Below are 72,089 nucleotides of genomic sequence, written 5' to 3' on the forward strand. Positions count from 1 at the left end.
TTGCTATCACCTATCACCTATTCATCTTTTACCCATTTCTTCCACGCCTTTCGGCCTTCTTCCCATTTCCTTCTCCTGTTGCGCTGTTTTCCGTCTCTTGGTTTCGATTTCCTGGATTTGTTCCATCCACCCCTTTCTAGGTCTGCTCCTTCTTCTTTTACACTGTCTCTTGGCATCTGTCACCTTCTTTACTAGTCTGTTCTCGTTCATTCCAGTTATATGCCCAAACCAATTCAGGTTTCTTTTTTCAATTTTTTTTTCTCTGTTGGTCCCTGTCTTAACATGTTTCTAATTTTTTCGTTTCTTTTCCTGTCTAAGATTTGTTTTCCTTCTTTTGGTAATTGTTTAAAATTTGGTGAATAATTTGCGGTAGCACTTCTCAGTAATTCTTTCAGATGCTGGTTAGTAAATACTGATATGGGTTAGGATTTCACGAATTTTAAAATTGAATTGAATTATTGAATCATATAATTCTAATATAGAAATAAGTCGACAATCATCCTTTTTTAATTTAGAGTATGTAGGTACTTCGATTTTGGTACAAATTTCCAAAATTCGGTAATCGGCGTTAACTTATAGTTTTATTTTCGAGCTTGATCTTCTTGCGTCTCTATTAATTTTAATTCACCAGATGTTGTTTAGGTCACATATTGCAGATAGTATCTTTCCATAGCTCAAATACGTCCGAGTTTGCGCATGATGACGTAACTGGAGACTGGAAGTTTAATTTGAATTCTTATTACAGTTAAATGGGATTTGTATGCATTCGGTGATAAAATTATTCAATTAGCAAAATAATATTAAACTTCAATGTATTCGAAAAAAAATTAGTGTCGAGATTCCTGTTAAAATAACTGTCAAAGATAAAATATAAAATACACTTAGCTTACAACCGCGAACAATTCAAACTAGTCGGACATTATGAGTGATTAGGAACCATTACGAATGTAATGGTTCCAAGGTCTCCACCTACGTCACGACTTCAGGATGTGCACTATATTATCTTGTTATTTATAGTATTATGATATATTGGTAATACATACAAAAATTCACATTATGGACTATGTATATTTTAAATGCCTTCAGAAAAAATGAAGAAACGATTTAAAATATAGTAAGTCGTGAAATAAATTTTTTACTTCAGTCAATATTCCTTCTGGTTTTTTTATTTACTCGTTAAGTTTTTCTAGTTTAATGTTGTAACGATTTTTTTTTAAGTCGAGTAAAATGACTAAATAGACAAATCGGTCTGGAGTGGGTTGATTACTGACTTTTATGTCGCATCAATCTTAATATTCTTTTGCGCAGTTTTCGATTTGTTATATCACTCTTAGCTTGGATGGAAATGGAATTTGTTACAAAGTTGTATTTGGTCTTTCATATTTGTTGTCAGTAATTTAAAAGACTTTTTGAAACACATATGTAACGATAATAATTTTTTTTAAATAATAACACAAAATTGAAAAGGATCTGGGGTACATTTATCGAGAGCCACAAGCAATTCTTCAAAGAGCAGCATGAGGCTCGCGAGACGCAGTTTGGCCACCCCTGATATATATTTATACAATAAATAAGATTTATATTTATATACGTGCATATAATATTGTACGTGTGGTCAATCATATGAAATGGAGAAGTAGCAAACAGAAAAAAAATAAGGAACACTGTCCCGTTACTCAGCTACTGTAAGCGCCACGCCGCGACCCATTTAAAATCCGCCCGCGACCCACCGGTTGGGAAACGCTGGCCTAGAGAATGCAGCAAACATTGTAATGATCTACGCAATGGCATGATCTACGCAATGTAGACCGCTATGGATTTGTCGGTGGTCGTGTCGGTCACTTTTTAAACGTTGATCTGTATGTGCACTTCGAAATGGATTAAAGCGCTGGTTTCCTCGAAAGCGGTGCCGACAACCTCCGATCGTAACACTGCGATGAATGACATAATAAAAACGGTACCATGCAAAATAATAACGTTGGTCTCCAAGGATGCGTTGGAAGCCACCGCTTGCTGAGCTTGCACATTCCATTGCTCCAGTGAAGAACCTTGAATTTTTCACCGTAATCTGACGTAATTCATCGCAGTGCTACGGTCGCTGTTTTTCGGTGCCGCTTTCGAGGAAACCCAGGCTTAAGAGAATATTTTACAAATGGATAGTTCACCAGTGACGGCGGCTCAGGAATTGCATAATTACGAGAGGGTTATAGTCAGAGGACTGTCGCCCGTAGCCTACTAATGACGTAGTCTACAGTCTCAAGGGCTTACCGTCGATACCAGGAGACTGATAGCTAGAGTAGACCGCCAGGTTCGGGTCGACGACGTGTAATAACAGAGAGGAATAATCGATTTATTGTCCTGAATGCCTTACGGTATAGGCACGCGACAGGAGTTGAGCTTCAACCATCTTTAAGGAATGTTCGTGGTGTCACCGTAGCTCAGCGCATAGTTAGCATAATCACATTGAAGTTATAAATTACGTGGTAAAATTAGACCTCTTATCAAAATGGCTCTGGCTTGTCGCTAGTATCGGCCTTTGCTGTCGTTTAGATCGAATTCTTTTTGTATATAACAGCGGCGACAAAATGTAGTCTGTACAAGCGGTATAAATTAAGAATTCTAACGAAGAAACATTGATTTTGTTGCTTCCTCAAAGTTATTATGAAATATATAGCAAATATTTTGTTAGGCTTTTGGCTATGTATTTTTGTTGCTATATAAATCAATCTTATAATCCAAAATCGCAGGTTTAGCCTGATAGTCCTGTCGCCAGGGGGGGTACAACGGCCTCCTTAATTCAGATGGACTTAACCAAGTTTTTTTTATATATTTTGACCCGCAGAATACGAATTTTTTGGGTAACAGTTGATTCGGATGTCGATAAGATTGTTATAGACAAAGAACTTGAGGAATTACATAACAGCGATTTCTCGCAAAACAAAACATCTTTTTGTATTTTTTGGGTCATTTTAAGCAAAAAATATTCCTACAAGTTTTTGCGTAGAATGCATAGTTTTCGAGAAAACCGCGGTTGAACTTTCAAAAAATCGAAAAATTGTAATTTTTGAACCCGAATAACTTTTGATTAAAAAATAAACTCGCAATTCTGCTTACCGCATTTGAAAGTTTAAGTCAAATTATATCGGTTTTGATTATTTTCATTGCTAAAAATTTATTATTTTATTGTTAAATAAAGATATAAACACCTAGTATGTGAGTGATGTTTTCAATGATTTCCCATTTAAAATCGAACGAGTAGGTAGAGTAGCTACAAGTGCAAGCGAGGCAATTTCTACGTAGCATGCGTTAAAACGCATGTATTAGGCACGGGAAACACTATGTGTTTATAGATTAGTTTAACAATAAAAAAATTAATTTTTAGCAATGCAAATAATCAAAACCGGTAAAATTTGACTTAAACTTTCAAATGCGGTAAGCAGACTTGCTACTTTATTTTTTAATCAAAAGTTATTCGGGTTCAAAAATTGCAATTTTTCGATTTTTTGAAAGTTCAACCGCGGTTATCTCGAAAACTATGCATTCTACGAAAAAACTTGTAGGAATATTTTTTGCTTAAAATGACCCAAAAAATACAAAAATATGTTTTGTTTTGCGAGAAATCGCTGTTATGTAATTCCTCAAGTTCTTTGTCTATAACAATCTTATCGACATCCGGATCAACTGTTACCCAAAAAATTCGTATTCTACGGGTCAAAATATATATAAAAAAAAAACTTGGGTAAGTCCATCTGAATTAAGGAGGCCGTTGTACCCCCCCTGGCGACAGGACTATGAACCGCAGCAATTAATGTGTCAGTGTCGAACGACAAAAATGGTTTTGTCAACGCTGCTTTCACAATCAACAAACACGCTTGTACTTTTTGTCGCTACTACCGGCGTTTCAAAGTTGTAGTCGTGTGAAAAGGAAATGCGTTTTGTATTGTTATTAAATGACGAGACTTCAAGTAGCGACAGATAACCACAAACACTCGACTTTTTGCTGCCGACTTCGACTTCAAAAAAGTGGTTCGTCTGTAGGAGGCCTTAGTTTCATGCTCGATAGCTTGTTATGAATCAACTATTCGTAATACGCCTTCTATTGATTCAAACAACCAAATTCATTGGTTATTATTTTCTAAAGTTAATGAAACAATTATTTGACTCAACCTTTATAAATATATCTTTCATAAAATTTCCTGACTGGTTATTCCAATAACCAGTCTCATTGTTTTATTTAAAATATATTAACGCTTAGTGAAAGGATTTACAGTTAACACGTTAACTGCCGGTCCATTCTGGGTAGGCTTTCACCAGGAGCCGCTTACTGTTTTTGATACAAAGACGTTTATTTATTAGTTTCTGGAAAAGTCCGAATAAAGTAAGTATTTTTAAACTAAATGCACATATATACAAGAGGGGTTGGTGGTGAACGCGCCAGAGCGTCAGTGGCGCTCGACTCTAGTATTTGTATACATACGCCGTTCGACGCGCTGGTGCGTTTTGTAAATAATATTGATAAAAATCAGTAGGAACATTTATTTACTAATACAAAACAAAACAAGAAATACAAAATAACATAAATTATAAGTAAATAAAACAACATTAAACTTTGTGGGATATTTGACAGCAATCCAGACAAAATCCAGGGGTATCGGGACAGGCTTTGCATTCGTAAATTGTATCTTTACGAATATTTTGTTGACTGCAAGTTTTACAGCGTTTTCTCATAACTTTTCCCTTTACATCCTTTACCTCTCGTTTTGTTACTGAATGATCTTTTGGAACAAGTTTGGCTTCAGAATTAATAACTTTTAAAAGGGATCTAACGAGTTGTAAACGAAATTCGTAAAGACCAATCTTTTTTCCAGAGTACTTGTTGTATAGTATGTGGGCATTTATAGCCATCATCTGTATAACATGTATAAATATTTTTGTTGGCCATCGTACAGTTTTTCGTTGACTCGGATAATAGGCAAGCATCTGGTCTTGCCGGTCAATACCAGACATATTTTTATTATATCTGATAATAGGCTCTGGTTTTATTACATGTTGACCTCTTCTTGTTGTAACTTCTTGTAAAGTGTTTTGACATTCTGTTGTTATATAGTAAACGTCCCTTTTATCCTTCCATTTGCCAACTAATACCCCTTTTCGGCAACGGGCAATTGTTGCACCTTTAGCAAGTTTTTCTTGCCTTACTTCTGCCGGATTATTTTTAGGGTCAATTCTAAGAGTTCCTGTGCAGTAAGTGGAAAATTCAAGTAAATTTTTAGCTAAATCAAAGCTGTTGTAAAAATTGTCCATGTAAACGCAATGGCCTACATTTAGTTTCCCTTCTAAAAGGTGCAAAACCACTTTATTAACATGTCCTTTTCCACCTGAATCGTCAAACATTCCAGAATAAACTAAAAATTTTAAAATTAGACCATTTGGTTCGGTCAACATATACAACTTAATCCCATATTTATGTTTTTTGTTTTTTAAGTATTGTCTAAAATTAAGTCGTCCTCTGTGTAATACCATTGACTCATCTAAGCTCAAATTACGATCAGGATAATAAACTTCTTCCATTCTCTTATTGAAAAAGTTTATCATCGGTCTAATTTTATAAATTCTGTCTTCAGGTACTTGTTCTCCCTCTTCTGGATTATTATTAAAATGCAAACATCGCATTATGACCATAAATCTGTTCCGGCCCATAAAAGTGGAAAAAATTGCATTAGCAAAAAGAGGATATTTCTTTTTCCAATAATCCTCAATCCTAGGCAACGAAATATGACCCATGTGTAGAACTAATCCTAAAAAGACTAGCAGTTCTTCGGAAGTCAAAATTTTCCAATCGAAAATCCTAGAATGTGTCGCCCCTGCATTAGATAAGAAAATGTGCTCGGCATACCTGTTTGTCTCATCACATACTTGCTGCAAACATTCATCTGTAAGTAGCATCCGAAAAAAGTCAACTGGATTATTATCGGAAACTTCTACTAGTAACTCTTGGTGTTTTAAAAAAGGAAAATTTTTCATACCATCAAAATTTTCTTTCCATTTATCGCTTTCATCAACATCAACGAGTAGATTAGGCTACAATTAAATAATATGTTTTAATAAAAAGTTAATATTTGCATTTAATTTTGTAACATACCGTATCTTCCGTATCCTCAATAAGTGCTGTAGGTAAAGTATTTTCAATTTCATCCTCAGATTCTGGTAAATATTCACTGTCTGAATCAAGAAAGTCACTAAATTCTTCATCGCTTGTTTCTAATAATCTCAAAAGTTCTTCCTCTGTTAATTTTTTTTTCATATCTAATTTTATTTTTTTATTTGAATTTGAGCCACTTTGTAAAATATCGTCAGTGTTATTCATTTTTGCACTTCCGTATGCTTACCCTATGCCATTCAAATATAAAATAACCAAAGGAGATGTAAAAGAACTCAAATAACATTTAGGGGAAACACCGAAATTATCCGGGTATTACCAAGCTTTACGATTAGCGACTCTAGAAAATAGGGGAAATACCGAAATCTGGGAATGTTTAATTTTTACACGGTTAGTAATCCGATAAATTAATAAGCATTTGCAGAATTATATGTGCTATTACTGATATTTACACTTAATACAAAGCCAACAGATATACACATCCTATCGGGACAAAAAGTCGTAAATCGAAAAACCAAGAACAAAATTAGAGAATTGATACCTTTAGTTACCTGCCTTTAAAATATAAAAAGCCCTGTTGTAGCGCCAGTGAAATAATCCAAGATAATAATCGATGAAAGTCTGAACGCGCGAGAGCGTCGTCGGCACCTAGCTAAAGTCATGTATCGACGCGCCAGCGCGTTATTGGCATTGAACGTGTTAAGATGGAAAAATGTTTTCTGTGGTTCGTGTGTGTATTTATTTTTGGAGTATTCAAAATAGTTGATGCGGGTAAGTAAAGTACTGATATGTAATAATAATGACTAAATTAATATATTGGTTTGAACCATGTATTTAACACAACCTGAATCATTGTCATTGACCACGTAAAAAGAAGGCCAATTACATACTTTCGAAGAATACAATTTATTCATTTATCATTAAAATCACCAACACTCACATGATAACAGATATTATTTTTACACACAAAAGTAGTTTTTTGTAAAAATAAGACATACAATACCTACATTCGAAAAATGTTTATGTGTAAAATTTCGGTAAATATTCATTCAGTAAACTATATTTATGCAGTAGACCAGGGCGCATCTCTAAAAATATTAGTACATTTGGACGTTAAGAGGTGACTCAAATTTTTTTGTAGAAATTGCTTGAAAATAACTCAAATAATAATACTTGAGTTATCCTCCCTCTCAAAAAGTCCGGAACATTGTTTAAATAATCAAAATGTGAAGGAAAAAATCGATTTTTTTCTTGGTTTTTTGATTATAACTTTAAAAGTATTCATTTCCGAGAAAAGTTGTACTGACATAAAAGTTGCATAATTAAATTACCTACAATATAGAATTGGTTAAAAATTTAAAAAGTAGTAACTTTTGTTGCAAAATAGCAATAATTGCGAAAAAACCATACAAAAACAAGTATTCGCATTTTACGTTTTTCAACCATTTATTCTACACTTAGGACCTTCCTATTTCACCCAGAAAAACTTTATGATACAGTAAAATAACAATGTAAATTTCATTACGATCGGTTCAATAGATTTTCCAAAATAAATTTTGAAATCCACTTTTCGCAAAAAAATTCATTTTTTCAAAATGTTACAGGACTGAAAATAAAGCAGATAGCAAGTTGAAAATTTTTTGTTTATAGAAGTGTACTGTAACTTTCATTTGAAATTTGCAAAACTAAAATCGATTAACCACCACGGCGCCAGGAATTTTTTTAAATAAACATTAATTATTGGTGCTACGCGCAGGAGAGCGGATAGTTTGCTCTGATTGGGCATTCCAATGACCTTTGATAATGATTGATACATTTTAATTTTTATTAAATTTCGATATAAATAAATAAATTTGTTTATTTCAAAATAAAACCACATACTCTATCTTTTGATATAACACTTTTTTTACCAAAAACTTTTTTGTTCATATATTTTAACTAAGAGAATAAAAGTTTACTATTTTTAAACATATGCAATTGTTTTAACAATATTTCACAAACAAAAATAAAATTAGTTTAATTCTTGTGGAATTAAAATATAAAAATACAACAAAATATAGAGTAAGAAAATAATACATTAGACAAAGATTGGAAGAAATTTTGGTGGAAATCAACTTGTGTGAATCGAACGCCGCTGTCCTGCGCGTACGACCAAAAATTAATGTCTATTTAAAAAATTTCCTGACGCCGTGGTAATTAATCGATTTTAATTTTGCAAATTGCAAATGGAAAGTACGGTACACTTCTATAAGCAAAAAAAGTTCAACTTGCTATCTACTTTATTTTCAGTCCGGCAACATTTAAAAAAAAATGAATTTTTTGTTGCGGAAGCTGAATTGCAAAATTTATTTTGCAAAATCTATTAAACAGATCTTAATGAAATTTACAGTGTTGTTTTACTATATCATAAAGTTTTTCTGGGTAAAACATGAAGGTCCTAAGTATAGCATAAATGGTTGAGAAAAAGTAAAAGGCGGATACTTGTTTTTGTATGTTTTTTTTTTCGCAATTATTGCTATTTTGCAACAAGGGTGACTATTTTTAAATTTTTAACCAATTCTGTATTATAGGAAATTTAATCACGCAACTTTTCTGTCAGTACCACTTTTCTAAGAAATGAACAGTTTTAAAGTTATAATCAAAAAACCAATCAAAAATAGAATGTTTCCTTCATATTTTGACATTTTGATTATTTAAACAATGTTCCGGACCATTTTGAGTGGGAGGATAACTCAAATATTATTATTTGAGTTATTTTCAAGCAATTTCTGCAAAGAAATTTGAGTAACCCCTCAACGTCCATCTCAATACAAATGCGTCCTGGACTACAGGGTGTCCGGACGATAGCGAAACAGAGGCGTTTATCAGGAGCCACAATATTCTTGAGAAATACTGTTCTGAAGCTGTTGTCTTCCGACATCTTAATGCAATTTACTATTTTTACTGGTAATAAGCCACGATTTTAGTTTGAAATTAAATTTATTTGGCGAATATTTTATCGTTATCAAAATAAAAAACATTAATAATAAATTTTGATATGGATATTTTGAGATGATAGATCTTCCTCGGTTTTCCCAGCTCCGGCAATTTGTTGGCTTGAAAATTTTAGAAGCCACGAATGGTGTAACCAGAAGATTAGTTCTAATAAAGTTTTGTTTTCAATACTGTTAATATTGGAAGTAACACTTTCGTTCGGATTTAGCAGATGCCGCCACGACATCCATGTCATCATGATCTTTCGTTTGTGGACCGAGGCTGGCGGCTTGAATTTTAGTTGTCCACAGAGAATCAAATTTGCGCTCTCTGAGGAAATCCCTATAAGGTTAGAAAATAGTTAGGGTGAACTTGGCGCTCTCTGAACTAACTAAAGTAAGACGATTCTTGTTTTGGTTCATAATGAAATTATTATTTACTATTTTTATTAGTTCTACTCTTATTTTGAGTCATGGAAGAATAGAATCATGGAAGTTGGACAAATGCCAGACGAATGGAGAAGCAGTATATTAGTAGCTGTCTACAAAAACAAGGGAGACATACAACAATGTACAAACTACAGGGCTATAAAACTTCTTAGCCACACCATGAAAATATGGGAGAGAGTAATTGATAGACGGATACGTGGAGGAACCAAAATATTCGATAATCACTTTAGCTTTATGCAGAGCAGATCAACAACAGATGCAATTTTCATTGTAAGGCAACTGATAAAAAAATACAGGAATAAAGATACCAACGCTCATATGGTATTTGGTGATTTTGAGAAAGCATATGATAGAGTTCCTCTAGAGATTCTGTGGTGGACAGTCAATAAGAAAGGAGTCCCTAGCAAATATGTAAAGATTGTGGGAGATGTGTATGATGGAGTAACGACTAGTGTTTGGATAGGTGTAGGAGAGACTGATAAATTTCAGGTGAAAGTAGGATTGCACCAAGGTTCGGTGCTTAGTCCGTATTTATTCTCATTAGTTTTGGACCAGATAACAGCGAAACTACAGGGTAGCATTCCATATGCCTAATGTATGCTGATGATGTAGTGTTAATAGGAAATAGTGAAAGAGACTTAGAACAAAAACTGGAACAGTGGAGACAGGCTCTGGAGGAAAAAGGTTTAAAACTTAGTAGGACAAAAACAGAGTATTTGGAATGTTCATTTAAAGATGGCGTTACTACAAATAAAATGGTATCTTTGGAAGGTAAAATGATCGTGAAAAGCAATAGTTTTAAGTATCTAGGATCGGTATTACAGAGTAATGGAGAAATAGATGGAGATGCATGCGTAGAATTAGGGCTGGATGGATGAAGTGGAAGGAAGCGAGTGGTGTGCTGTGAGACAGGAAAATTCCAATGCAGTTAAAGGAAAAATTCTATAAAACAGCCATAAGGCCGGCTATGATGTACGGAACTGAATGTTGGGCAGAGTATATTAGGGGAAGTCTAGGTGTGGCACCAATTGATGACAAAATGAGAGAGCATAGGTTAAGATGGTTTGGTTATGTTCAACGTCAAGACGGTAATCACTCAATACGAAGAATAGCTGAAGTGCAAATTCCTGGAAGGAGCAGGAGAGGCAGACCAAAGAAGAAGTGGGGGAGACGATAAGACAGGACATGTTGGTAAAGGGGATTAACATTGATATGACCCAAGATATAATTGTGCGGAGAAATGCAATTAAGGAAGCCGACCCCGCTTAGGGATAAGGCAAAGAGAATGATGACTCTTATGTTGAGTATTGGCAACTAATTTTTGGTAGAGTTTTACCGTGCTGGACGGGCGAGTAGTGAGATGCAACCTGATAGATCTCCTTTGGCCTTCGTAACTCCGGAAATTCGTTGGCTTGCAAATTTAAGAAGCCACGAATGGTGTAACTATTAAAGCTTTGTTTTCAAGGGGGTGATATAAAAACCGGAAGTATATATTTATTCTCGTCTTGCTTGAGTATTATTTCGGTGGCTTAAAAACTATACTTCCGGTTGCAACTCTAAAATCGGAAGTCCGACAAATTTCTCATTTTTAATACCATCCTTGGGTTATTAGCTTTCATTCTACTCCCCTTATTTGTGACTATCTGTTTTAATAACGGAGGAGTTATATTGGCGGACAGCTGTACAGACGGACAAACAGGCATGAAACCGGAAGTATATATTTGTTCTCGTCTTGCTAAGGCGTGTCAAATAATATATCGCTTGCAATATTTTGGCTACTTTAAAACAGTACTTCCCGTTACAACCTTAAAACCGGAAGCCCGAGGTCAAATTTCTCACCTTTATTAGGTACCATTCTTGGTTCATAGGCTTACATTTGACACTTCATTTGTCATTCTACCTAATATAATGACGGAAGAGTTGTGTTTACCGACAGTCGGATGGACGAACGGTCAGACGGACGTGGATAATTCACCGTTTTCACATTTTTTCAAAATTGGGTGAAAACAACAAACTTCAAAAAATCTCTGGCAACTCAATACTTTCATTATTCTCTATTTTTCTATTTATAGAACGTGGACAGCCATGCTTAACATCTACTTTGGTTGGCTGTGATGATGATTAGAAACACGTCTTCTCAAATTGTAAAAAAACTACTTCCATCTTTCAATTCCAGCATTTTAACGAGAAGTTCAGCCATTCCTGATAGAAAAATTTGTGGTTTTCAGGTAAGAAGTAGTTACAGTTATCATTAGCTGAAATAATTTTTTAAGAATGTTGGCGCAAATATTTTACAGCTATCAATACTTTTTCTTTCTTTACACGGCCAATTACGTGTAGTAAAATTCTCGCTGGTATGGATATATGTACACATTACTTGACCTTGACAATGATATTGTCATCATAAACTAAAGAGATGGATTTTGAATGTTATTGCATAACTTTTACTGGTATAATCGCTTAAATTATTAATTTAGTTAATTAATATAATTATTTCATTCATAGGAGATTCTGACTAATAGAAAGCTATAGAAAAAAAATTAAAGTTATAATGTTTGATAATGTCCAGTCGTCAAGCATTACGTCAGATGCTCTTTTTTACTATGCAAAAATGAACAGTCACTGATATTAATGACAATTAATGTTTTACAACTTGTCACAGAGAACACAAAGAAACACGTTTAGCAAATATTCAGGTGAAGATATCCATAAAATATAAGATAAAATTATTTAAAAACAGTTTTATTCATGAAAAAATCTCAGCGAATTACCCTCGATCTCTAAAATTAACGACTTGTTACCCTCGTGCCACTTTGACATAATTTAACTCCCCTTCGGATCGTGAAATTAAAACTGTCAAAGTGTCACTCGGGATACAAATCAATAATTTTAGAGCTATTTAGAGCTGCAATTACTATTGATAATTTTTACACTAACTATTAGTCTGGGCTGATTATCGGAGAATAGGACATTTTTGCGAAAAGTTATTTACCAGCAATTTTATTGCTGGAATCGAATCTTATGATTGTATATGTATTGATGTGATCTTGATTATTGATATGAGATAATATTCTTATATGTCACTTAATTTAATCAATGTATTAATACTAATCTAATTAATTAACCAGATCACATATCAATATGTTTTCAATCTCAGGGCGAATTATAAATTAATTACTTACTTTCGTGGCTTCAAATATTTCTTAATGGTTCCTAATCGGGATAGAAAAGAAAAGAGTAAAAAAAATACACATATATGGGTTACAATTATAATCAAAATATTTTTTATTTTATTTAAAAGGCAATCAATGCTTAATATTTGCTATTTCTTATTATTCTTAAACATAACATTTACAAATGGGAATCTTATTTCCTTTTAGTTTTCAATTGAAAGTTTTTATTAACATTTAACTATTAGGAGTTATTAGCACAACTCTATTTAAGTTTGATGAAGCTTTTCTGATATTATTGATTATGTTATTCAATTTTTTATGTGGAATTTAATACGAAAAACCCATACATTCATGTCCAAACAAATGAGACTGACCTTTTCCTGGTGAACTGAAAATGTCCTCACACAAGACCCGTTTCCTGCTATCCTTGGCTGCGATCAAACCTCGTCCTGGCTTCCAGTAATGTTCTCCTTTGTAAAACTAGCTCGAATAGTTCTCGTTCCTGCTTCTGTTGTGATGCTGTGTTCTACCTTTTTCGAAACTGCTATCAGCTACCGGGACACTCTTGGCTCAAGGAGGTTCTTTTACTCTCGACCTGGCCTACTTCTCGTTCCACGATAGATACTCCACACTCACGGAACTACACCGGCTTTCTCACTCTCCGTACACTACCGTCTACTACTCGACTTCACTTCTCGACAGCTCAAAACATTCTGCTTTCACTTTGTCCTCCATTCCCCTACTTTCTAAATATCCCTTCCAGATTCACAAATCAATCTTCCACCACCAACTCTCATTCGTAATATAAAATACTTTCTAACTATTTACAAATTTTAATGACCTATTCTCTCTTTCAAATGAGTCTTATTTAGCATAGGCTAATGATCGAAACCTTCCGCGAAAAACGATAATGAACTATCATCTATTTCACTGAGTTTTATTTAGCATAGGCTAATGATCGACCTTCCGAGAAGAACGATAATGGTACGCGTCATTCACTTTGTTTATCTAAGCACATTGTTCCGAGTTTCGTACGCTTATTCTAATCACTTCTTAAAATTACATATAACAATTTGTTGTATACAGGTTGTTTTAAATTTATATGCCCGTGGTTGAGAAAATTGAAAATATTTTATATTAAATTGAATTTTGTTTATAATTATCAAAATTTAATTTTCATATCAAATAGAAATATAACAAATCCCCGCCTTGTATTCGATAAAATTTATCTGCATTTTTAAATAAATTTTCTCGAGGCAAAACCAACTCCCTGTATATTTCCTTACTTTAATCTACGTCTTATACCCCTTCTTCTTGTATTACTCTAATTAGTCCCACCTGTAGAGTAATTGTTTCCTTATTTTCAGTGTCCTCATCCTGTGTTAGAGTGTCGACTATTATGTTGTCTTTCCCTTTTTCCCATATTAATCTTCTGTCTTTTTCCTCAGATTTTTCACATACTTTTACCGTGTATTCTGCATCCACGTTTTCATATGCCTCCTCTTCAAATGCCACTGTTTCGATCATATCTTTTTCGCTTTCATTTTTTTGCTTTATTTCTTCTTCTCCTGAGCTCGTCTCTTCTTTTGAGGAATCCCAGGTTTCCTTTGTTTCTGATACTCTCAAATTTTCTTCTTCTGGGCTCAACTCTTCTTTTGAGGAGCCACAGGTTTCATTTTCTTTTGTCTTTTTCTGACTTTTTCTCCCTTTTCTTCTTTGTCCTTGCTTCGTTGCCAAATTCATTTCCACTGTTTGTTCTTTACCTGATTCGTCCGTATTTTGTTTCTCCTGTTCCTTGTCCTGTTCTTCTTCTTTTTCTTCTGTTAGATTCATCGTATTATTTTTAAAATCTATCACTACATGTTTTTCTGCCAATTCGTCAACTCCTACTATCATGTCATGTGACATGTTTGGCATTATTACACATTGTAGTGCATACATCTTCTTACCCAGTCGTACCATTACTCGTATGCCTTCATTTATAGTTGCCAATGTCCGTTTGTTTGCGCCCACTAAATTTACCCTAGGTATTTTGTAAATTAAATTTGTTAAGTTAACTTCTTCTATTAGTTTTCTGTTGACCAATGTTATTTCAGATCCAGTGTCTATCATAATTTTAATTGGTTTCTCGTTGATAAATCCATCCACAAATTTTAAATTAACTCCATTTTTCTTTTCGTTGTTTCTTGCCAATTTAATAAACTCCTTGGGGTTACAAAAAATTCCTGTTTGATTTTTGGTTTTTAGTGAGCGCCGTCGTGAAAAAACGCCGGTTGCTCATCGTTGTTTATATTTTCGTCATAATGTCTCTCTCCGTCATATTCATCTGTCTGGGTATTATTTACTTCTCTTCTATTTTCTCTTGGTCTGTCGGATCTGTTTCGGTTTTCTCGATATCCCTGTTCATTTTGTCTACCATTATTTCTGTTTTCTTGATTTGAGCGTGTGGTGTTTCTATTCTGGTATTCTCGATTTCTGTCCTCATTCCATTGCCTATTTCTTTGTTCATAATTTCCTCTTCCGTTGTCTCTATTTTCGTTTTCCCTTCTGGGATTAAAATCTCGTCTTGTATCGTCCCTCCTATTTTCATTTCTATCTCTGTACTCCTGTGTTTCTCGGGGCCTGTAATCTTCTCGCGACCTTCTTGATTTTCTTTCTCTTAAACGCAATTCTCTTATTTGTAGGAATTGGTATAAACTATCTATGTCTTTGTAGTTTTGCAATGTGATATGGTCTTCCAGCGTTTCTTCGAAATGTCTTGCAATCAGTTCGACTAATTGTTCCGATGAGTAATTATATTGTAAATGTTTTGCGTTATAGTAAATTTGTAATGCATATGTCCTTTCTGATATACCCATCCTATCATTGTATTTCCCATTTTGCAATTCCTTGTTAATTTCCAATTGTTGGACTTTTCCCCAGAAATAATTCAAAAATTTTTGTTCAAATTCTTGCCAACTGTCAAATTCTTCTTCTTTGCAATCGAACCATAGGCTTGCTTCATTTTTGAGATGGTTTCTGATAGTTTCTTTTGCTGTTTCGAAATTTCCGATGTGCTGTATTTTCTTTTTCAGGCTATTTATGAACGGCACTGGGTGTAATCTTCTTACATCCCCGCCAAACCTTATCTTCACGTCATCTGTGCTATGTATAACCATTTCTCTTCTTTCTCCTCCATTTTGTTGAATATTGATTTCCGCAATCTTTCTTTCCATTTCTTCTCTGATTGCTTGAATAGCGTTTTCAAACTTGTTTTCCAAATTTTCTATTTCCTTTTTCTGGCAATTCGTTATTTCCTTTATTTTGCTTTTGATTTCTTTAATCTCTGTCTCTTGTTGTCCCATATCGTTCTTGATCATTGTCAAACATCCTTTTACTTCCTTTTCATACTTTCCTATGCGTTCCTCCATTTTCTTGTTGTTCTCTTCTATTGCTTGTTTCATTTTTTGTTGTGTTTCATCCATTTTTTGATCCAATTTTTGTTGTGTTTCATCCATTTTTTGATCCACTTTTTGTTGTGTTTCATCCATTTTTTGATCCAATTTTTGTTGTGTTTCATCCATTTTTCGATCCACTTTTCGTTGATTGTCATCCAGTTTTTGTGACTGGAGTTGCATCAGTTGTAATAGTTTATCTATTCCTGATAATTCTTGCTGTTCTGATGCCATGATTGTCGTGTCTAAAATCTCTTCTTGGTCTGACTGTTCTTTTTGTTTTTTGTTGTCTTTGCTTTGGCTTCTTGTCACAAACATTTGTTTTCAAAAAGTACTATCCCCGCCAAATATGAAATTTTACTAGCATGTTACCAAGACGACTTTTTCTCACCCAAATATTATAAATTGTCAATAAATATATCAAATGTAAATATCGTAAAAATAAAATATTAAATCAGTTATGTAAAATTTGTACCTAAAGAGATCTAAAATTTTATGTTGTCAAATGTAAGTATCTCACTTTTTACCACAGGCATATAAATTTTCAAATACCGGCTTTACTCTTTCTATCCTTCAAATTTGCCACTAGAAATACTTTACAATGCTTTCCACGTTGGACGACAGTTGATGTGATCTTGATTATTGATATTAGATAATATTCTTATATGTCACTTAATTTAATCAATGTATTAATACTAACCTAATTAATTAACCAGATCACATATCAATATGTTTTCAATCTCAGGGCGAATTATAAATTAATTACTTACTTTCGTGGCTTCAAATATTTCTTAATGGTTCCTAATCGGGATAGAAAAGAAAAGAGTAAAAAAAATACACATATATGGGTTACAATTATAATCAAAATATTTTTTATTTTATTTAAAAGGCAATCAATGCTTAATATTTGCTATTTCTTATTATTCTTAAACATAACATTTACAAATGGGAATCTTATTTCCTTTTAGTTTTCAATTGAAAGTTTTTATTAACATTTAACTATTAGGAGTTATTAGCACAACTCTATTTAAGTTTGATGAAGCTTTTCTGATATTATTGATTATGTTATTCAATTTTTTATGTGGAATTTAATACGAAAAACCCATACATTCATGTCCAAACAAATGAGACTGACCTTTTCCTGGTGAACTGAAAATGTCCTCACACAAGACCCGTTTCCTGCTATCCTTGGCTGCGATCAAACCTCGTCCTGGCTTCCAGTAATGTTCTCCTTTGTAAAACTAGCTCGAATAGTTCTCGTTCCTGCTTCTGTTGTGATGCTGTGTTCTACCTTTTTCGAAACTGCTATCAGCTACCGGGACACTCTTGGCTCAAGGAGGTTCTTTTACTCTCGACCTGGCCTACTTCTCGTTCCACGATAGATACTCCACACTCACGGAACTACACCGGCTTTCTCACTCTCCGTACACTACCGTCTACTACTCGACTTCACTTCTCGACAGCTCAAAACATTCTGCTTTCACTTTGTCCTCCATTCCCCTACTTTCTAAATATCCCTTCCAGATTCACAAATCAATCTTCCACCACCAACTCTCATTCGTAATATTCCTCAAAACCAATTTTTAATCTTTCTAAATATGCTTAATGGATTTCAAAAGAAAATATTTAATTCCCATTCTAAAATACTTTCTAACTATTTACAAATTTTAATGACCTATTCTCTCTTTCAAATGAGTCTTATTTAGCATAGGCTAATGATCGAAACCTTCCGCGAAAAACGATAATGAACTATCATCTATTTCACTGAGTTTTATTTAGCATAGGCTAATGATCGACCTTCCGAGAAGAACGATAATGGTACGCGTCATTCACTTTGTTTATCTAAGCACATTGTTCCGAGTTTCGTACGCTTATTCTAATCACTTCTTAAAATTACATATAACAATTTGTTGTATACAGGTTGTTTTAAATTTATATGCCCGTGGTTGAGAAAATTGAAAATATTTTATATTAAATTGAATTTTGTTTATAATTATCAAAATTTAATTTTCATATCAAATAGAAATATAACAGTATATATTAATAATATAGATATGCAAAGTCCGCAGATGGTGTGCTACTTTTTTTATAAACAAAATGGCGCCCGAAAATCGTGTTTTTTTCAATTTTTGCTCTATAACTCCAAAGATTTTAACTTTAGACCAAAAACACCCAAATAAAAATTCACTGCAATTAACTTCTGCATAGAGACGTGTTTTTTTCGGTTTACTTCGACGAAAACTTTCCCCGGAAAAAGCGGGGTTTTCAAACAAAATCTTTAATCCTCAACTAAACCTTTAGATAAGTAGTTGTTAATCAATAATTAAATAACTTGGTAGCGTCAAAGCCCCTTCCGTATATATTATAATTCCAGAAGCCGATAGAAATTGAATGAACAGTTTAGCAACAATTGAAATGTTAATTAAAAATTTACGGTCGCTATAATAACGACAATAATTAGGATGCATAAGAATAACTATGATTTTTTCATAAAAAGACACTATACCTATCTAATGTATTTTATAGAATTGAAATTGGATTATTTAACCGGCCTCAGGAATATTTTAAACTTATAAACAATTTTTTGGCTTATAAACAAATAGAATATCTCGGTAAATATTAGACTATATTAAATTCTGAAAACGGTATTCGAAAGACAGCGGCAAGACGCTTCTTTTAAAAGAAAAAAATTTTAATTATGATTAGTAGTTCCTGAGATACAACCGGTCAAATTTGACCGGAATTTACGGCAAACACATAAACAATAGGATCATAATTTTCAAACCATCACCTTTTTATTTTTATCCTCTTGCTCCAAACTAATTTTCATATCTATAAAATCCTCATAACATATATTATTATAATAAAAACTATCGATAATACGTGTGAAAATTGCCAAAAATAGCAAAATTCCAATCAAAAATTAGGTAGGAGAAAATGTAACCCTCAAAGTTCAAAATCGGTATACGTTAAAAGAATGCATTTTCTCGGCTTCCCATGGAGCAATTTCCTTCATTCTTTTTTTGTTCCCAAGTAACTCGAGTAGAGCCATCGAACTAACGCATTATTACATGTCAAACTTGCTTTTGTTTTGTTATAATAAATTAATTTATTTATTATAACAAAATACTTTAATTTGTTTAAATAAAAATTGTTTAAATAATTATACAGCTTTCAAATGAGAATATTTATGTTTTTAACTTTAAAAGGTACACTTCTAGTAAGTTTATCTAAAAAAAAGCCTACAAGTGGAAAAAATATGTAATTTTCTGTTCTTATAAAGAAATTAATCTATTATAACAAAACAAAAGCAAGTTTGACATTTAATAATGCGTTAGTTCGATGGCTCTACTCGAGTTGTTAGGGAACAAAAAAAGAATGAAGGAAATTGCTCCATGGGAAGCCGAGAAAATGCATTTTGTTAACGTATACCGATTTTGAGCTTTGAGGGTTACATTTTCTTCAACCTAATTTTTGATTGGAATTTTGATATTTTTGGCAATTTTCACACGTATTATCGATAGTTTTTATTATAATAATATATGTTATGAGGATTTTAAAGATATGAAAATTGGTGTGGAGAAAGAGGCCAAAAATAAAAAGGTGATGGTTTAAAAATTATGATCCTATTGTTTATATCTTTGCCTTAAATTCCGGTCAAATATGACCGGTTGTATCTCAGGAACCACTCGTTATAATTAAATGTTTTTTCTTGTAAAGAAGCGTCCTGACACTGTATTTTGAATACCGTTTTCACAATTTAATTTAGTTTAATATTTCCCGAGATATTCTATTTGTTTATAAACCAAAAAATTGTTTATAATTTTAAAATATTCCTGAGGCCGCTTAAATAGTCCAATTTCAATTCTGTAAAGTGCGTTAGATAGGTATAGTGATTTTTTATGAAAAAATCATAGTTATTCTTATGTATCGTAATTATTGTCGTTATTATAGCGACCGTAAATTTTTAATTTACATTTTAATTCTTGCTAAACTGTTCATTCAATTTCCCTAGACTTCTGGAATTATAATATATACGGAAAGGGCTTTTACTTTACCAAGTTATTTAATTATTGATTAACAACTACTTATCTAAAAGTTTAGTTGAAAATTAAAGATTTTGTTGGAAAAACCGCTTTTTCCGGGGAAAGTTTTCGTCGAAGTAAATCGGAAAAAAACACGTCTCTATGAAGAATTTAATTGCGGTGAATTTTTATTTGGCTGTTTTTGGTCTAAAGTTAAAATCTTTGGAGTTATAGAGCAAAAATTGAAAAAAACACGATTTTCGGGCGCCATTTTGTTTATAAAAAAAGTAGCACACTATCTGCGGACTTTGCATATCTATATTATTAATACATACAATAATAAGATTCGATTCCAGCAATAAAATTGCTGGTAAATAACTTTTCCTTGTATTTTGCTAATTAGCCCAGAGTATATGTATTATTGATTATGATAATGTATTTACTATACAATAAAACCTAATACTTAATCGAGAAAAGAGGAAAAGTTATAAAGTGATTTTTTTAATAATATTTTGTTACTATGGGACGCTTGGTTAAATTTTGAACAGCTTTAACAACAAAATACTTGGATCACAGAATATATCCTGGTGTATTCTTTGCTTGGATCTTCCACAAATAATAAACAATAAATAACTTTTTATTAATTTCACGTCTTAAATCAATTATCTATCAAATACAATATCAATAATATTTAATAAAAAACTCAAGATATATCTGAAGCCGTGCCAAATATTCAAAATTGTCACTGTCTTGTCAGCACATTACTCCAGCATGTACGACTGAGGGCATTGCATGACAAAGATAGCGAATGTTCGATTTGGAAAATATTACCACGGTCAAGGTGTTTATTTTTTTCGAATCCTGAAAAAACTAATAAAAATTTTTGAAAAATTTAAACGCAGAATGGAAATCTAAAGTATGAGATATTTAAAATTCAAAATCACACTAAATTTTCTCTTAGTTTTCTACCCCTGTAACTTATTAAAATAAACATTATAGAAGTTTTCAGCAATAACGTAATCTTTCATTCGGCGTTTAAATTTTTCAAAAATACCTACTTATTATTTTTCTCGGGATTCGAAAAAATTAATCCCGTTTAAATAGCATTGGAGCCAAAAGTTTGCACCCATCCCCTTAAGTTATATTCTTATGTGAAAGACAGTTTGTTTTTTTTTTCATGCAGAAGTAGTCCACCATCCTCAGACAGCTGTTTCTGTCTCTAAACATCTTCAGTGGGGATGCACGAACACCTCTGAATCAAATCGAAACCAAACTGCGTATTTAAGCAGAATTATAAAAATAGCATTATAATACACTTTTAGGACACTCTCTTCTGCGACATCTCTTAGGTTATTGTTAGATTTTCTTAGTATTGTTAGACTATTGTATTCAAAACTTCTTTTAATTCGTAGTTCATCAGTTTTCTTAATTTATTATTGCTTAAGATTAGTGGGCCTGCTATTCTCTGAATGAATTTGATCTCTAGGATCCCCAATCTTTCTTCATCTTTCTAAGTCAGGCGCATATGTGATTACTGTTTATTGTACAATTTATTGTACTTCCAGTAGGTTTTGTTTCCTGCTAGGATACTTTCATTGATTACTATGCTTCTATTATTAGTTTTTTTAACTGATACCACAAGATATTTAAAGTGTTCTACATTTTCAAATTCATATGCGACAATATTTAACCTTGTCACTGTATTTTTCCTAAAAATAATATTTTTAAACGTTTTATTTTGCTTTGTTGCCCAACCTCTCTTGAATTCATCTTTGCACAACTTCTTTCATTCTTCCTTTAAACTATTTAGGTTTCTGCTAATCAATACTATGGTCATCAGTATACTTCATGTCGAGGTTAATTATTTTACCTGTTATTTCGGTGGCACTTATTGGTTCTTCTACAGTGACATTTAAGAGTGAGATTGATAGAAAGTCGCCTTGTCGTACTCTAGTTGCCATTTATGTATTTCTGGAAATGCTGTCATCTGTTATTATTGTTGCCGTCATTCCTCTCACTGTCATTTTCGTAAGTTTTATGAGTTTCATTGGGATTTCTATGAGTTACATGTCTTCTATTAGATCGGGCCTTAAAGCTGTCAATTATGTACGTACTATGAAAATGATGAATAAGTCGATATCATGTTGTTTTTTTTTCTTTTCAATTCCTTATTATTAGGTCTTATATGTATTTTTATTTTCAGTTCTTTTCCGTCTAGTTTGGGATTTCCTCTCATCCTAATGCTTTCTTTTGCTTTAGGATTTTTATCTCAGGTAAAAAATTCTTATATGACGGATTTTCGATTTCGTTTTTATCATCAAGGCTTGTTTCTACTCTGCATTTGTGGGTCCTTTCTTTTGCCATTCTTAACTTGCTCAATCTTAACTGTTGTCTTTTCCTTGTTTTGTGATTTTATGTTCTTATGTTTATTTAGCTTTACATCATTCTTATAAGTTCATCAATGCATCTCTTTTTTATCTGTACAGCATTTGTCCGAGTCTTTCTTTCTACTCATATACCCTTCCAAGTCTTCTTCTCTACAGATCTGCAGCCAGCTCTATCATGCCAGATTTTTTCCTGGTTGCCCTTTCGCAATATTCGTCGTACCATTCAGTTTTTCTTTTTATTCCGGTTTAGTCCTTTTAATTCCTTTATATTCTATTAGTTTGTGTGTTTCTATCGAATTGTGACCTTGAATTTTTTTCCACGTTTCTTCTAAATTTTTAGGGTTTGAGACTTCCAACTATTTATAAAAGATGTTGAGTAAGCGAGTACAACTATAAACATAGAAAAAAATATTGGCTAAAAACCCATAAAAGAAATTACATAAAAAGATTAAAGCCAACAGCATATGCGTCAGTCTAGTTGTCATCTTCTGTACGTTGTAGACAAGTTAGAAAAGAAGCATGTTAAAATGTGAAATATTAACTACAGGAGCAATCTTACCATTTTTGGCAACAATGTCAGAAGACATGTACACTCTAGACATTTTTACCTCTGTAGCTTGTAACGTTCTGATCTTAGCAAGACCAGAGCATTAAGCAACACCACACTGCTGGAAGAAACGAGGGGAGGAATTTCTCGAACATCCCTTAGGATATTCAAAAGAAAAACGTCCACCGTGCCATCCATCAGAATGGTGCTCTGCCCGACTGCTTAGCCCTGGGTTCGTTCCCTGTTCATTCTTCCCTCACACCCATCCCAGAAAGGTACAGGAAATAAAAAGTTTACCAAATCATTTTATATACACTATTTAATCAGATACAAAAAATTAACAGAAATCATTCTATTATGTACAGGCAACCAAATTAATTTTCTGAAACTGTGATCGAGACCCTTCTGGTGACCGGTATCAAAGTTATAAAGGTAAAAAAAGGTACTAAGTCTTCTTTTCGGAGTCACGAAGTTCTCATGGGAGGGCACCAATATCTGCAGAACTTTCTGTTGCTGTCGGTAGTTGTGGAAATTCTAGGGCTATCTTGTTGAAGCCATTCTTCTGATGCATCAGTAGATCAGTAGTTGGATCCAGGTTGCGAGATGTCGCTGTCGCGTTCTGATCTCCAAGATAGTTTTCTCCAGTCACAGTTTGCTTCCCCATGTAGTGTTCGAATGCAGCTTTATTCCCAAGGTAGGGGCTAGAAAAATTCACAAAAAAATAACTGTTTTCTCCCAAAAGGAAAGCCTGATCAGAAATAAAACTGAGTATCCAAAGAAATACGATCTCAACAAAATCTTTGATCACAGCGTGGCATTATATAAAAAAAATAAATAGAAACAGAAAGAAATAAAATATTATAACTATGTACAAGAATTAAAGTAATATATTATATAGCAATAAAAAGAAATAAAACTAGAAAAATTTTTATGCTTTATTTAAAGGAGGAAAGTAGGTATCTGCTGTGCAAAAGAAATCAGTAAAAAAAACTGAGACTTAAAACTAGATTATCAAACTTACCCGTATGTTTAACGGCCTAAGCACAAACACAATAATTTATGCGATATTGTCACTCATTTACGTGGCAATGAAAAAAGCCCGGGTACAAATTTGTATCGGTTTAAATACCTTAGAAGAATTCGCCAAATTAATTTGACGATAGTAGGGTCACTTGTATAAATATATAGTACGAGGGACAAATACCAAGCGGAGGTTTGTGTAGCGTTCAATCGGCTGATTGAAACGTTACAGCTTAGCTGTGTTAGTCATCGCTCCGAAAGGCAGAGTCTTTTAATATTGTTGCCAAAAATGGTAATATTGCTCCTGTAATAACCCTATCCCAAGTTAACATGCTTCTTTTCTAACTTGGCTACACCGTACTGAAGATGACCTACTAGTCTGAAATACGTATATACGGTTGCCTTCCATCTTTTTATGTAATATATTTTGTATTCACATCCATATTGCGAGTTTTGCCAATAATTTATCTTATATATACCGCAGGCGTATAAGGAACCAAAAATATTCGGTTATGGAGGAATGGAAGCGGGTTTAGAAGAATTTCCTTGGATGGCTTTGCTTGGTTACACGACGCGTTTTGGTAAATTAAAGTGGTCTTGTGGAGGCACCCTAATTAGTTACAGGTATGTCTTGACAGCGGCGCACTGTGTGACAGGCGAGGTTGGAGTCAAGGTGGGACAAATGTAAGTAAAATATTTACAGTTCGTCTAATTTACTTACCGTTGCACGTCATTATCTACGCCAGAGATCTAAGTTGACATTGTTGCCAAAGTATAAAAAATCCTGAATCCATTTTAAATCAAATACGTCACATAATTATTGTTAACGTGTATTATACAACAAAACAAATTAATATTCAATGTAAATAAATAAAAACTTTAAAAATAGAGAACAAGAATTAAGTTGTAATCTTACGTTAAAGTAAATAATAAAAACAGTAAATATAATAAAAACAAATACTTACAGTAAAGAATATAAACAAATATGGAGTGTCATCACCGCAACTGTCAAATAAATGTTACCGATTTATTCTAAAATGTCACCTTCCTTTGATTAGAGTTACAATATTTTCCGAGCAAATGTGCTTCATAAAAACGCTTTATAATCCATTTATACAAATTAAATGAAACATATTATTTTGTATTTCTTTAGGTTAAGTTCTTTAGGTATATTTCTGTATTTCCAGTATAGAAGGCAAAATGATTCTGAAAAGAACACACCTACCACCTAAATATTTCGTGTTGGTATCATGTGACATCACAGGCTATGACGCGGATGACGTGCAACGGTAAGTAAATTAGACGAAGTATATATAAATATTTCTTAGTTTACTATGAAGAGCACAAGATATGAAAGGCCTGAAATTGAACTGGGCAGTTCATGTGGCTCGAATGACAGACAACAGGTGGACAAATCGCATACTGAAATGGAGACCAAGTTATGATATCTACAGAAGCGTTGGTCGTCCACCAACACGTTGGACTGATGATCTAAAACGTTGTCCTAGGAATTGGATGCAAGATGCACAAGATCGAAAAAGATGGAAAATTATGAGGGAGATCTATGTCCACCAGTGGACATGCGAAAATTGAATGGTGATGATGACTTAGAAAAAATAACTTTTATTAATGTTAGTTTATTTTCAGTACATACGTCAAATTGAGCGAACATGACAAATCTAAGGAAATAGATTGCGACAACGAAGGTTTTTGTAACGAAAAAGCTGTAACTGTTGGGATTGAGCGTTTGTCGTTTCATGAAAAGTATGATGCCAATGACAAAACTAGTGGTAATGATATAGCGATAATAAAACTAAACCAAACAGTTAAATACACAAGTAAGTGAATTTTTCCTATATGTAATGGTAGGGGAGCCTAAGCGAGGATTTTTGCAGTTACTCAAGCGCGTCAGATTATCACATGGGGAGAAACCTTGTACCCTGTAAAACCTCTACCATATATTGGCTAATAATACAGGGAGTTCGTTAAGGGAGTCCGAATAAAAAATCTATCCTTAGAAAATCTCGAAATGGTCAGATTAAGATAAGGTAAGTTAAGTATAACGGGCCGGCGTAGCTCAGCGGTAGGATGCCTGGGTCGCATGCTGGTAGGCCGGGGTAGAGGACCCAGTGCCGGCAAGAACAGCTAGACATTAAAAAAAATGTCTATTGGCCAGAGGTCGACTCAGCCTGAATAAAATGAGTACCTTGGGTAAAACCAGGGGTAATAACAGGTGGTTGAAGCGTAGCATTGGCCGTGTTACCTTCCCTGTATACCGTAGGCTCTAGATATAGCAGACAACCATGCCAAAGCCGCGTCAGCGGTATAAAATGGGAGACTAACGTCAGACGAAATGAACGTCAGATCGAAAAACTAAAAAATACATGTTCAATATTTTTTAAAAATCTATCGAATGATACCAAACAACCCCACAGAGAGGGATGGGGGGTAAATTTAAAATTTTAAATACGAACCCCGCGGTATTTCGCGAAATGAACATCAGATCGAAAAACTGAGAAACACACGTATTCAATATTCTTGAAAAATCTATTAGTGCAGTCACTGAAGGTGGATATGAGCTACTACCTCCGATTTCGTTGAACCTCCATCGATTTGCATCAAAATTGGTGAGTGGTTAGAGGATACCTCAAGGAACAAAGATGACATGGTGCCAACTTGCGCTTTTACCCTGGGGTGGATGCCACCCTTTCTCGTGGGTGAAAATTATTTTATTATAAATAACCCCATAATTCGATATAGGGACCAACTCTAAGTAAAATTTGTTATATAAAGTTATTGAAATACATCATAACTTTTTGAGTTATTAAAGATTAAAAATATTAATTTTTCGTGAGAAAAATTCATGTTTTTAACCTATTTTTTATAAATAATTCAAAAACTATAAGTTTTTACAAAAAAAGTTATTAAAGAAGCTAATAAAAAATGAAATAAATTCCTTATTAGAAAAACCTTTTAGTGTTAACGAAAAGTGAGTTATAGGTAATTGGTTGGTTATTTCTTTCGGCGACTACCCAAGTCTAAGTATTCAAGCTTAAGTAACGGGGAAATGATGCATTTTATAACATAAACTTATTAAACATTTGGCAAAGCATTTAAAAATATCTATTAGATAAGCCCACGAACAAGTTGATAGCATTAAGATTTATGTTCCAAAAATTTTTCAAAAGTTATCTTTTAAAAATTTTCCAAAAAATGTTATTTTTTTTTTAACTCCGTCAGTTTTAAGACATCAGATTCACTTAAAACCCATTCGAAAGCTAAAACTTAGAGCTTTTAAACCACGTTGAATTTAATCTTTTAGACCTCTTACTTTTTTTTTAAATTAAATATTAAATTGCCCCATTTACATGGTTCTCGAAGCAAAATTTAAGCTTTAAATGTTTCTATCTCTGTTATTTTGTACCCTACGGAAACAATTAAAAAGGTAAAATATTTTGTACAGAAAAAAATAAAATTTCGTTATATATAACTTTTTTCCTATATTGAGTATTTTTGGAGTTATTATTAAAGGAAAATTAAAATTCCGATAATTTGAAAAACTATGATTTTTTAAAATTATATCTTTTTTTCAAAAATATGCATTCTAAACCAGTCAAAATTGTTGAAAATATTACTTATGCTAATATAAAGAAACTCTTGTAAGGATTTCTATAAATTTTAATTTTTGTGGAAATGACGTATCTTTCATTTTTCATTTTTTTTTTCGAAAAAAATTGCAAAGGGTTCTCTTATTTTCATCATAACTTGCTTAATTTTGATGCTCTTAGCTTCTCCTGGAGCTCATTTGATAGGTATTCTAAAGTACTTTAACAAGTATTTTGTGGGTATATTTTATAAAATGCATCGTTTTCCCGTTATTTAAGCTTGAATACTTAGATTTCGTACTCGTCGAAAAAAATATAATTCCAATTACCCATAACTCACTTTGAATTAACGTTAGTGTAGTTCTTTAAATTAGAGGTGTATTAAGTTTTTATTTTCTTTAATTTTGATAATTATAACTTTTTTGTAAAAGCCTATAGTTTTTGATTTATACGTGAAAAACTGCTTTAAAACATGCATTTTTTTACGAAAAAATAAAATTTTTGATCTTTAATAACTCAAAATGTATTGATTTATATTAATAAATTTATATAACTAATTTTGCTTAGAATTTGTCCCTCTATCGTTTTGTGGTATTATTTTGAACGAAATAATTTTCACCCACGAGAAGGTGTGGCATCCACCCCCAGGGTAAAAGCACAAGTTGGCATCACGTCACCTTTATTCCTTGAGGTATCCTCTAACTACTCACCAATTTTCATGAAAATCGATGGAGGTTCAACGAAATCGGAGGTGAAAACCAGTGACTGCACTATATCAAATGGCACTAAACACAACCCACCCAGGTAGTTGAAGTGGGGGTTACTTTAAAATCTTTAAATAGAAGCCCCCATTTTTTATTGAAGATTTGGATTCCTTACGTAAAAATAAGTATCTTTTATTCGAGACATTTTTTCGAATTCTGGATAGATGGCGCTATAATCGGAAAAAACCATTGTTGGAAATTGAAAATTAAATTAAAAAAATGGAAAGTCCCCCACTTTATGGAAAACCTAACTTAACTTTTTTTTGGTTATCGGACCTACTCTTCACAACCCAATAAGTAGCAGAGGAGCAATAAGTAGCAGAGTAACTGCAAATTTAGCATACTTTCCTCCCCTACTATAACTAATATTATTATTACTCATATACGTTTTCTACTAATTTTGTAATAGCTTGCAATTAACCAAATTATTTGAATTTATTTACAAATTACATTACTCCTTACTCTGTGGCGTTACAACCCATCGTGGGGTTTAGCCGACTCGAAAACATGACTGAAAATAGTCCAGGACGAAAAATAACCTCATGGTTAAAGAACTTGCGAGATTGGTATGGGGTTGATACAAGCATGGTGTTTATGGCGGCAGTGAATAAAATTAAGATATCTATGATGGTAGCCAATGATCTGAAAGAACATGGCATATGAAGAAGGAGACAACTTGCCTTTACTCTTTGTCTTGTCCATTTTTCTATCCAGTTCTCCATGCCCATAGCTTTCAGGTCTCCTGCTATATTATCTCGCCACTGGAGTCGAGGGCATCCACGTAGCCTTCTTGAAGTTGGGACTTGTTCCCAACCCGAACAAAGACCAGATAACATTGCTTAACTATTTTTTTAAACAACACCGAGGCGGTGCCTTGGTTATTTACAACTAGTCACAAAATATTAGATTAACGAGCAAATTTTCTTTGACAATCTTAAAACTAATGTTTGTTGAGTTCTCCCCAATGCTATTCCTCAATTTTTTTACTTACTTACTTACTGAGTCCTAAGCCTTTCTACCTTTAGGTGTAAGGCTGGTGGAGTTGAGTTTGGCATTGTAGTCTCCATGCTTTCCGATCTTGCGTTAGGTTTCTTGCACTTTCCAATGTCAATCCCTTCTTCTCGACTTCTTTCCTGATTTCATCTACCCACATAACTCTTGGTCTTCCTCTTTTGTTTTTCCCCTGCACCCTCGTTACGAACACTCGTTTTGTAAGCCTCTCGCTCGACATTCTACACACGTGCCCGAACCATCTAAGTTGTCCCTCCACTATTTTTTCATTGATTGGTTCCAGTTTTAGGTTTTGTCTAATTGTTTCGTTTCGTATTTTGTCTGTCCTCTTTCTGTTTGCTATTTTCCTCAGGAACCTCATTTCCATAGCATTGACTCTGGATTTTTGTCTCCCCGTCAATGTCCATGTATCGCTGCTATACATGATTGTTGGTCTAACTACTGATTTAACGACTGCCGTTTTTAGTTTCTCCGGTATCTGTTTTTTCCCCAAAAATGTTGTTTTCATAGCGTTAAATAAGCTTCCTGTTCGTCCCATTCTCTCGTTTATTTCCATGTCTTGTTTACCATTTACTTCGATTATTACTCCTAGGTATTTAAAATATTCCACTTGCTCTAGTTGTTTCCCTTCTAATTCTATTGCGTGTGTCTTCTTCGTATTTGAAATTATCATTGTTTTTGTTTTCTCTGTATTAATTTTCATATTTATGTTTGATAGTTCTTCTTCTATGATTTCAAGATTGTTCTGTAGGTCTTCTGTGATTTCTGCTATCAATACCATGTCGTCTGCGAATAGTAGCTCCGATAGTTGAGTCCGTTTCATTTGCCAGTATCCCAATGTTAGTTTTCTCATTCTTCTCTTGGCTTTATTTATCGCTTCATCCAGTACCACTGAGAATAGCAGTGGACTCAGCACGCATCCCTGTTTGACGCCTTGACTTGTAGTAAATTCTCTGGATTCCTCGTTATTGGTTTTTATTGTATTTGTATTATTTTTGTAAATATCCTTTATTACTTCTATTATGTGTCTGTCGACTCCCCTTTCTTTCAGTGTCTTCCATACGTTCTTTCTTCGTATTCTGCAAACGCCTTTTCCAGGTCAATGAAGCACATATGTATCTCTCTATTCTTCTTGATTACCTTCTCACTTACTTGTCTTAATATGAATATTAGGTCTTGCGTGCTTCTGTCCTTCCTGAATCCACACTGTGTCTTCCATAGTTGTTTCTATTTGGGTTTTTATTCTTGTGTCTATTATTCTTGCGAATACCTTCCCAGGGATACTTGATATGGTGATACCTCGGTAATTATTACAGTTTCAATTTTTTTAACCAGCTTAAACCTAGCACTTAACACGTACATGACTCTACACTAACGTTTACTATTTACATTAAATTAAAAGATTTTACACTAACTCGAAAGGTTTAGTTCTCTTGAGTATTCTCACTATTCCATGCTATTCGGGGAGTTAAATAGCCTCTACATTTGCATGATTATGCAGTCTGTTTTCATGTTTCTTTGCGAATATTTTAATTACATCTGTCATCATTTCCACACCTAGGTCTCTGTGTAGGTCGCTACTTCTTATGTACCAGGGAGCATTTACAATGTCTCTTAGTAATTTGTAATTTGTACTTAGTACTTAACTAATAAACCAAAAACTACAGTAATACAGCCCTACTCAGGTAGGAGGTTTCTCCAGTAATCCAAACAACTTTAAAGTTTTAGTGTTACACTTAGCGTTTTAGCGTTAAAGATTTTAAAATGAAAAAATAAACTACTTTTTTTAAGTCTAAGTTTTTCAATCTAATAAAAATATTTGTGAAATATTTTTAAAAGATGTTAAATTGAAAAACTTTTTGGACCAATTTCCTGGTGACACCTCTATGGCTTCTAAAAATTGCAAGCCAGATGGATGCTGTACTGAAGACAAGAGAGAATTCTAAAAAGTAGCAATTCACAACCCCTTCTACAGCTTGGTAATACATGGTATACATTTTTATTTTAGTTTTTTTTTTCATTTGGAAACAAATAATCCACATCAATCACACAGGAGTGTGAGAGTATACAGTGTAATGCAAAAGTATGGAATAAATGCAATTTTTTCAGAAATTTACGACTTTTAAGAAGAAATCCTTAGACACGTAAATTTTAATTTTTGAATGTCCATCTATATCTATATCCAGGAGCTCTTTCATGACGAATGACCCATGAGTGAAGTTTATACAGACGACCAGCTGACTGGTCCTTTAATCACTAAAGAGGAAATACAAAAGCAATACTATATTCAAAAAACAATAAGGCACCTGGACCTGATGAAATCCCTTCAGAAATACTCAAACTACTAGATGAAAGGGGAATTTCACCACTACATAAAATATTTAATTTTATTTATGAAACGGGTTGCTATCCTCAACAGTGGTTGCTCTCTACATTTATTCCCCTACCCAAAAAAGTCAATGCAAAAAGGTGTGAGGATCACAGACTCATTAGCCTGATGAGTCACACTTTAAAAATATTCTTAAAAATACTACATCAAAGATTATACAAGAAATGTGAATGGGACATCAGTGATTCTCAGTTTGGGTTTAGGAAAGGTTTGGGAACAAAAGAGGCAATAGTAGCAACATAGGTGTTGGTCCAAAATTGTTACGATCAGAGGAAGGACGTATTCATGTGCTTTTTAGACTACGAGAAAGCGCTTGATCGTGTCCAACATCACAAGTTAATGCAGATCCTCAAGAAGCTTGATATAGACCAAAAAGACATAAGATGCATTGAAAACTTGTACTGGTATCAGGCAGCACAATTAAAAATAGACAATTCTATATCCAAATCCATACATACAAGAAGGGATGTCTGCTTTCCCCTCTTTTATTTAACATTTATTCGGAAGCCATATTTCAAGAGACTTTAAAAGATGCAGAGATGGGAATCAAAGTGAATGGAGTATTGATCAACAACATACGATATGCTGATGATGTTGTCTTAATTAATTTGCGACAACATAGCAGATCTTCAACAACTTGTGACTATAATCGGAGAATACAGTAAGCGAATGGGATTAGAGATTAATACCAAAAAGACCAAATTTATGATCATCTCCAGAAACTTGGATGCATTTGAAAACTCCATCATAACACTGAATATTAAGTCTATTGAGAGAGTGAGCAAATTCAAATACCTAGGAACATGGCTTTTTGAAGACTGGGCAACGGACAGGGAAGTAAAATGTCGCATTGAGCAAGCTCGACAAGCTTTCGTAAAATTCAGGAAGGTACTGACCTACTCAGGGTTCGACCTTACATTGAGACTAAGGTTTACTAAATGCTACTTGTGGTCGGTGCTGCTATATGGCATAGGGGGCTGGACACTCAAAACGAGAGATTTAAACAGATTAGGAGCCTTCGAAATGTGGCTTTATCGCCGTATCCTAAAGATACCATGGACGGCAAAAGTCACAAATGTGGATATCCTTAAAAGAATCAACCAAGAACGTCAGCTTTTCGAAAACATCAAGAAAAGAAAAGCGGCGTATTTGGGTCACACCATGAGAAACGAAAAATACCAGTTCCTTCAACTTATAATCCAGGGTAAAATTGAAGGCAAGAGAGGAATATGACGCAAGAAAATGTCCTGGTTCCGAAACATAAGGCAACGGACAGGGATTAACGACATACAATCTCTGATACACATTTCAAGAAACAGAGAGATAACAGAAAATGTGATCGTCAACATCCATTAGTGGATTTTCATTTGAAGAAGAAGAAGAAGAAGAATGACAATCAATAATTTCCATAATATGTGTTTAACATTACGTCATCAGTATTGGACAAATGACGTAATCGACGAATTTTTTAAATTCAAACCAAATGAAATATTTTCTAATTGCCTTGGTAACGATATATTATTCAAATATTAATTTTTACAAAGGGTACCAAAATTGTGTAGGTATACTAAATTTACAATCAAGGATATCAAGATGCAGTAGAAATAAACAAACCAAGACCCGTTAAATGCTACTAGGAGCACTCCTGAATCATGATTTACAATGTATAAACTTTGGAAATCATGATTTGGGATTTACAATGTATATACATTGTGAATTATGATTCGGGAGTGCTCCTAGTATCATTTAACGTGTCTTGGTTTGTTTATTTCTACTGCATCTTGATAGTAAATTTAGTATAGTTAAATAAAATGGATGATGAATTAACTGACTCAATTTAAGCCGGCAATGGGATAAGACAGGGGGATTCCTTGAGTCCTTTATTGTTCAACCTGATCATGGACGAAATAATAAAAAAGTAAGAACCAAAAAAGGATACCCAATGGGAGAAAAACAACTTAAAATAATCTGCTATGCGGACGATGCAATACTAATCTCTCAAAGTGAAGATGATTTACAACGTATGCTACACCAATTCAACATAATCGCCAGAAAATTTAACATGTTAATTTCCCCACAAAAGACAAAATGCATGGTTATAGCAGCAGATCCAATAAGATGTAAATTGGAGCTGAAAGGTCAGATAATAGAACAAGTGATGGAGTTTAAATACCTAGGCATCACACTATCTAGCTACGGAAGGCTCGAAACATAAGTGGAATATCAAGTGTATAGAGCAAACAGAGCCGCAGGTTGCCTGAATGACACAATATGGAGAAATAAAAATATCGGAAAAGAAATGAAAGGCAGAATCTACAAAAGAGTCATCAGACCAATAATGACATACGCGGCAGAAACACGACCCGACACAGAGAGGACAAAAAGATTGCTCGAAACAGCGGAGATGAAAACCCTTCGAAAAATCGATGGTAAGACTCTATAGGACAGAGCTAGAAGTACAGATATACGACGGAGGTGTAAGGTGTATAACAATAATAACTAGATAAGAAACAGAAGAATAGAATAATATGACCACATAAGCCGAAAGACAACAAATAGGATAGTCAGGACAGCGAGAGACGGTTACCCAATAGGAAGACGATCAGTGGGAAGACCACGAAAACGATGGAACGACAACTTACTAGAGGCACATTGAAAAAACAGACAGAGTCGTGTCTGTACAAAAAGAAGAAGAAGAAATAAAATGAAATGACAATAAATGCTAATTCACTAAATTAATTTCCATTAAAAAAAATTACTGCCCGTCTTTTTCATTGCCTCATTGCTGAAGACGAACAGACAGGTATGAGACTGGAAGTATATATTTGTTCTCGTCTTGCTAAAGCGCGTCGAATAATATATCGCTTGTACAATTTCAGAGACTTTAAAACAGTACTCCCGGTTGCAACTCTAAAACCGGAAGTCCGCAGTCAAATTCCTTACCTTTAGCACTACTCTTAGGCTATAAGCTGTCATTCGACACACCATTATTTGTCATTCTATCTGTTCTAATGACGGAGGAGTTGCGTTTACAGATGGACAGACAGTAGTAACTGCAGTAACTGTAGTAAGTGTAGTATCAATAGTAACTGCTAGACCAGGACGGATCTGTTTTGAGGTGGATATGAGAGGTGGCATTCGGATTTTTGCAGATAAAGTTAGGTGACAACTTTGTTAATTGTAATTGACTTATGCTCCTTCCCAAATATGCCCGGAACAATAATAAAAAAATTAAAATATTTAAAAATTTCGATAAACATCGAATATTTTTTTTTGCTTATAACTTTAAAACGATTCATTTTGGAACAAAGTCGTCGAAAAATAAAATAAAGATAATTAAATTTTGTATGACATACGACTGATTAAAAATGTTTTAAAAATTATTACCCTTTCTTCAAAATAGCAATAAATACAAAATAAGGCGGCAAAATAAGCCTGCTTTTTTCACTGTTTTCAACCACTTTGGTTGCACTTCGAACCTTTGTAATTCGCTTAAAAAATTTTTATAACATACTTAAACCGTCCACCAAATTTCATTAAAATCGACCCAATAGATTCTGCATCATAATTTTGCAATCTAAATTTTTTTAAAAAAGTTCAGATTTTTTAAAAAATTTTAAACAAAAAGTAGACCATTTAAAAGTTGGTTAATATTTTTACATATAAACAGGCGCTCTCCCGTGAAAAGGAAAAACCTAGTAACTGAGTTTTGATAACTTTTCAGGAAACGAAAAGAAAGAAAAGTATATCGCCGTTTAATAGAATTATATTATTTTTTGTTTTTTTTTTTCGTTCAGTGGATTTCAAGTGTATGTCCCTGTAACTGTAACTTAGTTTTTTCCAAATATTTGCAGTTTTTTTAATTCTATGTCACTTACTATTTTTGAAATGCAAAGAAATATTGATTTTGCTGCGGAAAAAGCTAGTATGCTTACTTAGTTCCTAATTCATACTATTTTTGCCAAGGAAAAAACTAGTAGGTACTATATTACACTTGCTAATATGATACTTTATGATTGCTTTAAAACTATGTAAAATCAAGTAGTTAGGTACATTTTGGTTTTTAAAAATAAAAAGTAGGTAAAGTTATAATTTTTACATATATTTTATTAGAAAAATTACAAAAAGTTTTTGAATTCAACATTTAATTACATAAAACAAACAAAAATAATAAAAACTAAACTCGATTATTTAGTAAATCATTTGATGTTTCAGAAACAGGTAGTTTCTCCCAAAAGAATCTTTTTTGGCTTAGCATTGCAGGAAGAAGCTCTGTAATTATTTTTTGTTTTTTTTGAACATTTACACCCCTATCTTCAGTTTTGCTCTCAGGCATTTCCAGATTAAATTTAGGTTTTAAAAAGTCAAAATTAATAAATTCGTTTTCAGTATGACTTTTCTTATAAAACATTTGTCTTGACCCTTTTCTAAATTGTACTACTTTAATCACGTTAAGTTTTGGGAAATTTTCATCTTTTTTTGTTCTTTGTTTTACACCGTCTTTAAAGCGATAAAAATCATCATGTTTCATTAGTAAGGTTTTATTTTTTCTAGAGGCTTTTAATATTAGCTCATTTAAGTCGTTCATTTCATAAATGTTGGATCTCTTTTTCCATAGCTTGCCAATGTTTCCGTGGACACTGTCGGCTCTCATAAAAGAGTGCCCAGCTTCAAAGTATTTTAAAGTAATACTGTTTGGACCCCAGTTAGAATTGACAATTACCACAAATGACGTAAATAATTTCCAGTTTTTATTTTGGGCACTGCAGTTGTCACACCAAAATTCGTAGTGCTCTACGTTAACTGAGGATCTTTGAATAAGCCCGCAATATGCTGATGCCACATCTTCCGCCGAGCGACCACTTATAGCTTCATGCCACAAAACGCAAATATTTTCTTCATCTTTTGTTAACGAAGCAAAAGTTTCATTGAACACAACTAATTTACTAACAAAGACAGATTTTTTTAAAGATAACTTTGGAAGTAGTAACACTTTTTGCATATCCGCGCAATAAACTTTAAATGAGTCTGGATAGTCGTGCTGTCTGTCATTATCATACGCTTTTCTGGCAGCAATATATGCCATATGGTGATCATTAAACGTATTACATTGATCACAAGTCTCTGGAATTGTACATATTTTTTTGTGCTCTTTTTGATGTACGCAAATGTCACACTCATCTTGATTTGGTTGATCAAATCCAATGTTAAGTGAATTAAATTCAGTTCTATATCTGTCATAAGATATTTTTTCATGAGTTTCACAAAAATGTTTCCACATATCAGTAATAGATAGCTCTTGAGATAAATATCTTCTATTGGGAGCATGTTGCAATTTATAGTGTGATATTTGCGGATTATAAGATTCAATATGGTTTCTTATTAGAATGGGATCCTTCTTGTTAGATGGAACAGACGAGCCTCGTTTATCCTTAACCAGTTCTAACCCCATAGATTGTTTATATCTGTTTTTGAAGTCCGTTATCATACCATCAGTTTTCATTCCATGTGTATGTAAATACATTTGCTTACACACATTCATTTCAATACCATCATCCTTGAGCAACGAGTATGTAAGGACGTGTTGACGTTTATTTTCACTATCTACTTTTCTTCTCTTAATACCCCCAATCTTTATACTGGCATTAAAATATTGACTTCTCTCGCCAAAACTCATTTTCCAAAATGACTGGCAAATATTTTGTCTTCTTTCTTCTGATAAAAATTCTCTACATTTTTTTTTACAATTACATGGTTCTAATAACTGATATTTTTCTAGATGCCTCTCAATTTGCTCTTTCGCTGTTCTTGCTCTTTTTTTTCTGTTTTTCTCGTATCCTTCATCGGTTTTATCACTGATTTGTGCTTCTATAAAAAACGTAGACATTAGTTAATTCATGTGAAACACAAAATACAAAGCATTTTTACCTGGCAGAGTTTCCTGGTTTACATCTTTCAATTGTTTATCTACTAAACCTTCATTTTCCATAACAGTGCCAACTACACTTTTTTCATTTTCAGTTTGAAAAAATTTTGCTATTCTCCTTTTTTTCTTTGTCTCATAACTTATTTCTTCAGATTCTTGTGGGTCATAACTAGGGTCTAAATCTGAGTCATCGTCAACTGTGTCATCTAAAAAGTATAAGTTTGGTCTAATTGTTTATAATAATTAATATTTTATTTAGTAACCTTTATTATGCTGACAAACGTCTATAACATCAACCGATTTTTCTTTGTGACATTCATTATTAACATCCGTATCATTTTGACTACCATCCTTTGTTCCATCAATTAATGGTAGCGGTTTTAATTCGGTATAAACTTTTGTGTTTTCTTCCTTCCTAATATCTCTTACTAAACATATTGGTTGAATATCATAAAAATGGTTTTCATTAGTAGAGGGGTTATCATTATCACTAAAAATAAAAAAATAAAAATCAAAAATGCTAGCGACAAACGTCCATATTATTATTATCATTGTAATAATACTCCAAACCAAAAGCTTTTGAGTTCGAAGGCTCTTCTGAATAAACTGTTATGCTTAGTTTATTTGATTTTTGTTTATAAATTACTCTAAAAATAATGATAATACACATATTTTAACTTCTGAAGTTTAGAATTAAAAATTGCTACATTTGCTATAAATACACAATGTGTTTAAGAAATACTTTTTAGTATACGAATATGAGCAAGATAATTAAAATAATTTCCACGAAACATAGTCAATAGAAAAATGTTTTGGTAATTGAATATCCACTGCACACAAATATAACGATTTTTGTTACATAAGTAATGGTAACCTAAATATTTATTAACAATCAGCTGACATGCGAATTTTCTAAATATCAACTAAATTAATTTGTTGTAACCTATCACCTTTTACAGTAATAAATAAGTCGGTTCATATTATTTTTTGTTTCAAGAAATGTTGATTTATTCAGAATATGTTAATTTTATAATCAGAAGTCCGTATAAATAAATCTAGAAACCTACTTTTGATTTTGTAAGCCGTCCATCATCAGGTTATCAACCAAATAATCGTCTTTCACAGTATCTTGTATCGATTTCAAACAATCTTGACCAAAGGACGCAAGTTCACTATACCTATAACAAAAAGAATGCATTCGTTACAGCATTTCTTTTGAATTATCTACCATTTTACTGATTGTTTGTTTTTTGAAAATCAAACAAACAAAATTGTACTTTGTTTGTAATGTAAAAACTAATACTCACCGCTTTTCAAGATCACCCACTTCCTGAACACAAACTACTTTATTTTCCTTAGCCAAAGCCATTATAATGTTTTTTCTTTTAGACATAGTTTTCAAAACTTTATATAATTAGATTAAAACAAATTCACCACCAGACGAGTATGTAGGTATACACAGTTGAGACTGGCTCGACAGACTGAATAATTTAACGAAGTGCATTGGAAGAACATAGTAAAAGATCCTTCGTTTTCGCGCCAAAGCGGAATTAAATTGGAAATACCTAGCATACACACTTTAAAATAATTCGCCGAGTTTAAATGACCGGAAAAAATATGGATATATCTAGTAAATGACTTTGCTAGTTTTTTGTTTAGAAATATGACGTTTTTGTCTTTCGGCTTAAAAATGGTAAGGTATGTTATTAGGAACTTCCAATTTAAAAAAAATATTTATATATACACTTTTCAAAGGAAATATTTAGTAAAAGCCTTTGTTATATTTTTCCTTCTGAAATAAGTAGAAATGTATCGTTCACTGTATAAGTTGCTATGTTTATTCTAAAAAAATAACAAGATGCTAGGTTTTTCCAACCAAATTTATTGAAATTACCATTTTGCTAGGATTTTCCATCTGAAATAACTTTCTTAAAAATGCAAGTATTTACAAGTTTTAAGTACCAGTCGATAAAGAGCTTCATGGGGTTTCACACAATTGATACTAAGCATAAACCTAGTAAGTCACTTTACTAGGTTTTTCCTTTTCACGGGAGCGCTCTACTTATCTAATACACCATGCAGAATTAAAATCGGATTATTTAGGCAGCCTCAGCAATGTTTTAAAATGATAAACAATTTCTTGGCTTATAAACAAATTAGTGCTGTCGCCAGGAGGGGGTGCAACGGACTTATTTATTTAGATGGACTTACCCAAGTTTTTTTATGTATTTTGAACCGTAGAACACGAATTTTTTGGGTAACAAGTGATCGGGATGTCGATAAGATTGTTATAAACAAAGAACTTGAGGAATTACATAACATCGACTTTTTACAAAATAAAACAGTTTTTTTGAATTTCTTGGTTCATTATAAGCAAAAAATGTTCTTATAAGTTTTTTCGTAGGACGCATAATTTTCGAGATAAACGCGGTTGATCTTTCAAAAAATCGAAAAATTGCATCTTTTAAACCTGAATGTTTTAATTAAAAAAATGAAATGACAATTCTTCTGACGGCATTTAAAAGTTTAAGTCAAATTATACCGGTTTTGATTATTTGCATTGCTAAAAATTAATTTTTAATTTTTAAACAAAGCTATTTGTTTATATGCCAAAAATTGCTTATAATTTTAAAATATTGCTGAGGCCCCTTAAATAATCATATTTTAATTCTGTAAAGTGTATTAGATAGGCAGGCGCCTCTTTGCATTTAAAAAAATTATTCAACTTCTAAATATTCTACTTTTTGTTCAGAAAGTTTTTAAAAAATTTGAACTTTTTAAAAAAAATTTTAGATGGCAAATTTATTATGCAAAATCTATTTATTATGCAAATTTATTACGCAAAGTCGATGTTAGTGAAATTTGTTAGACGGTTTAAGTATATTATAAGAATTTTCTAAGCGAATTTTTATTTTTTTATTAATGTTCTGGGCATGTTTGAGAAGGAGCATAAGTCAATTATTATTACTAAAGGTGTCACCTAACTTTATCTGCAAAAATCCGAATGCCACCTCTCACATCCAAAAATAGACGTTTTTTCACAGATCAGCCCTGGCCTATATAGACAAGACGAAAACGCGGGTTCGCTAGAAAAAATATTCCCATGAAATTTTTTTGCATAATGACATTCGTGAGACATCCCAGAATAAGGTTCAAGAAGTCGCCCACGTGAAAAGTGGTCCAATTTTTTTTAACAATTTTTTTATTCAACTTGCAAAAATCCATAATTTTGGCACGTACAAATTTTTGTTAGGTTTTTTGGACCATTCTGGACAAAAAAGTTCTCTTGTAATTTTTCTCTAAAGTGGATCGTTTTCGAGTTATAAACAATTTAAAATTGAAAAAAACGAAAAATGGCGATTTTCAATGCTTAATAAATTGGTTAAAAGTCATTCGGCTGCCCCAAGTAGAAACACTGTATATCCATTTTTTTCAAAATCACTTTTATTGCATTTTTGGATTTAGGGTGTTTTTATCTACCATTTACCAAGGAAAAAAAAATAAAAAATGAGTAGAACCGCAATTTAACACTGCTATGAAACATATTATATCCCATTCAATCTTCATTTCAGCACTTTACGTTTTCTACTCTGGTGAACATTTTTCTAATTGGCGCTTACAGTGCTTCTACTTGGGACAGCCGCATTATTATAATAGTTAGAAAGAGACTAAATCAAAGTTTAAAGCCCCCCCCTACAAGATCCTGAAGAAATTTTTGCCATAATTGTATGACTAAGCTGTTATTTTTAAGTAATAATAATGAGCACCAGCACGTATTAGGCGGCCGTCTATGGTGAGTGCGAAAGAGATGCCATTCCGGCAGTCCAATGGGGCATCTTACTCGCACTCATATTTACAGCCGCGTCAATACGTTCTTACGGCTTATGGTTAATGATTAAAAATAACAGCTTAGTAATAAATTATTGACACAAATTTCTTCAGGATCATTTAGGGGGGCTTAAACTTTGATTTGGTCACTTTCTGACTTTCATAATAGTAATTTTTAACCGAGTTATTAAGTCTTAAAAATGTCCATTTTTGCGTTTTTCAAATTTTAAAATGCTTATAACTCGAAAACCGTCAATTTAGAGAAAAATTACAAGAGACCTTTTTTGTCCAGAATGGTCTAAAAAAACCTAAAAAAATTTGTCCAGACCAAAAATAATAATTTTTGCAACTTGATTAAAAAAAATGTTGAAAACAATTTGGACCACTTTTCTCGTGGGCGACTTCTTGAACCTTATTCTGGGGTGTATTACAAATGTGATTATGCAAAAAAATTTCATGGGAATATTTTTTTCAACGAACTTGCCGTTTTCGCCTTGTCTAATGCGTAGTTTGGAATGTTCCCTATAAATCCAACCGGTTTTCTACTTTTAGTCTCTCCTGATTTATAAATTTGTGGATGACAGTAATGTCAAAACGCGTCCTGGATTTTAATAAATCAATATTGTTTTGAAAATTTGTGGTTTCGCTTAGAACTTAACGATCGCTATTAATTTACTTTATAGACTTTATTAGACCAATCTGCCTTCCCGAACCAAACGAAGAATCAAGCAGAAATGACCGACTTATGATAGCTGGTTGGGGTCTTACAGAACATGGTGATACCAATGTGAAAATCAAGGTTGAATTACTTTTTCGTATGAGAGATGAATGTATGACTGCTTACAGACCAATAGGACTTATATTAAGTGACTCCCAAATATGCGCTGGAGGAAATTATGGAAAAGATTCCTGTAAAGGTAAATACAGTTTGTCTAATTTACTTACCGTTGCACGTCATTATATATGTCAGAGATCTAAGTTGACATTGTTGCCAAAGTATAAAAAATTCTAAATCCATTTTAAATCAAATAAATCACACAATTATTGTAAACTTGGATTATACAACAAAACAAATTAATATTCAATGTAAATAAATAAAAACATTAGAAATAGGAAACTAGAATTAAGTTATAATCTTACCTTAAAGTAAATAATAAAACCAATAAATATAATAAAACCAATACTTAAAGTCAAGAATAAAAACAAATCTAAAGTGTCAATACCGCAACTGTCAAATAAATGTTACAATTTATGCCAAAATGTCACCTTCGTTCGATTACAGTTACAGTGTGATCCGAACAAATGTGCTTTATAAAAATGCTTTATAATCCATTTATACAAATTAAACGAAATATATTATTGTGTATTTCTTTAAGTTAATATTAATAGAAATCTTCAAATATTATTTCTACGAGTATATAATAAAATATGTCTAGTGGCTGTAATTCTAGTGTACTCGGCAAAAAGGTTTAAAAAAAACACACCTACCGCCTAAATATTTCGTGTTGGTATCATGTGACGTCACGGGCAATGACGCGGATGACGTGCAATGGTAGGTAAATAAATTAGATGGAGTATATTAATTAACCCTTAAACGCCCAAGGGTGGGTAAAAAATGTCCACCTAATGCGTATTCCTTTGTAACATATTTATTACGTGTTTAAAAATTTTTTAAAAATTATTTATTGTTACAGAGACAGCCCTTTATCGAATGTTAATTTGGTTCTACCGATATTTTTGAAAATAAAAGTAATATCTTGAGTTAAATATGGACAGGCATAAAAAGTACACCCTTGATAAAACTTGTTACTATATAATTTCTTATTGGTAGGAACATAATCCATATAATTATCGACGTATAATTACATAATCGACATAATTATCTGCCAATGAGGAGGATGAAAGGAAGAATGTGGAGAAAATCGACAAATCTGAATTACAGTCGAACCCGCTTATTGAAATAGCCTTCGTGCCAAGCAAAAGTATTCCTATAACCGGGATATTCTAATAACCAATCATTGGTGGCTAGTGAAAACGTTTCGGGACCTTAAATTTCTATTCCTTAAAGCGGGATATTCCTATAACAGGGATTCTAATAAGCGGGTTTGACTGTACTGGCTTTTACTGTTATGTTAATTTTGATGTACATTGCAATTTTGTTGTAAGGTTTGTAAATTGTTTATATTAATATTTTATAATATGTTGTGTTTATTAAGAATGATATTCTTAAGTTTAATCCATTTCCAACAACTCTCAACAAATATATTAGCTGATTACGAGGTGGACATTTTTTACCCACCCTTGGGCGTACATGGAACCTAAAAAAGGTTGGGCGTTTAAGGGTTAATAACCATGATGTTAGTAAAGTATTAATTTTGTTTGTTGTAGTTTTGGCCTTTTATTTTGAATTCTGAGTCATTATGTCTCTTTTTGTATAAAAATAAAACAACAATCATCATCATCACCCAGCACTTTGCGTCCACTGCTGGACATAGGCCTTCCTCATTTTTGTCCATTGTGCTATATTTTGAGCACTTTGCATTCAATTTCTTGACATTTTCTTGAGATCGTCAGTCCAAAGAGTAGGGGTCTTCCTCTACTTCTTTTTTCTAATCTCGGCCTCCACTCAAGTAATCTCTTCGTCCACCTCCCATCATTGATTCGGGCGACGTGACCGGCCCAGTTCCATTTCAGGGCGCAATTCGGGAAATTACATCGGTATGTCCTGTTCTTCGTCTTAAGTCTTTATTTCTAACTCGGTCAAGAAGCGATATACTCAGCAGTGACCTTTTCAATTTCCTTTGAGCTATTTGCAGCGTTTTAGAAGTTATAGTTCTCAATGTCAGTTATAGAAATTGGTATATCGCTTTTAAAGATGTCTTTGAGTTTTCCATAGGCTGCCCATTCTAGGCTTCTTCTCCGTAGTTCGCACGTTTGGTTGTCTCTTGTGATCTTTATTTCGTGTCCAAGGTGTATGTATTTTCCACTATCTCTACTTCGTTGTCTCCAATATTGATATTTCCGCTAGGTACTAGGTTTTTTACGAATTTTGATTTGGAGATGTTTATTTTAAGACCTACACTGGCACACACTAACTGAAGTTCATGTAGCATTGTACATATCTCCTTGAAGTTGTCAGAGGACAAAACTATGTCGTTTGCGAGCTTAAAATTTCTTAATCTTTCACCGTCAATGTTTAGACCTCTCTCTTCCCAGCAAAGTTTTTTGCAAGCATATTCTAGTACTGCGGTAAATAGTTTAGACGATAAGGTATCGCCCTGTCGAACTCCTTTGCCGATTGGGATATCTCCTCTTCTACGAAGAACATGTTATTCCAGAAGAAGCTCAAGGTGTGCTAGATTACTTTGAGGATACGTGGATTGGACGCCCTCAACACCGTCAACGACGTCCGTTTCGTTTTTCTCATGGTACGTGGAATTGTTTTGAAGGTGTGAATGAAGATTTATCGAAAACAAATAACTCCGTGGAAGGATGGCATAGAGGTTTTCAGAACCAAATTTGTGCAAATCATCCTAGTATTTGGAAGTTATTTTAAGCACTGCAGAGAGAACAGAGTTTGAACGAACTAAGGATAGAACAATATTTAGTTGACTAACAACCATCCTCAAGCCAGAAAAAATACAGTGATCCTGCTGATAGATTAAAACGCTTCGTCGGTAACTTTGATGTCCATGGTAACATACCTAATTACTGAAGGGGGATTGCACACAACTTTAATTTTTAGTATTGTACATAATAAATAAAAAAATAAACCAATAACAAATAAAAACAAAAAATTAACCAAAAAAAAAAGGAAAAAACAACCTCTAAACTCGCCAGTACTTTGTACTGCCAGTACTAAGCGTGGATAAAGGGTGAAGGAAGGTTGATGTTACCCTTGCTGAAGTTACAATCCCGTTTGAGCACCCTGTATTATGTACCTAATGCTTTTCGTTCTCCCATTGTTCGGCCTAGTGAGGTTTCGGTAAAGTGCTTTTCGGTCTAATGAGTTCGGTCTAATGAGTTCGGTCTACTGCTTTCGGTCTAATGATTTCGGCCTTTTTATAGTAAACCACACACCATTCCTAACAATAATAATAGTAATGTCACCAATCCTAACAAACACTTCTTATGCCCACTACATATACATTAACCCGTTAAATTTTTTCTATACAATAAATTTAAATTGATTGTCATCCTTACAGGTGACAGTGGAGGTCCTTTGATGAAAAGGTCGATTCCCAATCCCTTCCAGTGGTACCAAGAAGGAATCGTGTCATTTGGAAATAGCGATTGTGGTACAGCAGGATTACCTGGAGTGTATACAAAAGTTTCGAGATTTTTATCTTGGATTCATAGTCACATTATAGGGGAGTGCAATTAGAACGAAAAGATACAATGTTTCGGAAAAAATCAAACAAGGTTATATTTTTCTAAAAATTTTTTTGTTAGTTTATAAATATGTTAAAGTAAAAAGTTCTACTCACAAATTTCGCCGCTAATTGTTTATTAATTGTTTAAACAGTAACAATTGTTTTGTATAAATAATGTTAAGAATATGGGTGAATTCAACATTTTATTTTGATAAAAAATGTTTTTATTTTAGTTTTGATTATGCTGAACCCGAATCTGACATTACAATTTGCAAATTCAAAATGGCGGATTCAAAATGGCGGATTTTACTCTAAAAATCCTTAAAAAGCAGTTGTAAAATCCGAATTTTTTTTATAAAACGTGTTTGTTTACATATATGTGGATATTTTTGAGAGGTTGCTGAATCTGAATCACATTTTGATGATTTAAATTATAAAATGGCAGATCCAAAATGGCGGATAACTTAAAAAATAGTTGTAAAATCATAATTTCTTTACAAAATGTATTTATTTCTACATATATTTATTTTTGAGAGCTTTGATAAACCTAACTTAAATGTTAACATTATAAGCTATAAAATGGCGGATCCAAAATGCGGATTTTCTAAAAAGAACATAAAAAAGAACATTTTTCTAAAACATTTATTGTCTTTATTTTTAACAGGTTGTTGAATCTGAATTAAAGATTAAAATTAAAATTTCAAAATGGCGGATCCAAAATGGCGGATATTTAAATGAAAAACAAGTAGAATCCAATCAAACAAATATGGAATTTTATTCTTAAAAAAAAGATAAACAAATAATTTTCACAATAATATTAAAAATTAAAATGTATTAGAAAGAAACAACAAATTATTCAAAATCTATCTCTTCAATATTCAAAAAATTGTTTAAATGGGATCATAAATAAAAAAGTTATTCTTAGTAAAATGCTCTGCATATTCTAAAACTTTAAATGCAATCAAAAAATATCAATTTTTATCAATTTTGTACAAGATATGTCAATGAATAAAAATTTCAGTTAGGAGTAAAATACCTATATTTTTCATAATACTGAAAATTCTTATTATGGGAAGTTGTCCAGAATTAAAAACGATGTGTCAATATGCAATAACACTCTTCTAATCGAAATATTGTGAACTATAAAGCTACATATTTATTGCGCGAAATATAATTTTTTAATAAAATCAATGGAAAAATCCCAATAGTGGGCTGTATACCATAGTTTAAAAAACCTATACAGAAGTAAAAACTTCAAATTGTATTTTGGTATAAAATAGTTTATTTAAAACTTCTAAAAGTCATCCACATGGATTGCAAAACGTTTTCGTTCTGAACAGAACATCTTCAGTGCATTCCGCAAAGTAGTTGTAACTAGCACACCAATGAAGGTGGTAACTTCAAAATATATGGTTTACATTGTACCTTATGATAAAATATTATGACTACAAGTCGATGTTACTAGATTAAAATATGTATGTGCCTAAAGAGCAACATGCTTCCCTGCTCGAAAAAACTAGGTACTTGCCATTTGAATTAGCACAGACCAACTGTTGAGTTGAGTTGGTCTGTGCTAATTCAAATGGCAAGTACCTAGTTTTTTCGAGCAGGGAAGCATGTTGCTCTTTAGGCACATACATATTTTAATCTAGTAACATCGACTTGTAGTCATAATATTTTATCATAAGGTACAATGTAAACCATATATTTTGAAGTTACCACCTTCATTGGTGTGCTAGTTACAACTACTTTGCGGAATGCACTGAAGATGTTCTGTTCAGAACGAAAACGTTTTGCAATCCATGTGGATGAATTTTAGAAGTTTTAAATAAACTATTTTATACCAAAATACAATTTGAAATTTTTACTTCTGTATAGATAATTTTTTAACATACCTCGTATAATATTGATAAAATATAATATTTTATATTTGGATATTAAGTGTTAGACCATGCACAGCTATTTATGATGAATAACTTTCTTGATAAAATTAATAATACATCAGTTATCATAAATAATAAGTGAAAATTTAATGATGTTGGGTTTAATTAATTTGAAATAATATTAAAAAAAACAAAATTCTCGATTAGAAGGATATAATTACATATTGGAACATAGTTTTTAATTCCAAACAACTTTTCTTTATAAAAATTTTCGATATTGTGAAATATAAAGGTACTTTACTCTTGAGTGAAATTTATATTTTTTGACATACCTCGTACAAAATTACCAAAATTTGATATTTGATGGTTGCATCTTATGTTATATACGATGCAGAGTATTTTATAAAGAATAACTTTTTTTCGTAAAACTGATATTAAAAAAGTTATCAATAGGTTCCAAGTTACGCAGACATACTGTATAAGAGCTAAAAAAAATTTTTTTGTTGAACATTTGTTATTGTTGAAGCTTATTATTAAATATATTTTAGGTAAGTTTTACAGAAAAAAGTTTTGATCACTCTGTATATACATTTTTTCAACTGGTACTTTTCGGTTTTTGTATTACATTTTTGTTATCTTTCTTAGTATTCTCAAAAAGAAATTGTTTATTTCATTTTTAAACTAAAATAATTCAGTGTTTTTTGAATATTACATCCTAAGCTTTAAAAAAATATGAAAAAAATTGTATTAGATTTATTCAAACTTAAGTAATACCGTCTTGAAATGGTGGGAATTCTGTAAAACTACGAAGTTTTCAAAAATTACATTTTTTGAGACAGCGTATTATTTGAATTAAATTTTTGAGATTTTTTTTAAATGAAACATCGTTTAGTAAGATGATTGAGAGGTAATTTGTGCAAATTTGAGAGTTTTATAGTTAAAATTGTATTAGTTACACATTTTTAAATCATTTTTAAACAAAATTCATGTAAGGCTCACTTTCCGCCCACACCGTACTTATGTCCATATATTTTATTTCTTTTTATTACAACCATAAGATAGCTTATTTCATTTTCTTTCATGTCCAATTTGTAAAATTTCTTTTGATCCATTAGTTAAAGAATTACATTTAAAAAACTCAACCGTGCACTTCTTCCAACGCTAGTTTACAGTGCGCCAATGTGTGTGAGAAGGGTGACTTTAGCGTTATAAATAAAAAATTACAGAAGCTAGAGATTTAATTTTAGAAAAATCTTTATATAAGGTTTTTTTTGTAAAATTTTCTGAATTTTTCAATGGTCAAGTCAGTTTTTTTCTAAAAATTATATTCTCGTAGTTATTTAAAAAAACATCTAACTTCGCTGTTCATTTGTTTAATAAAAAATGAAGCACCCACTTCTCGAGTAGAACTTTTTGATATGTTGTTTATTAAACATTTCTTAATGAAATTACAAAAAGTTTTATCTTGTTTGATTTTTTCCGAAGTGAAAATCTAAATGCACTCCCCTATTAAAGATTAGTAACTTTAAAGTTTATAAATTAAGTAAAATCAAGTTAATAAATAGTGATTTTAAAATCTCAACTTAATTTATGTTATAGGTGTACTATCAGGATTAAATTTATGGCTAATTATAATTGCTATGTATCCTTTAATTAATAGTATTAGAAATAAGTTTATCGTTTCCTATTTAAAATCCGGAACTCGTTTCCAAAAAATTTTGAAATAAAAATTAACTTAAAACTTATAAACGTTTTCAATATGTGCATAAATAAGTAATATGTAATAAATAAGTAATTATCTATGATTAAAAAATAACAACTCATAACTGGAAATAACGAGATGCAATAATTTAAATTGCACAAACTTTATTGGAATTACCATTTTGTTTCTTATTATTTTTATCTGCATATTTTTATACTGGACTAGTCAGATATAAGATCAGTATTTTGAAATAATTCCCATTTTTGTAGTTTTCTTGTTATAAAAAATAAATTAAATATAATATAAAGCACTCAGAGCGACAATGGCCTTAGCCACAATTTTAGCATTTTTAGATTAATATACAGTAGAACCTCGGTATAACGAATCTGAAGGGACCTAAAAAAAATTGTTATATCGGGTATTTTTCAATAAAGGGGTTCGTTATATCGAGGTTAAATGCGGCCGGTATTCGTTAAAAAGGGGTTCTTAAAGCTGAATTCAAACCTCTAGGTATAGAACGAATTTCTAATTGCTTAAACTTGGTTTAACAAATGAGTTACAGAATAAATGTTGACCTGAGTCTTAACTTAGGTATAAAGTATGCTATCAAAAACAGGGAAAAAACGTAAATGTTTTTGAGAATAACGTAATTTATTCGACACCACACATGGAAAATTATTAACAATTTTAAACTGTGTTTGCAAGACTGTCAAACGATCTTTGCTGTTTTTGCCCCAGTTTCTGGGGTCTCCTTTCAACGCTAAAGTTTTATCCGCATTGTATCCACGAGTCAAGTCTGGCAATTTAGCTTTCCAATCTTCGCAAGTTACATCATCCACGGCAGCACTTTCGCCACAAACTTTTTTGAAACTAATTTCGTGCCTCTTTTTGAACCGATCCAATCAGCCATTACTTGCTCGAAAGTCTGCGTGCCCTAATTGTTCTGCAAGCTGTTGAGCCTTTTCTTGGAGTGTGGAACCTCCAACGGGTACATTTTTATCCCGGCACTGGATTGGTTGTTGGGTAAGGGGGCGGGAAGCAGGTCCGATTATTTTCATGTCTGGACTTGTCTGTGAGTCGCCACTATCTATACTCAACTACGCTAAACCGAGATTTGGAACATAGGATTGCGTAATATAGGGTTTGCGTGTGTTATATAGGGGTTTGCTACCCCTTAATATTCATTATAGAGGGATTTTAATTAATCTCCGCAAATCGTAAAAATTCGTTGTATGGAGAGTTAAAATCGAAATAGTTTATTATATAGGGGTATTTTTTACATTGAGGGATATGGATGTTTGAAGGGGATTTAAAAAAATTCATTATATCTGGGAATTCTTTATATCGGGGTTCGTTATATCGGGACTCCACTGTATCAATAAAAGCAGCAACATTAAATCTTCGAAATAACAAGCGTCTACACAACCTACATCAATATTTGACTAAATGGCGCTACATAATTTGTGGCGCCCTCACATAGGCATAATGGAAATACGAACGCAAAGATGGAATTTATCTCAAAACTTCGTTTTTTGGGTTAGGCCACTGTTGCTCTGAGCGCCTCAATAGTCTATTGAAATTCAAATAATAGATTAAAAAACAAAGAATTAGTCTTGTGAAATCCTGGGTCCTTCTCATGACCCCAACAACTATAGAGGTATAAATCTACTGAATACCGCACATAAGCTAACCACAAAAGTCCTAACCAACAAAATCAATGAACTAACAACTTTATCAGATGAACAACAAGGATTTATATCCGGAAGATCGTGCGTAAACGCCGTATTTGTACTGAGACAAATTATTACAGAAAAGGTCATTGAGTACAATAAATCAGCATATCTATGTTTTATAGATCTTATAAAGGCTTTCGATCGCATCCAAGTCGAAGACATCTTACACTTACTGTATAGAAGAAACATACCAATCAATATTATACAAACCATCGAAAACATCTAATTTCATAATCGAATACAGGCAAAGATAAATGGAAAACTAACGCAGTTTATACCAGTACAAAGTGGAGTTACACAAGGTGACTCGTTAAGCCCACTGCTCTTTAATATAATAATGGACGAAATAATAGAAGTAGTACGTAAAGGTCATGGTTACAGAATGAGGAACAAAGAAATCCAAATATTATGTTATGCAGACTGCGCCGCATTAATCGCCGAGACAAAAGACGATCTCCAAAGATTTACACACATCTTCAATACAACAGCCAAGAAATACAATTTGATAATAATCTCAGCAGAAAAAACCAAATATATGACAACATCTAAATATCTACTACGATGTAAAATCGAAATTGATGGAAAAATAATAAAGCAGGAAGCAAGGTTTAGATATCTAGGAATATATATAACAAGTTACGGAGATGTTTAAGAGGAAGTACGACAACAAAGCTTAAAAGCAAGTAAAGCGGCGGGATCTCTTAACATAGGCGCCCATACACACGGGCAGGGGGGCCGTGCCCCCCCTAGCTTTTCGGGAAAGAACAAAAATTAAATTTATATTACATAAACGTATTTTTGTTAAAAAATTATTGGATAATTTTGAGAGATAAATTGGAAACAACATATTTATTAATAAAATAATTCACATATTGGGTAGTTAATAGTTTAACAGACAATCTGTGTGTCTGCGACAGTGGTCTATTTGGAATGTGCATAATACACATTTCGCACAGTCAGGGTATGCTATTGACGAAAACATTGAAAGAGATTAGAAACGTGGGAACATAATATATACTGTAACCGACACCCAAAATTACAAATTAAATGAATAATTTATAATATCAGCAAGAAATCCGATGTCTCACCGACAATCACTAATGAGCCATTCGTCTTTGAGAACTGGCACTATAAAGATAAAAAGTGTAAAATCTGTGATTATATTTTTTGTTTTCTATAATATTATGTTTTGTGTACACCGAATAGAACCATCTTCATAAGCAGAAATAAATTCATATTGAAAAATAATTTTTGAAATTTACCTATTGAACATAGTCAAATTTTAGTTTGCAAAAGTATTTTTTAGTAAGTAGATTATTTTAAAAGTGCACATTATGATGAACACAACAATTTTATTTAAATGAGAAACAGGTGGTCTTTTATCACGAATGAGTGTTTTATACAGGGTGTCCCAAAAGTAGCGGAAAGGTCGAATAATTCGCGAAATGAACATCGGATGGAAAAACTGAAAAATATGTGTTAAATATTTCTCAAAAATCTATGCGATGACACTAAACAAGTCCACCACTTCAACCCCTGGGTGTGGAGCGGGGGGTAACTTTAAAATTTTAAATGGAAACCCTAACTTTTGTTGCAGATTTGGATTTTCCTTGTAAAAATAAGCAAATTTTTTTGAGCCATTTTGCGAATTGTGGATAGATAGCGCTATAATCGGAAAAAATGATATATCGTGATACCATAGCAAAATTATAGAAACGGTCTAATATCTCGAAAAATATACTTCCAAATGAAAACTAAAAAACATGTGTTTAATATTTTTCAAAAATCTATAGAATGACACCAAACAGGATTTTTCATTCCACACTCTGGAGGTGGGGTGAGAGTTAACTTTAAAATCTTAAATAGGAACCCCCGTTTTTATTGCAGATTGAGTTTCCTTCTCAAAAAATAAGTAACATTTATTCGAAACTTTTTTTAGAATTGTTGACGGATGGCGCTGTAATCGAAAAATGCGATTTATTTGTAACATCTATCAACGATTCTAAAAATAAAAAAAAACTAAAAAAAACATGTGATTCTAAAATGTTTGGAATATATGTGACTTATTTTCATAAGGATTCTAAATCTGCAAAAATAAAGGGGGCTCCTTTTTAAGATTTTAAAATAAAAACTTGGTTCGACACATACTCATGGTTAGTCTACTCGCCAAAGTTGAAGGCAGGGCTTTGCAAGCATTGTATTCTTTTCAAGCGGGTTTTAAAGAGAGGCGCAACTTTTGTGGTACCCATGACATTTCCATTTAAAAACTTGGTCTAGTATTTAAATGTATGAATAATTTCTCACAACAGGGTTCAAACTAGGTTTTTTAGGTGGTTTAAACTACAGTAGACTCCCTCTATGACGAGAACTGAAATGGTGGACTAATTATCTCGTTATAAGCGGATTTCGTTATATCAAATAACAATAATAATGAAATGTTTTGATGCCTCTTACGTAGTTTATTAGATGTCGATGGACAACCTGAACAGTGAACAATGAGACTTCGCCGTCATAAATTGTAAATTTCCTATAATATTCAATATCGGTCGATAAACAGACATAAGTTTATTACAGGTGGCCGAGTTTATTACAGCACTGGCCTCGATAATAAGACAGATGTTGGGCATTTCTATGTACAGGCAGTTGAGGCATTTATTTATTTATGACCATTACAACGCTAAAAACAGGTAAAGACACGTATTCTTCGATTTCAATTTTCCTCGTTGTAACCAAATATGCCTCGTTATAGAGCGTTATAGTTCAATAGGAATTTTATGGGACACCTAATGTACCTCGTTATAAGCAAAACCTCGTTATGCCCGTGTTCATTATAGAGAGAGTCTACTGTATATATTGTCATCCGAAATATACAAAATGTAATGTTCAACATCTTCACGTTTGCCCCCCTCCTAAAACTTTTTATATGGGCGCCCTTGTCTCTTAATGACACAATCTGGAAGAACAAACACCTCAGACAAGACACAAAAGCAAGAATCTATGTATAAAGCAGCAATTAGACCTATATTGACATACACGGCGGAGACAAGACCTGACACATATAAAACGAGACGTATACTAGAAACAACGATTCCGGTCCTGATAAGGAAAGTGTAAACACGCAGTAAAACTAGCTCCTAGCAAAATTCAATTTTAGTAGTGTTAACAAAAATAATTTTAGAAGTAGATTATCATAATAGTAAAGTTAAAGTGCAGTAGTGCAGTGGGAGTAAAGGCAGAGCAAATCCGTAAGTCGCTGCATGCTTTTTCAAAATTTAAAATCTGCAAATAAATACAAATTATCATTGCCATATCTTTATCAGTAAATTTCTGCTAATTAGGTTAGAGATAAGGAAAAGTTGATATTGGTTTCAAAACCTGATAAATAATAGCCTGAAAGAAACAGGGTCGGCTTGGAAAAAAAAAATAAGCAGAAATTATAAAATTTGAAATAATTAAATTATTTTATAAAGTAAAGGCAACTAAGGTTAATTAATTGAATAAAGGATAAAAGAGGTAGATTGTTGATGTAGATAAGGTTAGCTCGTGCATCGGTCGTGGGTTGGATTGAGTAGGCTCAGGATTGCGGTGTGCGGGACGCCTGATCTGTATCTAGCAAACACAGCGGAAGAACTTATCCTGCTACAAGTTAAAATTCAATTAACAACGACAAATATAGCTTAAACGAATGAGCAACAAAAGAGATAAACCGGAACACGAAAACTCATTCGACGAGGAGGAAGTCTTTAAAAGGAGCAAATCAACGACAAGAACACCACCAAAGGACAACAAAGAAGAGCAAGAGAAACAAGAAATGGAAGAAATAAAGAAAATGTTAAAAGAAATGAACGAGGATATCAAAACACAAATAAAAGAACTGAAAACGGAATTGAAGGACGAAAATGAGGAGATTAGAAACAACATAAGGGAGGTAAAAGAAGAATTAAAACAAAACAACGAAGAAATAAAAAACATAAAACAAGAAATAGAAAATATGAAGAATGAATGGGCAAAGGAGAGGAAAGAGCTAAAACAAGAGAATAAAATGCTCAAAGAAGAAAACAAAAAGATAACAGAGGATCTATCTGATCTTAAACGATCAATGGAAAGACTAGACAAGAAAAAAGAAAAAATAACCTAATCATAAGCGGATTAATTATAAACAGTGAAGATCCAATAGCTCTAAAACAAGAAATGACAAACATGCTAGAAAACCATCTAGGAATTAAGACCGATATCAAGAGAGCACAAAAAATTGGCACAGAAACCTGCCTAGTCGAATTAGGAAATGAAGAAGAAAAAGTAGCCATACTACGAAATAAAAGCAAGCTAAAAGAAGTAAAGCATAAGAAAATATGGATTACAGAAGACCTCACAAAAAGAGAGCAACAGAAAGCGAAAGCCTTAAGAGATATAAGCAGAGAGATGAGAGAAAAAGGGAAAATAGTAAAAATGGGATATAATAAAATTACAGTAGACGGAAGGGAATGGAGATGGAACCAGAAAGAAGAAAAGGTAATGGAAATAGCGACTCCAAAAAACTAACACAGTCACGCGGAAGAAACGACGTAGGGATCATCCGAGGAACAGGGAGAGAAGATATTGCAAGTGAACAGGACACTAACAAAAAATGTATAGAATTAAGTAGGGATAAGTTTAGAAATAGGAAAATAAATATTAATTATTATAATAGTAATATGATTGGTGGTGGGAATAATAATTTTAGGAATAGTATTAAAAATCAAAACAAAAAGAAAGAAAAAAGAAAACAGAAAATAATGAAAATATGCACCTGGAACATAAGAACAATGTTAACTGCAGGAAAAGTGGAAGAGATAGCAGGAGAACTGAAAAGATACGGTATAAACGTAGCTGCCATACAAGAGACCAGATGGAAAGGAACCGGCGAATTAGAAAACAAAAACCTCAGCCTCAAATATTCAGGGAGCGAAAGACAAGGGCAGTACGGAGTAGCATTTATGATACTCGGAGATGTAAGGCAAAAAATACTACAATTTAGACCGATAAGTAACAGACTTGCATACTTGCGCATAGAAGCAAAGCCAAGTAATTTGTCACTACTAAACGTATATGCGCCTACAGAAAATGCGAACAGAGAAGAAAAAGAAAAATGGTACGATGATATAGAGGAAGAAATAGAAAGGATACCCAAAGAAGACACGATCATGGTACTGGGAGACTTCAATGCCCAAATAGGAAAAGAGCAATACACAGAAATTGTAGCAGGAAGATACACAATACATGAAAGGACAAATGACAATGGACAACGATTATGCAACCTAGCAACAAGAACAGGCATGGTCATAAGCAGTACAAAGTTCCCGCATCCTAACAAACACAAAATAACATGGATATCACCAAATCAGCAAACTAAATCTCAGATAGACCATATTTTGATAAACAGGCGGAGACAATCTTCAATTAAGGACGTAAGATCCTACAGAGGAGCCTGTGCTGACTCAGATCATTTCATGGTAACAGCAAAAATAAAACAAAAAACATGCAGGAGTAAAAATAAAAGCAAACAAACCAAATGGGACACTGAAGAACTAAAAGAAGAGCAAGTAAGAAGGAGATATCAGGAAGAACTGGAAAAATATCTAAGAATGGATGACAATCAAGAATGTGTCGACGTGAAACGGGAGTGGAGCTGCATAAAAGACGCCATACAGGAAGCAGCAGAAAAAACAATTGGCAAAAAAAGGAAGGAGAAGAAAAAAGAATGGTACAACATCGAATGTCAAAAAATTATGAAAAAAAAAGTGGAAGCGAGATTAAAATGGATAAGAACGAACACGGCAGAAGACAGAGAAAACTACGAATCACTGAGAAATGAGGGCAAAAAAATTAACAGAAAACAAAAACGACAATGGATAGATCTAAATATTCAGGAAATAGAGAACGAAAAATACAACAGAAATTCAAAAAAATTCTATAATAAAATAAAAGAAAACAATAGAACATTCAAAGGTAAATTAAAAGGAATAAAAAACAAACAAGGTAAAATTGTAGAGGAAGAGAAAGAGTATAAAGAAATATGGACAAGTCACTTTAAAGAACTACTAATTGAACCAGTTATAAATGATGAAATAGAAGACGAGGCCGAAGAAGAAACGAACACACAGGAACCAACATTAGAAGAAGTAAAAAACATTATAACGAAAGGGAATAATGGAAAGGCACCTGGGAAGGACGGAATAAATCTAGAACTAATAAAATACGGAGGGGACATATTGCATGAAAAAATACATGAATTGATTAAGAAAATATGGAAAGAGGAGACAATGCCGAACGAGTGGGAAATTGGACAGATTATAACGATCCATAAAAAAGGCGACCAGCATGAGTGTAAGAACTACAGAGGTATTACACTATTAAACGTTGCCTATAAAATATTATCGTCAATAATACAAAAAAGGTTAACAGATGAAACAAAAAATATCATAGGACAATACCAATGCGGTTTCGTAAAAGGCAGATCAACAACAGATGCAATACATACCATTAAACAAATCATGGAAAAGGCACACGAACATCAACATGAAATAGAAATATTATTTATAGACTTTGAACAAGCCTTTGACTCAATAAAGAGAAAGGAAATAATGAAAGCCCTAAAATATCAAGGAGTAAGTAAAAAACTAAGAAACCTAATAAAAATGTCTATGAATAAATCAAAAATAAGTATCCTAACACAAAAAGGGGAAACAGAAGAATTCGAAATAAATAAAGGAGTGAGACAAGGTGACTCACTGTCAGCAACACTATTTAACCTGACAGTAGATTTTGTGTTAAGAAAGATGCATAAGGGAAACCTAAGAGCATCAGGTTACCAACTAATCGCGTATGCAGATGATATAGCGATAGTAACAAAAACACGAAAAATCATGAAAAAATTATTAATGGAGATAGAAGAAGAGGGAAAGAAGATGGGACTAAGAATTAATGAAAAGAAAACAAAATTAATGAGACTCGGAAAAGCAGAACAAAACAGAGAGATAAGGATAGGAAATAAAAAATTCGAGGAAGTACAGAAATTTAAATACCTGGGCGTTATGATAAATAACAAAGGGGAAAGAAAAACGGAGATCGAAGAAAGAATAACTGCGACAAACCGGGTATTCCAAGCAAATAGAAAACTACTAAAGAGTAAAATATTGACCAAACAAACAAAAATGAATATATATAAAACAATAATAAGACCAATAACGATGTATGCAGCAGAAACAATGACTATGACAAAAAAAGAAGAAGAGAAATTAAGAATAAATGAACGAAAGATAATAAGGACAATACTGGGTCCAGTGAAAATCGAAGAACAAGACTATAGAAGGAGAATGAATAAAGAAATTTTAGAAGAATTAAATGGTGAAGATATAGTAAAGAAAATAAAAGTACAAAGAACCAAATGGCTAGGTCACATATGGAGACAAGGACCAGAATCAGTATCAAAAGCTATGATATTGTGGCAACCAGGAGGAAAAAGGAGACGTGGTCGACCCAGATCTAAATGGTTAACTGAAGTAGAGGAGGACTTAAGAGGAGCAGGAATTACAAAATGGAAAGAGAGGGCAATAGACCGGAAGAAATGGAGACATATTAGTGAACAAATACAATGATCATGGGGACTGATCCACCCCGTAAAATGGATCTAGAAAGCGAAAGCGGCGAAACCCCACATGGGGTGTTAAGCCATATACTATACTATACTAGAAACAACAGAGATGAAAGTACTCCGACGAATATCAGGGAAAATTCTGTTGGATAGGGAGAGAAGCGAAAACATAAGAAGATCATACAATATAGAAGACATAAATGTATGGGTGACAAAACGGAAACAGGAGTGGTACGAACACATTAGTGGAATAACAGAGGATATGATAGAACGAATAGAACGAGATAAGTCACCAAATTGACGAAGAAGTATTGGCGGACCAAGAAAAACATGGTGCGATAACTTAACCCTCGTAAGGCGGTGCTTAGATTATTACGTAAACAACGGTGCGGGGTGCATTTTCACCCCATCTGTATATCCATTTTTCTATATGTGAACGTCGGGGAAATTAATTTGAAGGATAATTAGGACTTATTTATTATAGTACGAAATATAATTTTACAAAAAAAAAAGAATGTGTGTGTACTTTGTACGCAGGTAGAAGTTATATTTTATTATATGATTTCTTAAAAATAAATATACTTTAAACAGTTCGTTTTAATTTTTTTTAAACACCAAACTAATTTTGTGCTTACCGCTTTCAAAAAAATTTAAAAAAAGTATAGGATTGCTCCGGATTCGAACTCAAGACCTCTCGATCTCTGGCCGAATGCTATACCAAATACGCTACTAGGACTGTGTCCGTATCGGTTCGGACGTACCTAATGACAATTCACGCTAACCAACAGAAAAGGTGAAGTATAATAAAAGTACAATAAAATGTTTTAATAATACTCATCTTATTCCTGAGGAAGACAAATCCAAAGACACAAAAATTATAATAAATATATTTACTAAAAACCCCCTCTGTGGCTCAGTGGTAAGAGCGCCCAACCTTTGGTTCGAAAGTTCCGAATGGTAGTGAGTTCGAATCTCACCAGGGTCAGGAATTTTTTCATTTATTATAAATTAATAAATGAAAATAGTTTCTGTCCTTGTGGGATCGGTACTCACTGGAGGGACCGCAGACGTTCGGATACAATTACCGTCTTTTTGCAAAGACAATGACGTCAACTTTGCAAAGTAACAAGACAATTACTCAACACGCACACACTACACATTACACCTGAGTTAGTGATAAGTTATACAATTACGTGGCTAAAAGTTCTAGTTCTAAACCAAGGCCAGAATCAGGAAAAAAAATTTACTAAAAACACTAATACATTCTTTTCACGCCTTTTCTTGCACTGATATATTTATAAACTTCGTCTAATATACTAACCGTTGAACGTCATCCCCGTCATAGTCTGTGACGTTGCATGATACCAACACGAAATATTTGGCGGTAGGTGTGTTCTTTTTTAGAATCTTTTTGCCGAGTACACTGGAATTACAACCACTAGACATATTTTATTATATACGCGTAAAAATAATATTTGAGGATTTCTATTAATGTTAACCTAAAGAAATACACAATAACATATGTTTCATTTAATTTGTGTAAATGGATTATAAAGCGTTTTTTGAAGCATATTTGTTCAGAACACACTGTAACTGTAATCGAATGAAGGTGATATTTTAGAATAAATTGGTAACATTTATTTGACAGTTGCGGTGATGACACTTCATATTTGTTTTTATTCTTTACTATAAGTATCTGTTCTATTATATTTACTGTTTTTATTATTTACTTTACTATAAAAAATCCTCTGCTATAAAAACATAAATTTCACCTAGTTTTTTCACGACTTATAATAATCGAGGTATCTGACAACTTTTTTAGCTGTTATTGTAGACATATACAAAGGAACCTATCGGCTTCTCCCAAGAGTTCGGAGCCGTTTTTTAATGATTAAAGAATGTAGTGCAAAAACGCTTGCACTGCAAATTTTAATGATTGTAACTTAATTCTTGTTCTCTGTTTCTTAAGTTTTTATTTATTTTCATTGAATATTAATTTGTTTTGTTATATAATCCACGTTTACAATAATTATGTGATCTATTTGATTTAAAATGGATTCAGGATTTTTTATACTTTGGCAACTATGTCAACTTAGATCTCTGGCGTAAATAATGACGTGCAACGGTAAGTAAATTAGACGGACTGTACATAACTTGAAAGATTTAGCAACTAAACGCCATACTGTCTTTGTGCGCATGCGCGCAGAATTATGAAATTTTACTCTGAATCGTGCCTAAAGCGGTATAACTTCAAACAGTACTCATTTCTTCTTAAAAAAATTTTTATCATCGCAAGACAAACACATGAAATTTTTCATAGAATGAGCAACAGAGTTTTTACACACAATACAGTTATGCCGGGACTTTCGGTCTTTTTCTTTGACATAGTAACACCTCCCTTGTTCCTTAGCTCTCTTAGCTCCAGGTGGAACATCAGAAACGTCCAATTCAGGATACTGTTCTGTTATTTAGAAAATATTACGCGAATTGACTTTTAATTATTATTAAATAAATAAAAGACTTACTTGAAATTGTTTATTTATAACACTTACAATTAACACTTATTTAACAACAATATATCTAATTTATTTTACACTTACTAACTTATTTAATTCATTTGCAAATATTTATTTATCTACTTTAAAAATAACACATAATACATTTCAAACCCGCTCACAACGTAACAATATATCGCGTCGAATCTATTAACTGACTTCTAATTCTAAAAATGTCTGTTCATATAGTTACATACAATTTCTACTGATTTCCAGAAACATCAAAAAAAAGGTAACATTATTCACAAAGCAATTGTTACGTTAAAATCGAAAATACCAGAAAAGGATCGAACATCATAAATCAAATTAGGTAAACACGTTTCTCTCGCCCGCAGACAGTTCGTCGCGACAGCTTCTGTTGTGAACAGAGCCGGCCTGGGACCGTGACATTGCCCCCTCCTCAAAAGATGGTTCCTCCTGGAACCTTGTGGGGACTCGAACTGGATGCTGGTATCTGCAACTGGACCCTCTTTTACAACTCCCAGTTGTATAAAAGTGGCAGGGGACGGTCTTCACTCCGCACCAGTAACTATGCGGATTGCAACAGACTAAAACCTGGACATCGGTGTCTTTAAAGATTTCTTCCACCATATTGCGGACAATTCTCCAGTCTAGTTAGCCGCATTCTAACTTTGGCATGGCCAACTTTTGCACGTCGGACTCCAACACGTGCTCTCTCAATTGAATTAATGCATCCCATACATCTTGGTAGGTAGGTTGGTCACGGACAGTGTCTTTTGTTAGCAGATAGAATAGGTAACGTGATGCATCTTGGAGTTTCAATGCTTTGCCAGGAGCTGGCAGTTGGCATTGAAGTTCTGCAACTCGACCAAACTTCCTTCGGAAGGCGGATGCCAACCTTCGTGCGTCTTTGATACTGGCCGGGATGGTATGGGCCAGCGAATAGTCATCGGGAAGTGCGAGAAGATCTCGCTTTTCTTCAGTGGTAACACCATGTCTTGCTTTACCGGTACCTCCGTAGGCACCCATGAACTCTTCAAAGGTAAGGTCAGGTATTCCTCGAATTTGGTTGACTTCCACTTCTTCATCTACGTCGTGGTCTCCCTCGTACGGCGCCAACCGGTTATGGTGGACTATCATCGGCTTTTCCCTAGGAATCTTGCTTATTCGGTAGATAACGTCATTGATTTTCTTGACAATGAGGTACGGACCTTCCCAGAACTGCTGCAACTTGGGAGAACAACCTGTTCGCTTCTTTGAATTATAAAGCCAGACTTTGTCGTGCTCCTTGAAACATCCCTTCTCGGCTTGGGTATCGTATCATTTCTTCATTCGTTCGCTAGCGATCTGAAGATTAGAACGGACCAACTCATGTATATCGTCCATTCTTCTTCGTAATTCATTCACGTAATCCTCACCAGCAACATCTTCTCCAGGTCGACATCCAAACTCTAGATCACAGGGTAGACGCATCTCACGTCCAAATAGGACTGTTGTTGGTGTTTGCCCAGTTGATTCATTAACAGCAGATCTATAGGCCATTGCGAAGAACGGAAGGTACTGGTCCCAGTCTCGTTGATGATTGGACACTATCTTTGTCAAATACTTGCCGACTGTCCTATTCATACGCTCCACCATTCCATCCGATTGCGGGTGATAGGCCGTGGTCCTTGTCTTCTTCATGCCTAGTTTATCACAGATTCCTTGAAATAGATCGCTCTCAAAGTTCCTTCCTTGGTCACTATGGATCTCCAGAGGTACTCCAAATCGGCTGATGCAGTCTTTGATTAACACATCTGCAATAGTGGCGGCCTTCTGGTCTGGAATTGCGTAGATCTCCACCCACTTCGTGAAGTAATCCATTATCACCAACATGTATTTGCATCCATTGTCACTTTCTGGAAATGGCCCGGCAATATCCAAAGCTATTCTTTCAAACGGACTTCCAACATTGTACTGTCTCATAGGAGCCTTTCTTTTCCGGTAGGGCCCGTTACTTGTAGCACAGGTAGTACATTTCTTACACCAGTCCTTCACATCGTCGGAACTATTCATCCAATAAAATCGTTCCCGAATTCTCTGAAGGGTCTTCTTTACACCAAAATGCCCTCCTGATGGACTGTCGTGTAACTGACGAAGTACTTCGGCTACTCTGCTCTTTGGAATTACCAACTGTGTTCTCCTCACCGAACCATCATAATTTTCTATTACTCGTTTAAGCAAGCTGTCTTCCAAGATAAATGAGTCCCACTGGGCCCAATACGTCTTAACTACTGAGCCTAGGCTTGATATTTCTTGCCAAGATGGTCGACGATTTTCTTCTTTCCATTTTCGAATCTTCTGTAAAACTGGATCTTTTTCTTGTTCTTCCTTGATCTTGGTAGGCGTCCACTCGTCGTTGACCACTGTTGTTCTTAGTACTGCTGCTTCCTTCGACTCTGTTTTGTTGCAATGGGAACATTCTGCTGGACACGGTCTTCTAGATAGAGAATCAGCGTTTCTGTGGCTAACTCCGGCCCGATGCTCGATCTTGAAATCATATTCTTAAAGTCGTTCAATCCATCTGGCTATCTGACCCTCTGGATTCTTAAACTGCATTAACCATTTAAGGGCGGCATGGTCGGTTCGGATTAGAAACTTCCTTCCGTAGAGGTATTGATAGAAGTGTTCCACTGATTTTACTACTGCTAGAAGTTCTCTTCTCGTGACGCAATAATTTCGTTCAGGTTTTGAAAGCACTTTACTAAAATATCCAAGGACTCGTTTCTGTCCTCCTTGGATCTGCGACAGCACTCCTCCAATTCCCACATTGCTTGCATCCGTATCTAAGATGAACTCTCCTTCTGGCAGTGGATACCCTAATATTGGCGCTGTAATTAAATGCCTCTTCAAAGTTTCAGAGGCCGTTTGGCAGTCTCCATCCCAGCAATAATCCCTTGCTTCCTCTGTAAGTCGCGTTAATGGCTTAGCAATATCTGCAAACTTCTTAATGAATCTCCGGTAGTATGTACATAGTCCCAGAAAACTTCTCACTTGATGTTTATCAGTTGGTTCAGGCCATTCCTTAATGGAATCGATTTTTCCTTTATCCACGGCCACTCCTTCTTTGCTGACTATATGACCTAAACAATTGACTTTACTTTGAAATAACTGGCATTTCTTGGGATTTAACATTAACTGGGCAGCTTTAAGTCGATTAAAGACGTTTTCTAAATTCTTCACGTGGTCTTCAAACGTCTCTCCCAAAACGATTATGTCGTCTAAATACACCAGGCACGTTTTCCAAGATAACCCTCTCAACACATTTTCCATAAGCCTCTCAAATGTCGCAGGAGCGTTACAGAGTCCAAACGGCATAACGTTGAATTCCCATAATCCAGATCCTGTCGTAAAGGCCGTCTTCTCTTTGTCCACTGGATCCGTTTCTACCTGCCAATATCCAGACTTCAAGTCCAACGTAGAAAACAATTTACTTCCAGCCAATGTGTCCAACGTGTCGTCGATCCGAGGCAGAGGATAACTATCTTTCTTGGTAACATTGTTCAACAAACGGTAGTCCACACAGAACCTCGTAGTTCCATCTTTCTTCTTGACCAGGGCCACCGGAGAGACCCATGGGCTCGTAGAAGTTTCTATCACCCCGTCTTTCTTCATTTCTTGAACAATCCTTTCAGCTTCCTCTCTCTTCGCCTGTGGTAATCGTCGAGCTGATTGACGAATTGGCCTAGCGGTACCAGTGTCAATTTTATGTTTGACAACTGTCGTTCTTCCTGTCTTTCCTCCTTTCGGTACGAATATGTCACGATATTGCCTAAGAAATTCCCTTAATTTACTTTTTTCCATTTGATTTAGAGATTGGCCTGCAACTGCAACCATTTGGTCGAACTTGTCGTTGGAATTATCTGATGTTGTCGTCTGACGGATTATGGACGTCACGGGTACACAAGTTCCTACTTTTGTCTCCTTCTTGATGGTCACCGGGTAGTCATTGACATTAATCAATCTCACGGGAATTTCTTTAGCAGAAGTAACCAATTCCTTTCCAATTATGATCCCTCGGCCAACCTCCTCGTCGTGGTTCCATGGCTCCATCATAACAGGTGTTCCTTCTTCTACAGTTCCCTGTAGCCGCGCTACGATGATCGTTTCACTCCTCGCAGGCACAACTGTATCTTCTTTAATGGCTGCTAGCACAGTTCTGTCATCATGTGGATGAAGAAATACCTCCTCGTTGCCAACTTTAATTACCCTATTCTTAAAATCCAATTGAAATCCATGCAAATTCATTACGTCCATTCTTAATATAACATCTTCTTCGATGTCTGCAACTATGACAGTATGGACCAACTTTTCTGCTCCGATCCCCAATTGTATCTGGATTTCTCCGTGGATGTTGGCATTTTCACCTGTGGCAGTCCGCAGTCGCAACCTCGTTGGTAAGAGCTTCTTATGACTGTTTATAACTGACGGTCGTATAATGGTTCTGGTCGCTCCGGTATCCACCAACAATGTATACTTTTTACCATTTATTTCTCCATCCACATATACACTATCTTCACGACATTTCAAAGAAGCTATTAGTATGAGAGGGTCTTTGGAAAAGTTGCGGGTCGAAGCTGCCCCCCTAAGGCCGACCCGTTCTAGTTTTCCTGCTGGTGAGTCTCTTGACTGTTATTGTACCTAGGGTACTTACATGAACTCCGTACGTGTCCCATTTCCCCACAATTCCAGCACCTTATGGTCTTTGTTTTCTTGTAGGAAATGCCCTTTATCATATTGACAATCTGGTCCAGTTTGTCTTCATCCTCTTCCTCTTTCACAGTCCTAACTTTACTGTACCCGCCAGAGGCCTGGGTAGCTGATTCGTATTCGAGGGCGGCAGACAAGACATCAACCAGCGTCTTGTGACGAGCTAATCGCAGTGTTCTTTGCATTTCATGATCACGAACGCCATCAATGAATGTTTGAACAGCCAACTTTTCCATCATGTCTTCGGGAGCTGTTGGATATGCATATCGTACCAACCTGGCAATATCGACCTCGTATTCTTGAAGAGCTTCATCTTTCTTTTGTCTTCGATTTTTAAACTGCGACTGATAGACATGCTCTAAATGTTCGTGTCCGTATCGCATATTCAGTCTCTTTTTAAGCTGCTCGAAGTCATCTGTCTCCTCTACGGCTATGGTCTGGAGGACATCCAAAGCGTCGCCTCGAAGAGCAATAGTGAGGTTTACAGCTTTTTCTTTTTCGGACCATCCGTTCGCTCTGGCCGCCGATTCGAACTGTTTCATGTAGTTGTTCCATGATGACTTTCCGTCGAAATTTGGCACCTTAACACGAGCATGACCTACACTCCCTTCAACTATCGACCGTGGCTCCAACTTGTATTTGGTTTCATCATCTTTAATATCTGTTAAGATGGGTTCCACTACTTTGTCCACTTTTTCCGTTTCCACCAGTTTCTTTTCTATTTCCTTGATCTTTTCTTCAAAGGTAGATTTTATGGACGATATCTTGTCGTCAAAATCCGAAGTGACTTTAGAGATCTCGTTAGTCATTTTGCTGTCAAGGGATGAAATATCACCCGAAACTTTCTTCTCTAATGATGCAATGTCTGTCGAAACCTTCACAACATCCGAGGAAACTTGGGAAATTTCACTAGAAACCTTTTTCTCTAACGATGTGAGCTCTGTTGAAACTTTGTTCTCCAGCGATGTAATGTCTGTCGAAACTTGGGAGATTTCACTAAAAACTTTGCTCTCTAACGATGTAATGTCTGTCGAAACTTTAGAAACATCGGAGGAAACTTGGGAGATTTCGCTAGAAACTTTGTTCTCTAACAATGTAATGTCTGTCGAAACCTTCGAAATCGACGAGATCACAGCAGCATGCTTGTCTTCAAACAAATAGGTTTCTGGATCTTGACCCTCTTCTTGAAGAGCGTTCTTTAGACGTTCGACTAGATCAGCCTTTTTCCCAGTAGTGTCCATGTCTCTCTCCTCTAACTGGTTGCGGAGCTCCTTAACGATCAAATCAGTGATTTTCTTATGTTGTGAAGACATTGTCACACACTTTATTTATTACGATTTATATTTTATTTATTTCAAGTATCCCTACTTCTGCACCACTGTTCTGTTATTTAGAAAATATTACGCGAATTGACTTTTAATTATTATTAAATAAATAAAAGACTTACTTGAAATTGTTTATTTATAACACTTACAATTAACACTTATTTAACAACAATATATCTAATTTATTTTACACTTACTAACTTATTTAATTCATTTGCAAATATTTATTTATCTACTTTAAAAATAACACATAATACATTTCAAACCCGCTTACAACGTAACAATATATCGCGTCGAATCTATTAACTGACTTCTAATTCTAAAAATGTCTGTTTATATAGTTACATACAATTTCTACTGATTTCCAGAAACATCAAAAAAAAGGTAACATTATTCACAAAGCAATTGTTACGTTAAAATCGAAAATACCAGAAAAGGATCGAACATCATAAATCAAATTAGGTAAACACGTTTCTCTCGCCCGCAGACAGTTCATCGCGACAGCTTCTGTTGTGGACAGAGCCGGCCTGGGACCGTGACAATACGAAATTTTCATCATTTGCACTCAAAAGTCATTTTTTTTAAAAAGCACGTAAATGCAAATAGTTTTGAATGCTGTAATAGGTGGAATACGTTTAGAATTAAAAAATATTAAAAAATATTCTCAAGTAAGTGCCAACACCCTACCAATATCTTTTCTTTTCTTTGAACTTATTCCTTTAAACAATAGCTCAAACAAAATAACCCTGGTTTTTCAGATCTTTTTATTATTTACTTTTACAGTTCTTAACCAATCTTTTTGATAATTTTTACTACTTTTTCATTTAATTAGCTTTCTTTCTTATAATTTCTATGCAGTTCATAGATTTCAAAGTGTCTGGCACCTACTAGTTTATTAAATTTATGACATCCCTTAGTCATTTGACCGGGAACAAGACATTATAATTCAAGTTAATTATTAAAATAATTTCCTATTTGTCATTTCCTTTGCTTTGACCTCTGCCCGTATCGTAAAACATCTACGAGCTAAGACCATCACATTTGTACAAGTGTCTACAATAATATTTTCATACCTGGCTACATTCAATACACAACCACTTGAGCATTGTCTTTCTCCATTCTAACAAGACATGACCTGTTTCACAGCACGCATCTTCCTTCAGGATCTTTTCAAAATTCAAAAATTTACTTTGTTTTGACCTGCGTAACATGTCTGTTTACCGTATAACCCTACCAGCAAACCAATCAGCATAAGTTGGACGAATTAATATGATAACAACTAAGTGGCAACGCATCCCTTGTAACGGCATGTGAGTAGGTTTGAACAATATTACTATCTATTTGTTATTACTATTTTGAGTTTGGATGCATATTTAAGTTTGCTTAATGGTTTAATTTGTTTTTAATTGTTAATAATTTAAATTTCAACACATACTCACAAACTACATGCACCCATTTGCTCATATATGCTTATGAGCATTTTAACTCATAGGTGTGCATTTGTAGGTATCAATATTCTGAAATATCAACAGTTGAAAACCTTTATTGCAAAAAATTTTTTTTTCGAATTTGGCTTTCTGTTAACACTTGTGCAACCAGATAATGTTCTAACTCTGGTTTTCTTTATTGTAGCATTTAACTACTTGTAACGCCGACCTGAAGATGATCTGTATAATGTAGAGATCGAAACCGGTCGTCAAAGTATAATTAAATGATTGTGAGTAAGTCTGTGTTTCATTACTACGTTTAGAATTAAATTTAAAACGAACAAAAAATGGACAAAAATCAAAAAAATTTATTAAAAAAGATAAGTGAGAAAAACGAAGTCTGGGTGCAGCTGCACCACGCACCGCCTTATGAGGGTTAAACAGTTTAGGAGGCTAATATTGAAGAAGAAACATGCTTTAAAGCCTACATACAATAAGGAAGAAGTAGAAGAAGAAGAAGAAGAAAAAGAAGAAGTCCTGGGTTTTGGCAACACTAGGTCGTTTGTATTTTTTCTCCATATTACAAAATCCGTCTTATTCTTCTTTTTGATGAGACAATCTAAACAACCACTGGTTCACCATAGTAGTAGTAGAAAGCTACATCCGTACTATTAAAGCTGCTACTGTAATGGAAGACAGCAACATCTCCATGTGAGACAAGATTCTGCTTCAGCCATTTAGTTACATCCAGAAGTGACAAAATATATCGCACACCTAGATGTAAACTACTGTAACTCAAAATACCTTATTTTTCAGAAATTGACAAAAACTGATTTTAGCTAATGTAAGGCAGATATAAAAAAAAATTGATAGTATTATAAAGATAATGGTTTTTAGTCCGTACTTAAGGTACTCATTTTTTAATTAATGTGTTCAAATTTAAATAATCTGGAGATTTTTAGTTACTCCAGTTTTATACTAGAAGTACGCACTATTTTTGCACAGTATCTCAAGTTAGTTTACTTTACTTGAACAAAAAAGAGTAACATTACTTTTTACTCTAACAAAATCTTAAAATTTCTTAGTATTTTGAGTATTTTGAGTTGGTCTTTCTTGTAATTATACTTACCGAATAGTCTGAAGTACACTGATACTTATTTATGCCCTAGTGATGGAATGAAAACATAGGTGGTTAGTTTAAATCAAAAGTTATAATTTTGTCTTATTACAAAAGTTAACACAAATACATTAGCCTATTAATAATCTTAACTACTACATACTGTAAAATTATTTTATAGTTATTATTTATTTTACTTTTATAATGGATTTTGTTTTGTTTTACAAGATATTTTTATAATAACACTCGTAGTAAGATCTGGGTATAAGATTTTTTTCCACAAGTTCTTTGATATCCTTCTTTTTTGTATCTGACAAAGTATTTTTTACAGTATATGCCTTTATCAGTCCACTGGAAAAGTCAACATTAGTTTCCGCCATTTGTCTAGTGGATTTTTTTTGTGTACAAAACATTTTTTAAAGTTTGTTTCCGCAAATGATGTTTTATAATAGAAAGTGTTAGGACTTTCCTGTTCCATTTTAAGAACTTTAATGTCATGCCACCTAACTTGATTGTTTTCTTCATCCAAATTGAAATTATTTCCCCAACTTTCCTGCAGCGATTTCAAATCATAAAACTGGTCATGTGTCAATTCATGCACTTTGTATGCAGGGCCAGTTTTTTTGGCAGCCCTAATCAAAGTCGTATACTGCTGTGGGATGTAAATAGGACCTGACTTAAGATACCTTTTTACTTGCTTTTCGATCACACTGTGAACGTTGTCCCCTTCATTTTGCGAATGACCCCGTGTTAAAAATTGGTGCGTTATAGATTTTACTCTCACATTGGACACAGCGTAGGCATAAGCAGTCAATAAATACTTGTTCTTTTGCTGCCCACAGTAGTTATCTGAGTAAAATATCAGATCTATATCTTCATCGGAATGCTGATCTAACTGTGATTGAATAAAAGCCAATACACAACTACCGATTTCAACCGCTCCACGTTTCCCTTCCGTTTCATCCCAAAAATAACGGTCCACATTCTTTGCCTGTAAATCACTTATAGTGAAATTGAAACAATTAATTCTAGACTTGTAAAAGAATAGGGATACTTGCCCTTTAGGAATTTGCATTACTGCTTGGAGATCATAAACCACCACAATAGCATCAGTCCGCTTTTTGTCATTCTCTTTTTCAATTCGAGCCAGTTCCTTTTCTGTTAAATGATTTTCATAGGCTTCCGAAATTTTGAGTTAACTTTCTTCATCTGCATTTTTGTAGTTTTCGCATAAGTCGCACAAATCTTTTTTCGGTCGATAGAAGCCAATGTTGAATTGAAAATTAAATATGCGCTGAAATGTCGAGCTTGTAGCGAATGGCATGTTACTTGCTTGGCGAAGTTCTTTATAATCGCGGTAAATATCTGATAAAGATCTGTCGCACTGAATGTATTCCCGTGAAGTTTGAGCACGGAGATAATGCGATTCAATACTTGGAATAGTGTTGATAAATTGAACAACACTTTCAGTAATTACAGGGTCTATGGTGGGTTGATTTCCGTGCTTTCCTCTTTGTTCTCCTTCTATAAACCCACATTCTGTCTTTTTGGTAAGTGCTGTTTTAATTGCTTGATCACTTAAGTCAAGTGTGGCCTTAAAAAAGGTTTTACAGACACGAATTCGCGAGTTGTTCACTACAAAATAAAAGGCTGAGTTTAGAGCCCGATACTTAATCGTACTTACGTACCTATACTTGGGCTTTATTTCTTGTGAATGTCTCACTATAAACTCTCTCTGTCGCTGAAGGTCCCCAAGTCTCCAAAATGCATCAAACAATTTTTGGCGATCTGTGATTTCGAGATTGGTACTGCAATTCCATCTGCATTTTTCTCCACAGGCGGGCGAATTTGTCGTGCAGGAACTTGTTTCTTAGATTTAGATCTAGATTGGTAAGCTTTTCTCGAATTTCTAAGGCTCTTTGTGTAATTAATTTGCCACC

The 72,089-nt window shown here is 33.6% G+C and overlaps 1 protein-coding gene and 1 long non-coding RNA gene across 2 annotated transcripts; one reads left to right on the top strand and one right to left on the bottom strand.

The window, feature by feature from the left end:
• The first annotated feature begins 11,658 nt into the window (after positions 1 to 11,658).
• LOC114327659 (CLIP domain-containing serine protease HP8-like) lies at positions 11,659 to 47,429 on the top strand. Its single transcript, XM_050656873.1, has 5 exons — positions 11,659 to 11,810; positions 24,653 to 24,852; positions 25,816 to 26,006; positions 42,375 to 42,608; positions 45,897 to 47,429. Exons 1-5 carry the CDS (start codon positions 11,697 to 11,699, stop codon positions 46,073 to 46,075), a joined length of 918 nt encoding a protein of 305 aa, XP_050512830.1. The 5' UTR covers positions 11,659 to 11,696; the 3' UTR covers positions 46,076 to 47,429.
• On the bottom strand, positions 23,450 to 24,231 carry LOC126887975 (uncharacterized). The gene is made up of 2 exons (XR_007699321.1): positions 24,170 to 24,231; positions 23,450 to 23,849 (listed from the first exon to the last, which is right to left on the bottom strand). It is a non-coding gene; the product is annotated as an uncharacterized LOC126887975 (long non-coding RNA).
• Positions 47,430 to 72,089: the final 24,660 nt, after the last annotated feature.

Source organism: Diabrotica virgifera, chromosome 7 (genome assembly GCF_917563875.1).
Source record: "Diabrotica virgifera virgifera chromosome 7, PGI_DIABVI_V3a".
NCBI lineage: Eukaryota > Metazoa > Arthropoda > Insecta > Coleoptera > Chrysomelidae > Diabrotica > Diabrotica virgifera.

Bases quoted from the DNA above. Each gene is read 5' to 3' on its own strand.
- LOC114327659 (XM_050656873.1), top strand. From the start codon at position 11,697: ATGATGATTAGAAACACGTCTTCTCAAATTGTAAAAAAACTACTTCCA. The intron at 11,811-24,652 runs GTAAGAAGTAGT...TATATACCGCAG, and splicing joins GAAAAATTTGTGGTTTTCAG to GCGTATAAGGAACCAAAAAT. The intron at 24,853-25,815 runs GTAAGTAAAATA...GTTTATTTTCAG, and splicing joins GGAGTCAAGGTGGGACAAAT to TACATACGTCAAATTGAGCG.